Here is a 69618-nt window from a genome sequence, read left to right on the forward strand (position 1 = left end):
CATTACTGAGCCAGTTCTTGAAGGACTCTGCTCGATCGTGAACTGCTGCCATCATAGGGTACAATTGCTCCATTGTAAATTTATACCTGTAGGAAAAAGGGGAATTGCTTCTTCATCTAGAGATATACTGTATATTTATTGCTACTGTTCATTTCCTTGAGTTTGACAGCTGACGCAAAGCCACAAAAACGTATTATCTTGAAGGGAAAAATCTTTCAGCAATTATTGTTAAAACTTACTGCATTGGCAACTTTAATACAACCATCTCTCCAAAAGAGTAACAAACACATTTTATGGTCAAATGGACACAAAAACAGAAATATCTCTTCAAAAAATAAAGTGACATAAGCAATATATTTGTCTAGCAAGCTTGTGGCTGTCACGACCTCGTCATAAATGTTCTACAGGCCCCGAGGCTGGACCAGCTGAGAACCGCTGCTCAACATAGTATTTGGGGGACTCACTGCAGTGTGTAGCTGCTGGGCGGACAGCAGCTCAAAGCCTGGGCATGATGCAGACACATCAGCTTGCCAGGGTTGCAGGGACAGGTGATGCCAGACAGGTAGCAGGTGGTCCGACACGTGCAGCACTGCCGCTCCTCATCTGGCAGCAGCTCGAAGTCTACCTGCAGAGACCGCACCACACCCTGGGGAGGCAAACACACACACACTCATTAGAGCTGCAGAAAACCTAGAGGGATCAGGTACAAGGACAGGGGTGTAGCCAGTCAACAGTTATTCTCGTGATATCAGTTTTGCGTCATTTCGTGGATTTAATAAGGACTACTTTGATAAAGACAACAGCTTAGGTTCTCCCTCGTATCTGCATTTAAACAGGGGAAAATACATTAATTCAAAATATGCCAATCTCGCCAAAAATGTTAAAGTTTGAGTAGCTAGTTACCCTGCATGTTGAGGTTCCGGTCCAGTCAAAACAATGAACCGTCATGACGAGTGCTACTTACCATCACATTGACCTTCTCCCTGAGCACCTCCTCCTCCTGAACCATGAGGACCATGTCCCTGTGCACTGCGGAAGCCAACTCCACCTCCATGGTCTCTGCTTTCGTGGCCATGTTGCAAACCATCTCGTCGTGGGAGAAGACACAGTATCTACTCAGCTGGCGGTAGTGTTCCACACACTTTCTACCGATGGGCATCTGACGCGGGACCAAAGATAGGGGGAGTGAATTTAACTTCCAGGTGCGGTTCAGCAAAGCAAAGATTTCAAATTCACACAAAATCTGCCACATATCCCTTGAAATGTTTAACATAGCATTTAAACATGACAAGAAAGGGTTTTCTATGAAATGAAAGCCTGATATTCACCAACAAAAGATCATTGAAACCATCTGCATGATGCAGATTGAAAATGAAATCATCTCTCTGAACAGTAGCGTCATGTGTAATTAAGCCTGGATATAAAAAAATACAAGGTTTACCCAGTCCATGGTGCAGAAGTTGACGGCTTCAGCAAAGTTGAACCCCTGGTTGAACCCACTGTGGTAGGCCCTTGGGAAGGTAATAACAAACTCACCAGCACACTGGTTGGTGCGGTAGATCTAAGAAGGAAGGGGTAAGAAAAAGCAGTAACTGTAAGAGCTCGTTGAACAGCCTGGGTGGAGTATCAATGCCTATTGTGACTACGTCTATAGAAACAACACTTAAGATAAGACCAGGCCGCCGGCTTACTGGCACGCCGTTGTTCATCAGCGTGTTTGGGTTCATGATGGTGACCAGTTGGTGCAGGAGGTCTGGCTGCGAGTCAAACAGCTCAGGGGCAAACTTCTTCATCACAGCCTCGAGGTGCTCTGCGGCATATCCCGGGGCCCCGTACCACGTCTTTGGCTCCCCCCTTTTGCGTATGGTTAAAAAGGCCACGCAGTTGTGTTAAAAGCACCGACGCACACCCGGTACAACAATCTTAAAAATAATAAGCTTCAGTGCAGTGTTGCCTTTTGAAAATAGAAAAATGTCACCGCTTCACTTTGGGGTCCCCCCCCACCCCCCATTTCAAAATGCACAAGGATGTACACCTGCGTCTATTGTCAGTAAAAGTAAAAACAGCTCTTAAGAGAGTACAGAATATCTCTGATTTGATAAGCGTTTCCGTTATCGGGTAATTGCCGGTTTTTGACCGGGAAAATCTGTTGAAGTCTGACATATTTAAATCTCTCTGGTCATAATTTCCAGTAAAAATAATTCCCTCTAAGCACAATTTGAATTTGTGCTGGGTGATTAAACAAAAACAATAATTATCGCAGTATTTTTTCCCCCTCAATGTCTAAATAAAATACATGGTCATTTGATAAAAAAATTCCGCAGATCTGTTCCATTTCCACATTCAGCAAGTGGCAACGGGTAAGCCAATCAGTTTAGATGATCCAAAGCTGACCTTTCACCTCCAACCAATCATGTTTGTCGACACAGAAATGAGCCCCGCTCGCAGGCTGCGCTTGTATACACAGTAAACAGAGAGATTAGAGACTTAGATCTACTTGCCATATTTGTTTTGTTTTTAATCTAAATTTTATTTTAGTGAAATGGTAATTAAAGCAGCTGCACTTGTCAATTATTGTTCATGAACCAAAATTTGATTTCAAGTAATTCTTTTCGTGATATTTATTTAAGTTATAAAACGGCGTTAACTGACGGGACTTTTATTTGGAATATTCAATAAAACATTTATACATCTACATGCCTTATATATACATGATTTCACTCTTTATGTAGTCTACGTATTAATTGTTTTTAAAAGGTCAATAAACACAGATAACATTTGACTGGAATCTCCTCCATTTGTCGGGGACGTTGAAATCCTCCAGGACACCTGGACCGGCACCATATTTTCTAACGGAAACCCTGGATTTGATACAATATTTCTAGAAATAAGTCCCCATCAGGTTATAGGCGGGCATTTAATCACTTAGTCTTCAGTAAAGGATTGGACAAATTATAAAATTGGAGCACGACAACATTGCATTTCTTTTTGACTATGTTCAATAAAAAATAAAAATAAAACACAAGTGCCCTTGCTGAACTCCGTCGTCCACAGAGTGCACTCTTACCAATGAAGATAGTTGATGGAGTAGCTCCAGTGGTCCTCGATGTGCCAACAGAAGGACGAGAAGCACATGCCCACGTAGAGCCACGGTAACTTCATCCCACAGATGTCAGCTGTAATGTGAGTCAGCACCGAGGCATCCAACACCGGCATGTTGTTCAGGTTCCAGCCGCTGTTCAGGTAATCCTGCAGGTTAAAAAGCGTCACTCACAGGCTAATGGTAGCTCCTTCCACATAGTGGGCTTTTTGTGTGTGTGTGTGTGTGTGTGTGTGTGTGTGTGTGTGTGTGTGTGTGTGTGTGTGTGTGTGTGTGTGTGTGTGTGTGTGTGTGTGTGTGTGTGTGTGTGTGTGTGTGTGTGTGTGTGTGCGCGCGCTTTAGGCTAGCGTGTTTAGAACGCAAAGACAGACCATTTTCTCCAGGCCACAGTGGTTCCGAAAACACCCCAGAGTTCTAAAAGTTAAGATGGTGCCAGAATTAATTTGGACTTTTGAGGACATTGAGCTTGTTTCTTTCCTTCCCTCCTTTTTTTTTTTTTTTTTTTATAACCGATGGTGCAGATGCGTCTTTATGAAGTGGTTTTGACGACACTTCTATATTTGGCACATTTTAATGAATGCATCCATTTACCGTGGATGAGTCCTCAATTTTATCAGCCCCTAGAAACCAATGGCGGTATTGTCATTGTTTATTTTTGATTCTTAGGCAAAGCATGAACATCTCTAATAGGATGACCCTCTCTTACAAGCAAGTTATAAATTATTCATAAATATCTTCAACCAGCATACTGATAACGATTGTTCTACTCAGTGAACTGTTTTGTGAGCAAACATCCACTTCCAAGTGTCTAACAAGGTAATGTTGTTTACAGCCTAAACACCATTACTAACACTGCTGGCAGCAGGCTCAGCAACAGACCTTTGTCCAAAACGACATTGGTCACTGCCCTGAGTGGGAATGCTGCTCTTAATGGAGTTTTAACAAACCAGGGAGACAGGGAATCGCAGACAGACTGCAAACTGCCAATAAAGAACTTGGGCGAGCATCCATTATTACTTAATGAAAATATATGCTATAGATAAGGATTTGGGACTGATCTGATCTCCCTTAATGCACATGTTACGCTCTTGTGCAGGAGTTTGGATTCACATTCAAACAAAAGTATGGTTCACTGCAAAACAGTTTATAATATACCACAGGGCCAAACACACAAGATGTACCTCATCTTCATGGGAGACTTCAACTTTACTATTCCCGACAGGGAAGCCACTCCCAAAGTCCTTGGAGGCGATGTCTGCTCCGTACTCCACAGTAACATCCTCTTCAATGGTGCTGACAAGCCTCCAGAACTCCTTCTCCACCAGCTCAGTAGGAACCATCTGTCACAAAAAAATACAAAAGACCATATTGGGTGAAAAAGGAAAAAAAAAAAAAAATGCCCTGGATTTATGATATTAACTCACAATAATTGGGCAATTATACGTCCGTTATGATATGCACAGTCAGCTGATGGCAAACTCACATGAACTGGCATGTTGAAATAATCTGATTTAAAGGAATCGGCCATGTCGCCAAAAGCTCGGAGGGTGTAATTCCTGCTGGCCTGCTCAAAGCCAAAGGCAACGGGAGGTTTGCCACATTCCTGAAGGAAAATGATATCAAACGTGAATATGGCACAGCAAAACAACAATGGTGGCCCATTACAACATGAGCACTTCCTATCTCAATTTGGTAATCCTAGAAACTACCTCAGCGGTCAGGGCTTTTTGTGTTGTGTGTTCAGCTTCCCCACGCCACTCTTAAGGGTCCTTGAGTCCATTTATTTTGATTCATTGCATTCCCATTTGATTTTTGAATATGCCATCTTTGAGATGGTTGTAGTTTAGGGTGCATTTGTCTTTCTAATTGGGGCTCAGGGAAAGCGGCAGCAGCTCACCTGCACCAGGCACTTGGGGCATCTCCAGTCCCCTTTGGGGACGTCGTGCAGGGGTGGGATCAGACAGAAGGTGTGGTAACTGTCATCACAACCATCACACAACAGCAGACGGTCCTCAGCACTCCCATTGCCACATACTAGACACATGTACTGTTCCAGCTGGGGGACAAAAATTAAAAATAGGTATATTAGTAAGCACTTCCTTTGTTCTGGGATTTGTTTAAAGCTTCTCGAGCAGCACCAGTGAGGTTTATTTGTACAATAGTTGTGGGGTTAATAGAGACAAGGCACATTTACCATATTTGACGGATATGAAAAACCGGTTTACTCACTGTAGATTCATGTTTTTTTCCAGGTACACTGTTTTTTTCATGTACTGGATCCTCATACTTGACGGGCTCCATTTTAATTTCCACCTTTGACATTCTCGCTGAAAGTCGCAAAAAGTATTGTGGGCATTAAACACTCTGACGTGGCCCATAAAGATGGGAGAAAATACTGACAGAAACCAATTGCTGCTCTTTGTGCTCACCAGACACCTGCTTGGCCGAATACATCCCCATCCTCCTCCTCCCATTGGGAAGGTTTTCACAGACTTCCTCTGGCCCCGTTTTGACACATCCTCTCTGCCAGCATCACAAAGAGAGAGTCAGTGGGAAGCAAAAGAGAGGGCTGCGGCTCCAAAAGGTATCTTGACAAATTATTATTACCTCATCATCTTTTCAAATTCAAACACATTTCTTTGTTACAGCAAAATTTGTAAAGAAAATAGGTAGGATTGGAGATAATTTTATAATAACTGCATAGATTGACCAGGTTTAAGACTCACTTCTGGTCTCATGCGCTTTGCACGGCGTGCGATGCTGCAGGTCTCTTGGGGCTGGACAGACTGGCGCTGTGGCAGATCATGGGACGTGTACTCCTTGTCTTTAGTGTCATTGGTCAGGGTGGCCTTCTGCACAAAGTTGGGTAATAATACCAACATATCAGTATAAAACCATAGTCAGTTTTGTTGTATGAACTAATAATAAAATGTTGCATTTCGCAAATAAGAATAACTAAGAACTGAAAACAAGATAGATTGGAAATAGACTATAGATAAAAATTATACCAGAAGATTGGCTCCAGTCTGGAACAGATTGTATGGGTAGAGGATCCTCTCGTAATGTGCCCGCAGATGAGAGCCAATGGCCTTGCCTGGAGCAAAGCCCATCTTTACAGATATTTTGCTCCAGCGCCTCTCTCTGCACACTGCATCAAACCCTCCCTCTTCATTCACCAACTTGAAAGGAGAGGACGGTGTCGTCAGGTCTCTTAGTGTGTATGTATTCCATTGCATTTTTTTATAGGTTCATTTATTCGTGTTTGGAGTGAAGGGTTTAGTACCTACCTTGTTAAGTTGGTAGAGATCCAAAATCTTTCTCTCTACATGAGGGATTTTCAGAGTGCACCCTTGAAGCTCCCAAAACTTCGCTATTTGATCAAGGAAGTTAAGCTTAACTCTGGTCTGAGCCTAAAATTAGAAGAAGAATAAATGTTTTATACTACCACAATATACATGAACTATTTATCTTCCCTAAAGATGTTGAGAGAATGTCAGTACAGTATGACTAGTCTTCATTAAGGAGACCACACAAACTGAGGATTTCATTTTAATCTGTTTGCCCAAGCATTAGATAAAAGGATTCAATTCATATTATTTTGTTGATATTGGCAGAATCTGACCATTGAGTTTCATTTGGCTTTCCATGAAACCTGACGAGCTTAGTTTTAATTACAAAATCTATATTTATAATATCTAAAAATCCAAATAGATCAACAAGTTATACAGAACTATATTTAAATGTTATTTTCTGCAGATAATAATGTTCAAATGTACATAAATATTTTATAACAAAATGTACCTCCAATTCATTTAGCCTCTGTATCCTTGGTGTGAACTGCAGTCTGTCCACGTCGCAGGCAAATGGTGGCTGCCATTCCTGTTAAAGTAAACAATGGAGTCTGATCAGTATCAGACACCAGCGCTGATAGTAGCGCTGGCTGCAAGGCAGCCTTTCAACCAATCTTTGTTCACTAAACTGGTCATGCTGGGATCAGGCCAGGGCAGGAGAATGTATTCTGTAAACCCATGGATGTAATAAAAGTGTCTATGTCGACAATTAAATGACGCTATAGGCATATAACATAGCTTATAACAGTTATGACCTCTAACTCCTTTAAGATGAGCTAAACATCTAGAATCGGCTGCGCATGTTTATTACTATGAAACAGTCTACAAAGACCTGTAAGGTACTGGACACAACACACAATTCATTTTGTCATCAACAAAGAAAAGGTGTTACTGATTTATTAACTTAATTACTCAGTAATTCCTCATGTTTTTGACAAAGTGGTAATGGGGGGGTGGGCATAGAAGACAGTGTGCCTATTTCTCATAGAATGAAAAAATAATAATTGTCAACAGAGCCTAAGCCTTTTGTCTTAGGCTTTGCACTGTAATTCTGCAGCCTAAAAGCAGCAGGACCTGTCAGGTGACACGTAGATGCTAACCTCAGTAAGCTTATAATAACAGTGAGTGGGGGATGACAGAATAGGTCTGCTAAAATAACTTTCTTGGTTCATCAGAGGATGAGAAAGTAAGTAGTAATTCTAAGAAATGTGATGTTCTTTTTGTTTTGAAATGTTTAAAGAGAGCTGTTCTCAAGGACAGAGAACATTTGGGTAGCGTTTTGGTGGGGGGGGTTGGGTGACACGCAGCAAATGACCACAGGCCGGATCCAGACCTGGGCCGCTGCTCGGCTTTCGTCTATACGGTGATCGTGCCATCTGGTTGAGCCACCAGGACGCCTCTAATCTGATGCTCGAGAAGATAAAGTTTAGATGCTAACCTCAATTAGCTTAGCTTGAGAGTGAATGGGGAAATAGCACAGGCCACAAAAATGTAATCCTTGAGTCGACTGGGGACACAAATGTACAATATTTGCACATGGTGCAAGGTGCTTGGAAAAAAAAAATTGGCCTTAATTTCCTTTATTTAACATTTGGCTTTTTAAATGTTTTCCCACTTCCTGCCAACAAAGCCCGCTTGACTCAACGACTGCAGGCTTCAAAATGAGACCTGCGTCAATAAATAAATGTTCACATTTGTAAACCCATTACATTTAAGCAAATGGTTTACAAATATACAGAGGGAAAGTTCAAACACAGAAGTGACCTCCAACTACTGTCACAACTGAAAGTATACTGTTCGTTCTGATAAATGTTGATCTGAGGAATGCGATTTATTTTCTGACATAAAACTCCAATTGCAGTGGAAATAGGCTCGACTGGCAGAGCTGATGGATGGCTCCAAAGCACCAACTATAATTTCCCGTTGCAATAGTTTGTATCCGTTACACAAACCAAAACAAAAAAGCAAGAAATTCTCAAAATACCTTCTAATACCCCTTTGACCTACGTTTTGTATCCCTGCATAAGACCTATGCTGTCACCATGACCAGACACACACACACACACACACACACACACACACACACACACACACACACACACACACACACACACACACACACACACACACACACAATTATATATATGCCCACTAGAATTCCCATTTTCACTTAAGAATGTACCAAATTACAAATATACCAATTTTAAGCACAACATTTCATTATTAGAACCGTTGAGAAATAGTATCTTGAATTGACAGGCGGAACTTAATATCCCCTATTTCACCACCACCGTTTCATTTGCATGGCTGCCTGGACACACCCATATACCTTGCGTTACCACAAGGTTGCTGCCCCCCAAAGAAATAGTCAGAAAAATGTCACTGGATTGATAAGACTACAAATACAAAAACAAATAATAATAAAAATAATAACAACAACAACAACAACAACTAAAACAATTCTAACATTTTACAAATTATATTAATTCTATCAATCTATGTCATTCTGTGGGGTATGAAGCCATGTCAAGAATAATAGAGTAAAGATGGCGAATTGTCATTCAGGGTTATGTAACTAAATCCCACCAAGTTCAAGCAGACACTACATCAAGTGGAAGGGATATTAACTGATATTAACTGATATTATCTCCCCGGACTAAGGCCACGGTGGATGCCAGACCGTGGTCCATCTCCATAGCTTACCTAACCATCACAAAACGCCTTTGTGACGTTAAATATGCCATCGGGGACGGCGATCAAACGGTTTATCTGATCTATCTTAAATATATATCTATACCGAAATATATATCTATCTCTCTATATATATGTATATGCGAAGAGCTTTAGTAAAAATGCCCGGCGGGGACAGTGAGATTCAGCCCTCGGTGGCAGGCCGCCTCCCTGCCCCAAACCCAGGAAGAGACGACTCGACGTAAACAATGCCCTCGTCGTGCGCACCTAAAACTTTGTCGTTTGCCTCCGATCGGAGGGACATCTTGTAATACACGCTCCGGTTATTCGCACACTCTCCCCCTAAAATGTATGAGCAGCAGCTCCGGTGTGAAAGGGACGCTGTGTCATAATTCTGAAACGTATACTGAAATAAAATCGAAGAATGGGGGGGAGAAAAAAAAAAAAAAAAAAAAAAAAACGATTAACAAAAACACTACAACCCATGAATATGTATTACGATTTTGGATGCAGAAAAGTGACAAATATTTATCTCCACGAATAAATATCACAATGCGTGTTAAGATTTTAAAATGCAAACAAAAATAAAAAAATAACACGAAACAAATGAAAATATGAATCCACCCATAGATCAACAAAGCCCCGTCACCCCGACGCGGCTTGTCACAAAAGACGCAACGCAAACTGTTCCAAAAACGCGCTGTTCGGGGCCGGTTAAAAGTTGGCGAACGATAGATAAGAACACCTCGAATTATATTAAAGAAAAAAATTAAATTAAATTAAAATCACACGTCAACGGGGCAAAGTTCACTGGTAAAATTATTTACACAACACGAATACAACTTTTATTTATTTGTGGGTGGAGACATTTCGGTAACTGCATTTCATTTTATTTTCTTGCGTTTAAAATCAAACCCCACTAGAGATTTATGGATTATTTATTTGTGGATGGGGAAACATTTATGTTGATGCTGTTTTTTTTTTGTTTTTTTTTGTTTTGTTTTTTGCGTGTGAAAACCTTAATATATATTTGTGGATGATAGTATCCGATCTCCTTTTCTCCCTCGTTTGTATTAATATATTATATAGACATTATATATGTGTGTGTGTGTGTGAGTTGTGACATAGAATCCCTTCCAGTCCAGCGAGCTGACAATTCAACTCCAGCCGCAATCCGCCATGTTGAAAAGCCCGTCTCTAAAAACACAACTTTTGCGACCGGGTTACGAACAGCGGCGGCGGACGGGGACCACACGGCGCACAGACGCCGACTCTCCGGGCCCCCCCCCCCGCCCGTTCCCAGCCCCGCGTCTCCCCGTCTCCGGTACTTACAGGCGGCGGTCGGACCTTACAGATGCCCGTTTTCTCCGCGATGGGTCGTATTTTGTTGATGTACGCGAAGGGGTCGGAGAATTCCTCCCAACTGGGCTCGAAGACAGGACACTCCGGAGGGGGGAGGAACTCGTTGGGCTGAGGCTGGCTCATCGTCGCATCTTGGTCCGGACCCTCTCTCTCTCTCGCCCTCTCTCCCCCGGCTATGGAGCCGACCTCGGTCCGACGAAAGTTGCGTCTCCTGCGAACTCGACGGGCGGATTATCGGCCGCTGGGAAGTCCCGGGGTTCGGGTCGCGACCACTCTCCGTCTCCGCTCATCGGACTCGAGAACGAATTATCTGGTTGGAGAGACGGGGAGGCGGCGCCGCGGAGTGTGCACATCCGCACGAGAAAATAGACCCACCCCCTTCAAAACAAAACAAAAAAAAGACATCGAGTAATTCGTGTAAACTAGGAAATACGGTTTTTTCCCCACGGGTTGTTACTTTTTATAAGTTTTTATTTTCTACACGTGTAGAAAGCGCCATAAAGTGCTGTAGATTTTTGCTTTTGGTTGCTATATCAACTCAGCTGTCTTTCCGTGTATATATATATATATTATACATACAAGCACAATTTCCTGCTTTACATTTCGAATTGTTCGCGCACAGGTTTACTGGCTCGTTTATTTTATGTTATTTTTTCATTGTTATTATTATTTGACGACATATTTTTTTTCGTACGGTGAACCGTTTTTTGACGTCACTCCCTTCGCCGTGCGCGCTGCTGTGACACCGCGGTTTCCCCCTCCGGTGACGGACTCCGGACAAAGTGTCCGTCCAATGTCGCCGATGGGCCTCGTGTGTTCAAACGACAGGGGCCCTGCTGCGGATTTGTCCATTTACAGACGATTAGATGGAGGCTGACGCGCACACAAGGTGTTTGGGCGCCGCCGCTGCGAACGGGGCTGTGTATAAATCACATTGTAGTTCCGTGGCTTCCGCGCAGACGTGCGGCTGAACGCGTTTCCAAGCGGGTGCGTTCCATTTCACGCCGCCCACAGCACAAGGTTGGACCGACTTTGCTCATTTAAGCGCGCCCGTGTTTTCTCTCTCTCTCTCTCTCGGACTCCGCCCCTCGGCACAGTAATAATAATACGTAACAGCCGAACGGACAGCGCGATCGAACGTACCCCCCCCCTCCTCCACTCAGAATCGCTGCGCGCCGGCCGGGACTCGCTCTTTAAATGGACCGAACGAGCGGCGTGATTGGGCGCCGGACGGAACGAAACCGTCCGTGGAGCTCGTCGGCCTCGGCCTTTTAAATGCGATCGTGCCGCTGCCGCCGCCGCCGCCGCCCCCCGAAAATGGAAGCGAGGTGAGCGTCGAACCCCGGGGGCGCCTGCGCTCCGGCTGCCGGAGGCCGCGCGGCATCCGCGTTGGCCGGTGGCGGGTGGAGCCGGGAGCCGCTCCGCCTTTTGTGTGGATGAAAGGGAGCCGTTTATAACGAAGCGCTTTTTTTTTTATAACGGCCACTGGACTCCCGCCCCCCCCCCGCATTATTCACAGAGTTGTAAAAAAAAAAAAAAATAAATAATAATAATAATAATAATAATAATAACAATGAAGACAGTATAGTGCGTTACAGTTTGACACTGAAACGTACGAGCGGCTCCCATTTTCTCTCGAGATCCAACCCCGGCGGAGTGGATCCAGGCGGCTTAGCAGCATGAACACAGGCCTCCCTCTGCTGTGTATTGGGCCATTTTAAGTATTGACCCCCGCCCTCCCCTTCCACGGTAGTGACATAAGGAGCTGCGTCGTTGACCCCCCCGCACTCCCGCAAAGCACAGCCGGGTGAGCGCGGCCTCCCCGCAACCGACCCGCACGCACACGGACCCCGTTCTGCGGGGTGTCGGGACGCCGCGAACGAGGAGGACACCCCAGGCGAAACGGCGCGTGTTTCCGCGGCCACCGTTGATGAACGTCACCTTTTCATGTTTTTGAAATTGACCCCCGAACAATGACGTCAGGTCGTCCGTCGTAGAATTCCAAACGCCAGCGCCCCTTCTCCCTAACACACGCTAAGGAGCTCTCCGACATATGATGGTTTCAAGAGCAGCGATAAAACAATATGCTTATACCGGGCTCAAATAAAGTTGCAACTATGATGTCATGTAATGGTACATTTTTAAGAAATATGAGTTCCTCCAGTGCGAACAATATGACACATTGCACACACACACGAGATTTAGGAATAAGTTGGAGAAGCCACCATGAAAGTACTGTCCTGGTTTCTTTCAACACACACTCAAGTACAAGTTGTTTTCCAAATAGAAACCAGAGTAAAAGTGTCTCATAAAAGGTTCATTTGAGTCAAATCTCTTTCAATATTTTAATCAAAAGAATTGCACCACAGGGCAAAGTGGCCAATTTTAAGCCCACATATCAAGCGAGTGGTTTCAAGGCGTTTAGTGCATTTAATCAAACAGGGTAAGTCCATGTGGCAGTCACACTAGAAACACAGCATCTTCTACGTCAGAGAGAGGTGCAGTTGTTTTATACTCAAGTCAGAATCTGATCAACGCAGGACAAATGCTACAGAACTAAAATCATAACAATACGCAGCAGACTAAAAAAAAACAACACAGAACAAAAGACAGTATATTTGCTTTTCAAAAATGCTTTGCTTGCTATAATTTCCTAAATCTACTCAGAAAAGTTACATTTCTTCATGAGATTACTGATGTAGCTACACTTAATATTATACTAGGTATTCAAATCAAATCAAATCCTAATGGTGAGAAGAATGGATGGGCCGAGGATTGACCTTGGGATATACACAGTATGAACGAGTGCCTGCTTCATTTAAGATGCCGTTGTAAAATAGTAAAACTTTGACAAAGGATGGACCCTTGAAACCACAAAAATACTCACCATTTAAACCATACCATAATGTTGTTTCCAATTGCAACTAAGAATGCTTTATAAATCCATTTTGCAATTGTTACCTTTAAAAAAGGTATACAATTATTATTACAAAAATATTGAATATGAAGACATATTTGAAGTATAACAAAGGAGGGTCCAAGCAAATTAGGTTACTGACAGTTTTACAAAGTAGGGTACAGGGTTAGTAAGTAGGATGAACTTGGCACATGCAATTCATTTATTAAGACCTTTATGTCAAAACAGTGTGTTGTTAGTCGTCCTTGTAGCAGCACATCACACTGATGAAAATGTATAACGCAGTTTAACTCATGTTGGTTTCGGGGAAGACATTTCTGTGGTGACATTTGTTGACCGGTTGTAAATAGAGTGGTCCACCTGCACATCTATACATGTCATTCCTTGGTTGATAAATAAAAACAGCGGAATATAAAAACAACAGTACAATAGCAAATATCTTTGAGTTTGAATGAATTCACCATGAGCATATGTGTGACCCAGGAGATTGTTGCAGGTTCAAATAAACACCAGATTTAAAATAATTTTATTAGAATACAAATATAGCACTCTTGTCGTCAATATATGAGGACAAAAGGTATTTCCAGCATGATTAAATCTTAGTTGTACAGATTTGATTAAACCCTGACCAGTCTATGTTTGCAGAGGTGGGCGGTGTCCTGGATGATGTTAGATGTTATCAAAGCCATGAGAAGACGCGCGGCCTATCTATCAATCAAACTATGCATGATTAACTCTTTCTACAGCAACATAGAAACTTTTTTTGTCATCCAGACAGTGCCAACCAATGGGTCCGATCTCACAATCTGCACAGATGAGGTACTTGATGCGCCCCACGTCGTTGGTGAAGCCCACATTCTCAAAGGTGTACATATCGTCGACTAACCAGTGGGCTGTCAGAGTGTCCCCGTCCACCGTGCCCTCTGAGGAGCTCAGGGCAGTCTTTTTTTTCATTGATGGCAGGAACAGCTGATGATAAAAAAAAATAATAATAAAAAAAAAGAGCTTAGAATATGTTGATTCTCGGTCAACACGCTCCGGCGGTTTGAGCTGAATGCAGGTGTTTTGGGGTGATTGTATATCACAGGCGGTCCACACCTTTCAACTCTGTGAGTGTGTACCACGCAGCCCACAGGAAAGAGGCCTGATTCATCGGAAATGGCTGTTTGCACCCGGGTAGGCCCATTTTGAATTGTGATTTAAACTGTGATTTGATCACGTCTTTTTAATCTGCTTTTAGTTGTTCCCCCCCACGCTTTTTTAAAACTTTTTTTGTCTCGTGAAACACTTTGAACTGCCCTTGAGTATAAAACCTGCTACACAAATAATCTTGCCATGACTTGCCAAAAAGTAGAGTATCCGACATTCAATTGTATAGTCAAAAGTGTTAGTGGCCATTATTTCTAATTTGAATGTGCATTATTATGGTCTTATGGGAGGGGCCCGGCTTCGATAAAGTGCAGAATGAATCTATTTATCTGGATGGACAAGGGCTTTGTTTGCATAAGACATGTCAAGTCCAGTCACTGGGGTTGATGCCTCAAACTACCCACAGTGCTACCAGTCGTTACTTGTCAAAAGGCATGTTATGGGATAGATAGATAGATAGATAGACAAACAAGACAACTGAACAATAAACCTCTGTTCACAAACCATTCACAATGTCAAAAGTGGGAAATTGGGCTCGTCACACACACACACACACACACACACACACACACACACACACACACACACACACACACACATATATATATAACACATACATACATACATACATACATACATACATACATACATATATATATATATATATATATATATATATATATATATATAAACGCCGGAAGCCTTCATTTAGGCCCATCCATTGTACCTCTTTCTCCGAATAGACCGCCATCCCGGGGCACAGCACCTTGGAGCCGCAGCGCTGACACAGCACGGACTTGGTGTTCTTTCCGTCCTCGGACACCAGATCCGGCCGCTCTGCGCCGTGTCCGTCGTCCATCTCGAAGCAGGGATGGAAGCCTGACAAAAGGACGAAGGCAGCACACGCGGGTTCTGGTTGATTTTTTATTTTTTTTTGTCAATCGCTTTTCGACCGGCCCGTGCTGCGCGCCGACGACGACGTGTCTTGACGTCGAAGCGGCAGAGCCCCCGAGCTCTTACCGGCCCCTCGGTACGAAGACGGAAGCCGACGCGCCGGAGGTTCGGGGCGATCGGCGACTCCTGCGCGTCGGACCCAAGAGCAGACGGATCCGTCGATGCGGAACTTATGTCCCGTTACGTCCCAGGCGCACAACGGGGCGACGGAGGGAGACGAAGTCCCGAAACACCGGTTGACACGAGACCAGACGCGGATCGTTACGAACGGCGGTCCGAGGGCCAAACCGTTCCCCTCGCCATTTTGGCCCCAAACTTTAATACTATACGGAAATGTTTTAACTAAGGAGTGGGCCGGTAAATAGAGAATAAACACCTGGCAATGCCCACAAAACCGGCCTGATTAAGGTAAACGCAAATCACACGTAAATTTATTTTTTGCTAAATAGGGTTTGGAGTTTTAGGTCGCTCGCTAAATGTAGCAGGTATTAAATGAAACCGTGCGGAAACATGGGACATTGAAAGGTTCCTACCTCCAATCTACCCTTTGCGCCATAGCCTGTACACTGTAGTGCTTAAATGTTTATTATAGGCACATCATTTCAGAATAGACGGATATTGCCTAATTTTAGTGTATTTATCTTCTTTTTTTAAATTTTTAGGGGGCACAAAGAATAAGTATTATGTCACAAAGTGAATTGAACATATTTGCTGTACACTTGATTTGGATATTTATACTATGTGTTCGACTACTAACGCTTCATAATAACCTTCAACTTGGTGCGGGCACACCTGCTCCTTGACTGTAACTAAAATGTACATGTCTTTGATTCAAGTTTAAATTTTGATTTCCACAATAAAAAGCTCCATAGGAGGTTTTTCCAAAATGTAAAAGGATAATGAGGCCGCTGCAAAAAAGTATATTTACATAAGACACATAAAGCAGAAGTTGTCCATCAATAAATATTTATTATGATTTACATTTCTGTGAAATGTATGATAAATCATCTGACTTTCTACACGGAACATTACACAAAGTCAAGAATACACATTGTTTTAGTCTTTGTAATAAAGCTCAAGAAGTTGACCTAAAAAAGGGAGTCTTAACAAACAGCAGTTGATACAACCTATCAATGGAGTTCTAAGTTCAATTATATTTGATTGGATAAATGGCAAAGAAACCGAGAAAAAATTTAAATATCTGGAAATCCTAGAAGCTCCTTTGAGTGTAAGATAGGCCGTTGTATTAAAAAAAAAAACATTTCCATTGGCCTAAGGCACAGGAATACTAAAAGATTATATAATACATACCACATGGTGAATCCCATAGTGTTATTAAGTTTCAATTTCAATAAATTAAAGGTGCATTAGATATGAACACCTCACAATGCATCTGAATAATCGACTTAAAATGGTTCTCAAGCAGAAAACGTAAGTTAACCTATACAGATTTGTCCATTGTGCGTAGCCTGTTCTATTCTGGCAATCCACCATTGATCATATTGTTTGACTTAATTTAACTGACCTGTATCTTGCACTCTTTCAATAAATATTTAGCAGTTCATTTTGCAATGGAGACCAAAGTTAATATAAATTTCTAAATGGAAACGCTTATCCTGTCGTGAAGAAAAGGAAATTCTAAACATTTCAGTATAAAAATCCAATAATTCAAAATTCACATTGTGAAAGTATCTCATAGAACTATTCATTTTGGCTAATCAGCCACAGACAAATTAGTGTCTAACATTTCACATGATGTTAATCAGACAGTATCTTTAAGATTGTATCCGATGGGTTTGAACAACATTTCCTTTCGGAATTCATTTAATTCATGGCATTGTCATCAAAACTAAGAACGGGCCTTTAAACCGATTACCATCGGATATTGGGAGTAGGCTAGACTCATTAGTCGAGCTCCTATTGCTGTGGTAAAGGGAACAAATTAATGAATGGGGAAGGGTCATGTGGGTTTTAATGGAGAAGCTCACATTTGATGTCTGCACAATTACAAAATCTTTGCACCCGACTACATGTAACGCATTATACCTGCTCAAAACAAGTGTGTGTAGGCTCTGAAGCTTGAATTGTTCTGGCCTGAATTGTTCTTGCAATTGAATTCTACCCACTATCGCTCAATGGATTGTACAGTGGAGTGTTCTCTATAGAACAGAAAAAATGGAAAGAAAAAACAAAAAGGAATGGTTTACAGTATGTGCACTTCCCATGCTCATGTTCCAAGAGAATATTTTGCATCTATGTGCATTGACCACCTACTTTTGTTTAAGGTTTGAGAAGGTGTACTATGTAAATAAGTGTAGTACACAAGAAGTGCCAATGAATTTGGTCAAAATCCCCAATTTGTCCCCCCCTAAAACTAAATAACAGCATTAAAGCTCTCAAAGCTTTCTATCTACTTTAATAGAGTCTAAGCATAAAAATAACCACCAGAAAACCCAGGTAGGATGAGAGCAAGTCAGGAGCACAGGGGGTGCAACAAATGTACATTTGAATTCCAGCAGCATTTCTTTTAAAATTGTGTGTTGGAGCAATAAGAATAAAGATGGAGTCACAGTCAGGCCTCTTAGAGCAGGGTGTCATCTGTGCATCCTCCCTCTAGACCGTAGCGGAACTCTTGCAGGTTAGAAACCCCATAGAAATGGATGAAGGCGGCCGCCACCACCAGCACGTGAAAAATCTGATGAGAATGGAACTATGGAAGAAACACATTTGTGTGAGGTTCACTACTCCCTGCCAGTGTTGGGTTTAACAGCAACTAAAAGTAATAATGATACTGGATGAACCAAGACCCTGTCTGCAATTTGACAGTTGTCTGTCAACAGGTATGAGAAACATTCTTCATCGATTTCAAGACACACCCCTAAGATTTGAAGAGTCATTCTATCTCATGGTAACAGCGTATACACATACAGTATATATTATATCTATATTCCACACACATGCAGTATGGATTTCCGCTGTGTCCCATTTCTTTAAATCCAAATTACGTCCCCACAAAAAATGCATCCCCCATTTAGTAACAAATACCCCTTAATCTTAATTTGGGTGGTTGTCATCCTGCCATGTTTACAATCCTGCTTCCCTTCTTCATGTTTTTGTTTATTTCATTTTTTCTGCATCTTGTGCACACAGGTTTTTTGTTTCTTGAGCCGTTTGTGACCACTTGAAAGAGTTTCATGTCAACGTAATTCCTTGAGTATATTTTGGGATAAGAAACAGTCCAAAGTGGGAATCAAATAACTTTAACGCCTTAAGCGGAATTATGAGTTCACAGGAATTCGTAGTTCGATATTTATTCACAATGAGATCAAACTTACCCAAATGTCACACTTGCCAGGGAAATAGCGTTCAGGGATTCTTGCAGCATACAGTCCAGCACCAGTGATATACATGGCACCCATCAAGTAGAACCAGCCCATCTGACCCACGGTGGTGGCCTTGACAAAGCCCTCCTCAATGGTGAAGTGCATAGTGGGTACAATGCCGCTAAGTCCCAGGCCCATGAACACACCTAAAAGAAAGAGACACTCATTCTGCATCATTTTGAACCAGTGTACATGTATTTTCTTGAAACTAGTGCAGCGCCCGTTCAAAACAAGCCTGCTCGTGAGAGACGCGGAGACTTGCGGTGAAATACACTCTCAAAATACAAGTCATGCTTTTGTATAAACAAGCTGTTCACTTGTTCCTTCAAAGTTTATTAATATTACACGTGTCCGCACCAAACATGCCTGTTTGGAACGGGGCGATTGCTTTCACGGGAAGCCCTGACCCCCGCTGGCTCGCTGTTCTCTGTTTATTCAAAGTTGATTAATATTATAAGTGACGGATGTCCAAATTGCACCAAATTCAACACCGCCCGTCCTGAGGTCCCCAGCGATACACCCGCCAAGTGTGAAGTAAATGAGATGACCGATTGTCGAGATAATCAAAAGGACATACAGACAGAGTCCTTCCTTTAAAGTTAGAAAAAATAGAATACAATACAATACCGCTTGCCATACAAATATATAGATTACCATCATCATCATTTTCACAATCATAATCGTAATCAAGGTCATTTTCAAAGGAGCACCTGCTCTGGTGGGCCTGTGACGGGGTGTAGAGAAACGGTCCCACTGGGCCACTATGATGGCGGCGATGCCCAGCACACAAACGATGGTGAGGTATATAAGTCGAGGTTGTGGGGAGCAGTAGAAGGAGTAGTAGAGCCAGGGCACGAAGGAGCCCATTATCAGCAGCGCGATGCCTGAGTAGTCAAGCCTGAAGGAGCCGGAAAAACAAAACGATTTATGGATTGGAGCCAGCTCTTCTGCGGAAAAGCTCGTCAAATGTCTCTACCGGAATCGCCCTGAAAACGTTCACAGGTACATTGACACTACTGAGACCATGCAGTCGCGTGCCTTTAAAAAAAAAACAACAACCCTGTCCTGCGATATCGAAGCGTTAACACCGAACATTTTTTCATAACATTGTGAAGAAGTACAAACTTACTTGGAGAAGGTGCGAGACACTTTCTCGGAGTGGCAGTATACAGTGTGAAAGAGCCAAGAGAAGCTGAGACACAACACAGCGCCCAGGAAAAACATCCCAAACACCACTTTCTCCTGCAGTGGAGCCATGAAGTACATGTTTGGTCGCAGCATGGTGAGGGTGCCCAGACACAAGAACAAGATAAGCCCTGAGAAAGACAAGCACGTTACAATGGTTCTGTTCCCAGGGCCACTCCTGCAGAAAATATGCTATTTTCTTTCAAACCTGTGAAAACAAAAAGAGGCTTTAATGGTGCCAAGTTGCCACCTTTATCTTTAAAATACCACTGACAAGGTGAGGATTTTACAATGTGCTGTGAAACAGGTTGCCTGGTGAAGCATTAGATCGTTTTCAAACTTACCTAAAAGGTGAGTCCAGATGTTTCCTGTCTCTGTATGAATTCTAAAGATGCTTCCAAAGCAGGCCCGGAATGAGGGCATCGGGGGGCGATGTCCATGTAAGAGGTAATCATTGTCCTTAAGCCACTCTGGCAACACATGGAAAGGGATGACTCTCCAGCGGCCCTCCCAAACCTGAAAAACAAGAGTTTTGGTTTTTTTCCTTCCATTGTGCCGCACACTCTTAAAGGGGACTGAAGATGCAAAACTCACTTTTTCAGTGATTGTGCAAATACATTTTGGTCTCTGATCGGCCTACTAACACACAAACTGTGAAATAAGACAACCCAAGTCAGATTTTTGTGAGCGTTCTTATTCAGAAGACACGCCCTGAAACGAGCCGTTCCGATTTGCGCCTCAGTACTACGTAGCATTGAGACACATTAGAATTAGAGCCGCCATCTGAGTTACTCAACAAACAAATCTTCTAAAAGAAAGAGGAATGAATCTTAATCGCAACACTAATAGACATTTTATTAACACTAGCTAGATTTATTTCACTTATTAATTACTACTACTACTACTACTACAGTGAAAAAATATATATATTTTCAAACAGCTAAATAAATTCTGAAGGCTAATTATGGCTAATAATTATGCATTGGGTCTTAGTGGTCAGTCATTACTTTATGGACAAACTCCTCCATCTTTTCCATGGCATGGTGAGCTTGAAGGGGCAAGGTCAGGACCTCCCCCGCCTCATCATCCTCCTCCTCTTCATCTGCAAGCATCGCAGCTCCCTTTGGACATAACAAAAGTGAAAAAAAATCAAGCAACCCACAGACCGGTTATTGCTTGCAGTCATTTTTGCTGTAACTTTCCTACCTCTGTGTGGAGGCCTTTGGGGGCCGTCTGTCTTCCCCCTTCCTTGAGCAGGGGTCCCAGTTCCATCAGCTCCACGTCTGGGACCGGACAGTCCTCGGAGATCCGGCAGTCTGCATCACTCGCAGACCCGTTTCGGCCTGACATAGGGAGACTGCCCGATGACTTATTCAGTGCCTCTGTATTCTGCTTGAGGCCACTACTTCAATTTCTTTCAAAGCTGCAAAAACAAACCAACTCACAGTTATTGGTTTATGGTTAAATGATTGGAAGCAAAGATTTTCGAAGACGTTTACAATTTGTTCGCTAGAACGGACGCCTTTAAAGGGCTGTCCACGCCGACATTATTTTGCCCAATTCCAATTCTAAATGTTACTACTTTATAGACATTTGAGTAGACTGGACATTCTAATAATGAAGAAAAAAAATTGTAATAATTGAGACACTCATCCACTGTTCTCCATGTCCGTATTATTGTTTACATATTTATCCATCTATATTTATACTCCCAGCCAATAGTAGCAACAATACACTTAAGAATATATCTAAGAATTAAAAAACATATCTTGTGCATAGGACACACACACTCATATATATATATATATATATATATATATATATCATTTTTTTTGTCGTGATTGGCGTCCACTTATCAATTTAAAACACGTCAAATTCTAGACACGTTACAGATCTGACGCTGACAAAAACATAAACAAATAGACAGACGCCGGAGCTGGTTTAACTCCAGGCGCAGCAGACAGGGTGGACGTACAACAACGGATAACAAAGACAACGCAAGGAAACGAAACGAAAATCAAACACGAACACCAAACAACAGCGACACGGCGACGACGAACGAACGGACGAACGGACGAACGAACGAACACACGCACCCAACCGCGACCGCGACCGCCACCACGCACACGCACGGGGCAGTCAGCTAATGCTGTGAATTGTACACACGGATGCTAACGCTAGCTGCTAGCGGAGCGGCTAGCAAACAGCCAGCGGATCAGGTCCGTCTGCTTCGTTACCTGCACTAGCTAGCGCCGAGGCGACGAGTCGAGCTAAAAAAAAAAAAAAAAAAACAGCGGCGTCAAATCGACCCGTTGATATTTCTTCCCCCCCGCGACGGACAGTCAGGACCGCACTGGAAGCGGCGGGACGGGCGTTCGTTACCTGACACGACGGCGCGCTGATAAAAACACATGAATTATCAATACAACCACATACGACCTGCACCGGATGTGACTTTTCTTCCGCGAAGAAAGTTTCTCCAAAATAAAAGCTTTAAAAAAAACAAAACAAAACAAAACAAAAAACCCATTGGTTCCCAGAGTAACATAAACAAAAATAAACATAATAATAATAATAATAATAATAATAATAATAATAATAATAATATATAAACACGACAAAACGTTGATGGATCCCTATGAAATATTTCGCCTCTCAACGCAGCCGTGTTTTCGTGACTTGAAACGGGAGGAATCATTTGCGACGTTGAAGCCGCGACGACGGTGTTTTCTGATAAACGCGTCCAGCGCCGGTGACGACATGTTTTATGTTTTGTTTTTGTTTTGATTTTTTAAAAAGCTCGCGACCCCCCCCCCCCCCCCCACGCGGTGCTTTTACTTCAGCGACGTTACGTGAGCGCGCGCACAACGGCAAAAACGCCGCGCGCGCGCTCGCCGCCGCCGCCGCGAATCCGTGACACCCCCCCCCCCCCCCCCCCCCCGCCACGGAGCGGCCCTTTCGACTCGGGGATCCCAGGAGCAAGCCTCCCCTCCCTCCCTCCCTCCCTCCCCTCGGCGCCGGACCTCACCGGTAAAACGGACCGGGCGTCGCGACGGCGGCGGCGGCGGCGGCGGGGGTGTGTAGGGGGGGGGGGGGGGGGGGCACCGCTACAGGCGAGCGGAGCTGCCGTTGCCCGCGCCGCTCGAGTTCCCCGCCGACGGGTGGGGTGGGGGGGGGGGCGCCGTGTTTTCCCGAATAGAAGCGATGGAAGACGGTGGCGTTGGAAGTTACGTTTCCCGAGCGTCCGTGGAACTCAGCGCTAGCTTCACGGCACGCCAGCGTGGACGTCATAAGCGTAATAAACACGTCATTGAGGGTCGATGCCTACTACTACTACTACTTCAACTACTAACAATATAATAATAATAATAATAATTTGTATAATGATAATAATAATAATAATAATAATAATAATAATAATAATAATAATAATAATGATAATAATAAGTATTATAATTATAATAAATAAATGAAAACAATTTCACTTTCACGGTGAAACTTGTGCTTCGAAGATCCGGTGTCATGGCTGGAACGGTCGAATCATTTCGATCGAGATCCCTTCCATTTTCTTTTCAATTTAAAAAAGGATTTGACGACACAGCCAAAGCAAAATGATTACGGTTAATATACTCTTGTCTGTTATTATACGAGAATATTATTATACTTGTGCTATTATGAGAGATAAAAATGTATAAACATATTTGAACCGTCCTATTACCACCCACACTGTGTTATCGGTATGACTGCAACCACTTTATCTGTTTAGAGGTGGACTTTCACATAAAAAGGTCCCAATCAACAATTCAATGTTTATTGTACTTATAGATCATTTGTATCAAACTGCTTTAAAGCAAAAAATAAAATAAAATAAAAATAATTATTTAACCACTGATTGACGCAATTTTTTTTGTATGTTCGATTATTGCCCTTTAGTCAGATACTAAATGCCCCGATCGTCCAATATTTATTAGTTTTTCAGCTCTTATCTTACTTCGAACGCTTCTTTATGTTAACCCTTGGAGCGCCAGCTGAGGTATGCCGCTCACACTGAGTGTTTAACTCTCGAGGTCGATGCACAGATACCAATGTTGGACTTGAAATTATTCCATCATTGTCCCTTTGAAATACTTTTGGGTATGAAATTCAGTGGATTTAAATAAGGTTCGTTAATGTGTAACAATTGACGTTTATTGGTTTCTTTACATCCACAGGGAAAATACTTTCAAAAAAATAAACCACATTTTTTTATCATCATTTCATCCGCATATTCACTTATAAAACTACTCTACCGTTGACAAAATGATAAATAAGAAAAGAGAAACATCAGTAAAAACAGGTACAAAAAGGTCACATTGCAATCGATTACTTGTTACAAACATAAACAATCTTTTTAGAAAATTTGCACTTTCATCTTTTCATTCTCATTGATTGTAGTTACACTTTATTTAAAACTGTAATGATTCCAGTGGTGTGCATCCTAATAACTTAATAAATAGGGCTGTGAGACACAGGCCATTCTACCATGGCAGATACATTTGCAAAACAGTCAAATAATACACTATTTAGGGCTGAGTATTGGTTAAAAAAATGACGATACCAGTTCCAATACCAGTACCTTAAAGTGATCCTGATATTAACAGAGTACTTCATTCGATACCTTTTTGTTTCTACTGCACCCATCATGTGAATGGAAGTGTTTAGTCGCGTACCACTCCTCCAACACAAACGATTTTTACACGTATACATTTGAAAGCGTTCACATTATTGAAGTATTTATTAAATAACTGTACAAAATTGTACTATGAAGTATTTGGGCAGTGCCATTTTAAACAAACAGCCAGTACAGGAGGAATGATGACAGCGAGGAAAACCTCTTTCGCGGTTCATACGGACGCCCGACTGTTGTTTTGACACTGACTTGAAACATTGTCAATCTGTCCTTTAACAGACTGTTGTAGCTGCTGCTGCGGTGGAGAGCCAATCACACGCCGCATTAAAGAGCCAATCACACGCCGGATTAAATCGAAGAACGCCTGCGGTGATTGGCTGGCCTGTAGCTGCTGCGGTAGTGGGCCAATCACGCGTCGCATTCAATCGAAGAACGCTTGCTGTGATTGGCTGCGAGCAAAACCACACAAATAGCATTTTATTTTTTCTCGATCTGGGTACAAAAGGATGGAATGCAGGTATCGTTCGACTGGGGAAGTTTCGATACTACTTGGTATTGGGTTGTTTCAGTCCATACCTTGTTTTAGTCCATACTCTACCTTTCAGGTAGAGTACCAATACCCAGCCCTAACACTAAAAGAATGTTATTATTTCAATAAACCATTTTTACGAATTAAACCGCAATGTATTAACACCTCTAGGGTGAACATCGCCGTCTTTCTCGTGACCCAGGGTTCCCACTGTATACACGGGGTGTGTCGACCAAAACTAATTAGAGGACACACTACATTGAAACTTGCAGGCTACCAGCGGTTGCGGAGTTTCACACGAGCAGCCAATGTGAAGAGAAAAAAAAAAAGTACCGGTTCCAGCTCCGCTGCCTCTCGGGCGGCCGCAGCGAAGAGATGAACACATGAAGAAGAACCTCCCGAGCAACAGCTGCGCACGGGACGTTTAACTGTATTGTCAGCCATGACACTCAACCTCTATGCACAGTTAAGATTTTGCAGAGCATCGGACCCGGTGACAAGCTTTTGGAACCTTTTGGGATAATTGTCAGGAAATGATCCTTGTTGGTTATGAAGCTTATGTCAATAAAAAAAAACAAAAACAAAAAAAAAAGGAGTGTACTGCAAGGTAAATAGTGCGAAAACTCCTTCCTAAATTCCAGTTTCAACCGAGCATTGAGACGACGCTAAATCTCTGTGATTACCATATTTCCGGCGACAGTTGAGTCAGATATAAGATGGCAAGTGGCCAAAGCAATTTGTTAAACACGTCGTAATGGATCTTGAAAGGAAAGGACTCTCAGGGCACCACTGTTGTAATCTCACTATACAGATATTTGATCTTGAAGCAAAATAGAAAAATGCTATGGTTTTCAATTTAAATCACCCAACTATTCAGTGCATACCAGAAAGAAAATTTGATCTTAAGATTCAAGGACTACTATATGAGCAGTTATCTTCTAAGGCTCTCATTAAACCTGGCTCATGAAAGACCAAAGTCACTGAAACAAACACTGCATTCAACTGACTTCCTTTGAAAGCTCTTAAAATGAACTAGTTTGACCCGGAAACCAAGTTATGGAGCTCAGAGAAACCGTAATCCAAGCTCTCCTAAGAGACTTTGGACCACCAGGCTTGTTAAGGCGTCTTTCGACTTCACAGACAATTACAACGATTACGTGGTCGTCTTCTGCCGTTTAAACGGCGCTCTGTGGGAAATCAAACCCCTTTCAGTTTGGTTTCGTTACACTTGACTGACAATCTTGTCCTCTACGGCCCAACGCCCCGGAGCGTCATCCCCGTTCCTCTGCAGAATCCTTCTTTGGAGAATCTACAGGTTACAAACAGAAACAAGGCGTGATCCAAGCTCAACCTTCGGACAAAGAAAAATACTTGAGCACATGCTGAGAAAAACTTAAAAGTGTGTCATGGAGGATATTGATGTTAATTCAGTACCACTACAAATTCTATAAAGAGATTAATTGCTATTTTGAGCCACAGACTAAGGCTCAGGATTCAATAGGACAGTAGTAGAAATTATTTGGCTTTTGTTTTTTTTCCCCCCGCTCACCTGTTCTTGGTATTTCCTGTTCTGGGCGAGCGCGGCCGCCCGCTCCGGCGCGTTCTTCACCCTGACGGCGCCCTGCCGGTCGAGCGAACGCGGCCGGGGGCCTCTGAACTGACTGCGCTGGTGCCACGACTTGAGCTCCTCGTTCACCACCTGCCGCGGGAAGCCGTGGTAGCGGTGGTGCGGGTGCTCCCACATCGACGGGGAGCGGGGGAGTCGGGCGTCGGCGGGCAAGAAGCGCGCCGCCACCACTGGGTGCACGGGAGCGTCCGCGTACCAGTAGTCGTGCCTGACGGAGGGATGCGCGGCGTGGGCGTCGTAGTAGCCCCTCGCCGCGTCAACCTCGAACCCGTACCCCACGTCCTCCGGGTAGCGGCCTCTGTGGAAGCCGGGGCTGGACTGGTGTCTGGCGTTCTGGTAAAAAACAGGGCTGGCGTAGGCCGGCGGCCCGTGGCTGCCGGTCGGGCTGGAGTGTGGGTACTTGGATGGCGACGGGCTGTTTTGGGGGAAATCACAAGGCGGCTCTTGACACGCGGAGCTCGTGTAGGACGTCGAAGAGTGTTCAGAATTACTGTCCTCGGAGTTGGCCGGATTCTGCGACTCTGGCAGAGCCGCCGTGTAGTCCGTCAATCGTCTCCGCGGGTTTCTGGCGCGGCCGCGGATCTTTTCCGCGTCGGATCTCGATTCGGGGTTGGATATCCTGAAGAAAACAAGGTGTCGCGCGTCAATCCGTTGCTCTGTTCTGCCGCGCGAGTCAATGTGCGTGAGCGTTTCCCTTCCCCCTTTGACAAGGCATCGGTGTGATTTTCTGAGTGAAGTTACCTGAGGGAGAGATTTCGGTGGAGACGCATCTCCGGCGTGGACGGGGTGCTGCTGGACAGGCTGGGGGACAGCCTCAGATGGGAGAATTGCAGCGGGAGGGGAGAGTTTCCTAAACAGGCCTCTAAGGGCGGCAACACCTGGGTGGAGGCCGGGCTGCTACACAGACAATGAGGAGAAAAAGGAATTTTGGCATCACTGACACGCTCTTAGCAGTAAAAAGGAACATCTCCGGTGGTCAACTGGGAGTGAGTTGACGTTAAATTTTCAAAGGCAGCCAACGTCCAATGCAAATCTCTGAATTTATCAAAAACGATTGTTACAGCGTATGAGACTCGTGTCATAAGAGCTTAAACAAAAACAGTTAAAAAAAAAAAAAAAAAGCCTCCCATAGCTTTACACAAATACTGGAAAAGAGAGCGCACTCTCTTTTACCTTGAATTGCTACTAGTGGAGCGGGACTTCTTGGACTTCTGATACGGCTGGTCCAGGCTGGACTCTGTCCAGGGGGAGTGCTGGATGGGGGGGACCTCGTCCTCAAAAGTAGAATTCAAACTGAGCTTGGGCGCAAGACTCGGATGAGCGTGTTGGCTCGGCGTCTTTTGGCCGGGTGTAACTTGGCTCGGCGTTGGCGGCGAAAGCTGCGAGGCCACAGACGGAAGCAAGATGGAGGATTCGTCAGGAGCCAGTGAGGACACAGACGGCGTCTGGGAAGGGTGTGACTGCTCCGGAGTAGCGAGCCCCAAGGATGGTTGAGACGACTGACTGGTCGCTTCTAGAGAGAGGAGGAAAGAAACAATTAGACAGATCAAAGTTTAGTTGATAAAAAAAGGGAAATAAATGTTATTCTGCTTTATTCACACATACAGCTCCTCCGGGTAATGTCCGGATAATTTCAGGTTTAGAGAGCATGTGTGAAAACAGCTTTATTGTCAATCTTATTGTATCGTCAGGTAAATTCTTGTTAGTTATAGACAGAATAGACACAATTATAGATAGAATTATATTATAGATCAGAAATGCAGCAATGCAGCTAGTATTTGTCATGGTTACCAACATATCGCAGTCTCAGTTAGTCTACTCGCCCTGCTATGCAATGGTTATGTCTTAATTAAGTGTCTAATTAAATTAATTAGACACTTAATCAGAAGGTAATTAGACACAACATCTTCCTTACCATGAAAGCTACAGTCCTAAAACTAGCCTGCCCACGTGGATTTCTCCTTGGAAATTGATGGAAAGTCATTTGTTTGTGGTAGGTAAGGTAAAAGATCAGTGAAATAATGTCTTTTATTTACGACTGACCTACCAACGCACTATAATTCGTACACTTTTCTGACATTGACCCACTTGCACACATTGGTTTGGAACACAAAATATTGGGCCCCGTTCCCAAAATGTTTTGAACCTTTGGCTCTGCTCCGACACTGCTTGCAGGCATGATTCTCGAGAGCCACTGAACGTTGACCCGGCTAATTAACACCACGGTGAATATGGTCTGGTTGAGGCCACTCATCAAACGGGGTAAGACCTCGTCACTGAAACCTCACCTTCCTCGAGCAGCGCCGAATCCGATAGAGAGCTGTTGTCAGAGACTCCCTGATCTGCAAAAGAGAACACTTATTCAAACCTCCAACGACTCAACGCCGCTTCCATCGGTTTAATGCTTATTTCTGCTCCCTTCCCTTCAAAGGGTTGTCATTCCAGTGAAGGCCACACTGCCTTCGGCCTGGCGGGGGAGCTTCCTACCCTGAATGCCGACGTTAAATGCAGGGAGTGGCGAGGAGCGGCCGTGCTGGAGCCGGAGATGGAAGGCCGACTCCTGCAGCTCCTTCAGCCGCCGCTCCTCACGCTTGCACTGCTGCAGCCGGTTCCTGCGCACGGCCTTGCTCAGGTGGTCCTCTCGGCAGAGCTTGCGCGCCGCCTCGTATATCTTCAGCTGAAGCGCCAGCTCCGTGTCCACCGAGCTCAGCTCCGAGTCCTGCCGGGGCACGAGGGAGACACGTGAGTGGCGGCACACGGGGGGGGAACGGAACGCGCGTCCGATTCATTCAGGGTGTGGTCGCGGCGAGATGCCGCCAGGGCCGAGGGGGGCAACGCGCTACCTCTGCTCCTCGCGGGATGCTTTGTTCGTCTAACTGGAACGCCGCCCCAATCCGCCTGTGGACTTTCGGGGGCTTTTCTCCCTGCAGCAGGGGGTAATCTGCCGGCAGTTGGCCCGTCAGCTCCTAAAGGATCAAACAGGAGCGACAGTCAACAAATCAACACGTGAAAATGTTTTCGGGGGGTTTGCGCGAACGGGTAACCTAACACAAAGCCCTGGAAGCTATTGGAAAGTCCAGGTCCACATAACGAAGAGGGGTTTGTCCCCGTGTGTAAAAAAAAACAAAAAAAAAAATACTGTGGAAGTATCCTTTAAAAACATGTTCGGGCATACAAGTTATTCGAGGAGTGAGTTGCACAATGCTGCCGTTGCGAGGGTTCAGTTTCACAACACATTCTTTGGGGCTCGCTGGGTTCGATATAGACGCTCCGCGTTCATCCAACACATGTACAACTCAACCACAAAACGCCAAAAAATGGCACCATTCGTTTCGTTTGAGGTCAGCGTTCAAACCAAAACGCCTCCGCTGCTCTGACTCATTCTCGCCGACAGGACACAAAATGCTCCCTCTGGCCTTCGTTCATCTCTTGTCACTGAGAAGTCGGGAGGTGTCACGGGATCCTTCCATAAGTGCACCTCAGCGTGTCCCGACAGGAATGCCCAGCCCGATTGTCAACGAGGAGGAATTGCCAGCTCTGTCTTTTTCAACACAGCCGCTACAATGGTCGGAGCTGTCTCAGGGCTGAATACGCGGCTGGAAAATGTGAAGTGCCTCTAACAACAGTCGCATCGTGCGGCATCATTTCACTTCAGGGTCTTAAATCTAAAAAGAGACGGTCGGCAATTGTGTAGTTCTTAAAAAAAATCCAAACCAAATGAAATGATCCCTCCCAGGAACAAAAAAAAAAAAAAAAAAGACAGAACAAAGAATTGTATTTCCTTTACGGAGAAGAAATCTTTCGATCAATATAATTCCATGACCGTTTTGGAGGCGTGGCCCCGCGGCCTTTTCTCTCTTATTTCCAGATAACACAGGCACTCACAGCTTCCCGGATGCAGAGCTTCTTCAGCTCCAGCACACAGAGCTCCAGCCGCTCTTGGAGCGACTGGTGCTTCAGCTTCATGGCCCGCGTGTGCGTGGTCACATCCTTGGTGGTGGTCGTAGGGCTGTCGCAGCCTGAAACACCAAACAGCGGAGGAACAAATTCAATCAGTGCAACTAACGCCAGACGACTGGAATCCGACGGAGCAGAATGGTGAATCTTTGTGGACGCCAGCATTCACAGTCTTAACCTCTTAGTACATTCCATCACCATGTAAATGAATGGTTAATGTTTACGAAATGAAAATAATTGTGTTTCAATGAGGGAAATGGTAATGCCTTTTTAGATTTGAATATCCATTTTTGGCGAAATGAACACTTTCTAAATTAATATTGAGAGATCAGATAAGTAGCTCCCAAAGATCACTTAATTCCCAAATTAATAAATACATTCTATTCAGCTACAAAATACAATTTCGCCAATAGGCCACTGACCCCAGTGACAATATTTTGTCTCAGTCCCCAATATTAAAAGATTTTTCATTGTTTGATTTGATTCAGTCCGAACTCTCATACCTGTGTCTATACTGTAGTCAGGGAGATAACAGTAAAATTAGGCTCAAACCAGTCATTAAGTGTACATTCTCTGACGCTTATGTTTTATAAAGGAAATAATGCTCAAATTTAACTATTAACAACTATTGTCGGGAACCTCTTGAGGGACCCCTCGGGAGTCCCCGGAGCCCAGGTTGAGAACCACTGCATGAGCTCATACTGACTTTCATTCAAATTCATTTGTTCTGGTGATTAGCTGAGAGATCCGGCCTACATCTTTATGTAACGGGTCCAAGCAGTCTGCCCATGGTGACTAATGGATCTAGGATCGTTCTCAGGGCTATAAAAGGCTCCAGACAAAACGCTTCGTAGGTTCAGGGATTATTCATGAAATCCTTGAGGGTGACGTCTGTTGAGGGAAGGTGTGACAGACAATCATGTCACAGAACACCTGGCCTCAAACTAGTCGCCCAGGCAGTATTGTTGTGACAACCGCCTTCTTTATGATGGATAATCTCCCATTGTCAAAAGAATAGAGTGTATTTGGGACTTTCAACTGCAAAAATGAACGCACAGGAAGTACATGCTGGTAACTGAAAAATTGTCCAACTTCACATTCGATCGATAACGCTGTGGTGATGCGAGAAGATGAGCCGGAGTCGCCGCAGACAAACCTGAAGCTGTGCGACTGACTTCAGCAAAAGTTGAGTCTGGAAAAACAAAGCGCCGCCCGGCAATCTAACGTCATAGCACTCAGCGACGCGCGAGGACGGACCACTCCCACGTTGACACGGATAATTCAACTGTGCGCCAACATGCGATCGCTCAGGTTACAATATAAATCACATGGTGTCATTTAGACCGTAAAGGGCTGCTCTTAAACCCCATCTGGCATTCCATTCTCCTTATCGTCCGAGATCCCGTCACGATGATCTGCAACAATGTGGACTCGCACAAAGCGCCTTTCAGGAAGTAGGAACAAATGGCATTTGTTGCAAACGGCAATGGACAACATGCGTCCTTACTCGAGTTCCTCCCCAGTTCTGCTCTCGGATGACAGCTCTCTTTCTACGCCAAGCAGATTGCTTTCCCAAGATTACTACCCACAGCCCAAAACACCAGTTGGCTGAGCGGGTGATTTGACCTGTGAATATAGATTATTTCTATTTGTAGTTTCATATGCATTCATTTCACCTGAAGGGGCAGGGAACACTTTGACCGCTTGTCGTTGTATGAACGAAACTTAAAATAAATTTCCATTTGCCGTGCATACTGCTCTCTAGGGTCCGGGTCAGCACCTTCCAGGGTCCAAGGTAAGTCCACAGACCAAGTAAAAAGAAAGTTTAAAACAAAAGGCTCTATGTAATGAGAGAGCGCATCCCCTAATTCAGAGGGAGAGAACAATTCACATCGATTGGTGTCGTCGGAAATAATCGAGCGCTTCCTTACCAGAGTGGAGAATAATGCCGCTGTCGGTGTCACTTATCTCTCCGTTCCCCTCCATCGCGCCGAGTTGTTTTCTTGCCTCTGTTCTTCAGGGATACGGCGAAAAGATAACGTCCAAGTTCACCATGCCCTGCAAAGTCGTTGAGTTTCAGTTATCTCCGGATTTGCGAGCACCCGCGGCGCTCCTCAAAACATTTCCAGTTTCACAACGGCCTCGAGTTTCACACAAGTAGGTTTTCGTTTGGAGCGTTCCACCTCGACCGCGAGCGCATAATAGCGCAACATGACAACGTACACGGCGGACCATGCGCTTTCCCGATACCACGCTCCGCGCTTTCCGACGCTCAATTATGTCAATTCCATTTTGTGAGGCTGCGACCCATTTCAATCACGTTTCAAACCCAACTGCAACCTATTCACACCTGCAGGCAAAAAGAGCACTCTGCTGCAATGAGATATGCATCACCACAGGCAAATTCCACCGAGGAGGGAAAAAAACAACAAAAAAAAAAAATCCCGTCCACAAGCTCAAGTCGTTCCACCAAAGCATCTTATTTATTTAACAACGTTCGATGTAGTAAAAACCAACGTACCAAAGGGGCTGAGCTCAAGGTATGTGCCGTGATTTCGAGTGTCCGGGCCGTGCCTGGGCCCAGGCGCGGACTTGAGACGCTGAGCCGCTGCCGGAGCGACCTGGCGAGGAGGCCCTGTTGTGAAAGCCCTCCCCGAGTCCCAGAATCCAGTCACAGCCCGCGAGTCCACACTCATGAGTCTCGGGAGTTTCCTGTGACTGCACGTCGGTCGGGCCTCTGACGTCACCCGATCGCCGGTGTCTCACCTCTGATCGCGACGCGTGAGACATGTTTTCGGGGCTCGGCACAAACTCGAGTTGTGAAACGGGCGGCTTAATCATTAACCAGGTTGGTTCTTGGTTCTTTCTCAGGCAGCCGAGACAAAAGGGTTTCGAGACGCTGGCACGGAGGAGACTGGAGGAGTTGACCAAGTTCATGTTTTGATTCCTTTTTCACTGTGAACGGATGAAAAGGTCATCCACTCGACAATATTTTGTCGGTAATCAAGTGTGTCTACGCACTATCAATTGTTTTGTCTTAGCTACTGGTACCAGGCTAAATGTTAAATGATGTAGTCTCAATTTATTATAAACTTTAATAAATTAAAGACATATACGGCAAAAATTCCCCACGGTAATTAATTTAGTGTTACTTTATCAAAGACGTGAAATACAGCAAATAATCCAAGAAATAACACACAGATCATGCCTAAAGAGAGAGAGGAAACTGACACCAGATTCATATTCAATGAACCCAAACACTAAAAAATGAGACGAGATGATTTTGAGCTGAGAAAAACGTTGTTATTTACCCCTCATCCGGGCTTACCAAAGTCACACAACCCATGCACCGGTTGAGGACGGCAAAATCAGTTCTTAAAACAACTCTCACATTATTTGTGACATCAGAAAGTGCTGATGAAAACAGCTCCCAGGAACAAACCACGACCTCGGACCCTCTTAACGTAAATTGAAAACGGCGTCCATCTCATGTGGAAACCTAAAGCCCATCATTTATTTATTCAAACAATGACATGCCGAATCGACAAGATGACAGAGAGTAAAGGGGAATACTCCTTCCAAGCGACACACAAAACAAAACGCACTTACTTTGCAAGAAACGCGAGGCAGAAAGTGGCAGAAAATCCCCCAAACTCCAGGCTCTCCTGGAGAATTCCTGGCGTGACTGCTGTGCAGGGCTATGGACGGGCGTGACGGACTCGCCCACGAGGGAGGACTCGCCCACGAGGGGGAGTGGCCACATGCAGAGAGCTGCACCCCGCGCTCAATCTCGAATAACTCAGCTGCTGTGTTTGAGTTTGAGACACTGAGTCAACGTTATCAGAGATAACGGGGACGTTACGTTTCACTGTTCTCTTGTCGGCGCGGCAGAACAGGACGCCAAAGCCCATAAAGAGCCTGAGTGGACCATTACCGAGTGTAATGTCTATTATTTACTGGTCACATGTGACGAGTTAACCGTGGCAAATAGCACGGTCCAATAAAATGCATCATATATTATATTGGCTGCCTCATACCCTGCAGTATTACAACAGTTCGCTCAGACAGTAATACCTTGTGCTCTGTCAAGTTATTAGACGGCTGCAAATCCAAGCGTCCAGAGCCAAATTATTATTCACTCCCCTCCGCCGTGGGAGTCATCAGAAAATGTTTCTCGGGGGAACAGTACCGCAAACACTGGGATTAACCGCGTTGGAATTAGAAATAGGCCTCACACCTCATACCACCCGGCAAATTTAAATCTTCAAAACTCCCGAGACTTCTCGTTCTCACAGGAAGGCGCGCAGCAAATGGTGGTGGCGGCGGCGGCGGCGGCGGCGGCGGCGGCGGCGGCGGCGGCGCTTACCAGAGTCAGCACCTGCTCCACAACCCGCCTGGCTCGCATTCACTCAGAATCCGAGTGTTCCTCCCGGCTTTCCAGGAATGCCCGCCGCCCCGGACGCCTCCGGAACAAAGTCCGGCACTTTCCAGACACTTCGGTATCGCTTCTCGAGTGACACGGGAGCAACGCAGCGAGAAATACCGAGCGGGGAAAACACCCTGAGGAATCCCTTCAGTGGGTCGGACTGGAAGCATGGCTGTTCAAAAGCGGACATCATTTAAAACTCTGCTTTACTTTTTAAAACACAACCCATGCCTTTAAAAGAGCGGTGGCAGCGTGTGAACAAGACTCGCAGCCCGTATCTTACGTTGACTCTCTTACACTTTGGACACATCATGTCGTGCGGCGCGTGCACGGTGATACGTGCGTGACAGCAACCCAGTAAGGAACGCGGTGCGGTGCAGGGACGCAGTACACATGTACACTACTTGTCAACTCTGAACAACCTCACTCTTTTGCCCAATGTTCACTGGTCTGATCCCAACCTGCGGTGCCGGACCCCCACAGGGGGGGGTCACCAGAGATCGCCCGGGGGAGGGGGGGTCGTGAGGCCGTGGAAGATTGGAGACGTGTGTTTCCTCATAGTCAAATTATTGTTTCAAAAAATCCACACGATTGTTAGTCTATGAAAATCCCAAATCCATGACCGCACGTTCTAATCTACCATTAAAAACACATGAAACAATACATCAGTAAATAGGGGGTTCTGTGAGGAAACGTACAACCTTTCACACATATGACATAGGTGTGCTCTGAAAAAATTATGAATGATATATGATATATATATACAGCAAATAATCCAAGAAATAACATCACACAGATCATGCCTAAAAAGAGAGGAAACTGACACCAGATTCGTATTCAATGAACCCAACACTACAAAATGAGACAAGACGATTTTTAGCTGAGAAAAACGTTGTTATTTACCCCTGATCCGGGTTTACCAAAGTCACACAACCCATGCACCATTTGAGGACAGCAACGTCAATTTTTAAGTGCCGTTTTCATTAAGTGCCGATGAAAACAGCGTACGTATGTGTATGAAAGGAAGACAAGCGGGTTTGTGAGGCTGGGCAGACGCTCGGTGTAGGCAAAGGAGCCGCAGGAGCAAATAGCCTTTGTGATGAATGCGATATTTATCATGTCTGTTCCAAAAGCAATTCCCAAAACTGCAAAACACAATTCCTCACACTTCTGCCAACGGCCGAACAGATCATGTTGGCAGATCATGTCTGATGAGTTGGCGCTGCAGCGTGGATTAATGGCGCCCGTTTATAAAGAAGGTCCAGACACGAGGCCAGTAAAAAGTATCAAGTTGGTGGCGCTCGTGTCACGGGTGGTTTATGTAAACCAGACATTCCACAGCGACAAAGAGCGGCTCCGCCAACACATTACAGCAGCTGGCACAACAGAATTCCTTAAATATCCCTGAGACCATCTCCACTATCCGTCTGCCGCAGCCACGGCGCGGCTCCCTCCAACGGCAGGCCCCGGGGCGGTCAGGACTTGCCCCTCAAAAGTGCCGAAAAAAGGTTAGGCTCTTTGTCTGTTCTGTTTCTGACAACCCTGACTTACAAGTTGCATACTATTCCAAGTATATTGACCAACTCTCCAAAATGGTGATTTAGGCTCCAAATTGTGCTTGAGTTGCAGACAGTGACTGCATAATGTCTCTTATATTTATTTAGAATAATGCATATATGCACTCGAGATACCACCATATCTAAAATGAGCGCCCTTTATTACAGGGGTTTCGGATGTGGAGAGGTAAATTCAAGCTTGTACACCGCCACTGACCTCCTCGCTGTGACCAATCCTGTCATTTCAAATCGGATGTCATCTTAAACTTGCAACCGTGGTTTGTGGTAAAGATTTAGTTTGCAGTGGTTTGACATATCGAAAGCCAAACAGCCAGTAAAAAAAACATAGATCTTCCTCCTGCATATGGTCGTCATAATAGTCCACATTCATTGTTTATTCTGTGAGGGAGGACGTTACCAGTTTGTAACTTCCTTGCTGGTCAGTGCACTAAAACCCCTTATTATAGCTGTTTACACCTTCAAATGAGTTACAGTCATGCTGCTGTGCCCAGAGGCCACCGTGCAATGATGGGCAACAAATCTTAAAATAAAACGTTGGCCTCTCTGGTGGGAAATGACATCGCATATACAAAAAAATATAAATACAGATGGACCGTTTTATTCATCTATATAAATGTGTTATTCATATTAATCAGAGTCGGCACATTTTAAGAAATAAGGCATGTCAATTGGTAATAACGCACTGTAGTGCAGACGGACGGACAGCAGAAAAAAAAACCCCACAACACTTCAAATAAAAATGTGGAAAATTGCACTGTTTTGTCAGCCGTTTGTGTGTATGTATGCAAAAAAAAAAAAAAAAACAAACAAAACACAAAAGCCCGCACAAAGCAAAGCACCGCGCTCAGGTCCTTGCACTGCCTTGCAGAGCTCCGGGCCTTTGCAGAAACTTTGATTCAACTAGCGCTCTGTGACGTCACTCCTGGCCGTGGACGTTACGCCGGACTTTAGGAAGGTTCGGGCTCCGGCGCCACGTCGAGTGCCGCTGGAAGTATCCGCAGCACCCCCCGCTCCCCATGGGGACCGGGTGATCGCAACAAGTGAACGGGACGGAGGAGAGGTACGGGCCGGCGTGTCTTACCTCGGAGACGGTAGCCACACTGCTAGCCAGTTAGCGCCGTGCTGGCCCCATGGACCCTCCCTCCGCACTCGCTGCTGCTGCGGCGGCGGCGGCGGATTCTACCGAGAAAAGTTTAAAGTTTAAAGTTTAAAGTTGAACTGTCTCCTGCGCGGGGCGGCGGGCGGCGGAAACAGACAGCCGCGGGCCGCTTTCCATTGTGTCTGTCCGGGCTGGACGTTTGAAACGAGCGCAGGCTTCAGGGTACAGCGGCGGCGGCGGCGGCGCCAGTCAGAGCAGCTGGAGTCCCGCTGACCAGAGCCTCGCTGCGGGGAGGTGGAGGTGGAGGTGGAGGTGGCGGGGCGGCGGTGTGGGGTCTGGGCGGAGGGGCGGTCCGGGTGCTTGCCGCTGCTCCCGATGGTAAACGAATCACTTTTATTGGCCTCATTTATTTGGGATACAAGTTTCGTCGTTATATTCTGTGGTTGTTGTTTTTTTAACGAATATTTTGTTTGGGTGAAAATATTCTGTGTTTACTCAATTTGGCCACGAGAGGGCAGTGATGCTTCGTATAGTTGTGAGACCATAGCTACTGTGGGTGGATGTGTGGGTTGATGGGTGGGAGGGTTGATGTGTGGGTTTATGGATGATGGATGATGGATGGGTGGGTGGGTGGGTGGGCTGATGTGTGGATGGATATTGTCCTTTGTTTAAAAGAAGTAAACAAAAATAAACAAGCAGCCAGTTCTCCAAAAACGCTCGTGTTGCTTCACGATCGGTTCCTCATCAGGGGATTTGCTGCACAGGTGGAGCTCCTGCGAGGCCACAACAGCCCTCCGATCCTGCGCAAACAACCATGTCGTCCTTCTGGCGCAACTTCCCCCTTTTTCGAAACGTCGGCCCCTTTCGAACGAAGCAGAGCCCCTGCGCCGCCGCCGACGTTTCTTATTCGAGTATTTCAGATAGAATTAGCGTTTTCAAAGTGATTTTGACCCTCATGGCGTACGAAGAGTTTTAACGCTTCCCGTTGCAACATACCGTAGGAGTCCAAAAAAGGTGCAGTTGTCAGTCGCGGGGTCGGCGGTGGTTTCCAGTGGGTTTTGCAACGTGTAGGATTTCCACGACGACGGACGCTGAGATCACATTCTGGGAGCAGCGCAGGCTCAGCGTTGTCACCGCTTGCGCCGTCACTCGAAAAATAGCTGAAGGGTGGAACCGACCTCTGACTTAGCTGTTTTGCAACCGACGCAGAACGCGGGCCTCACCTTTCAGGCCATCAGTGTGTCTTGAAATTGCTCTTAATCGCTGATTTATTTTGGGGGGGGGAGCGAGGGGGAGAAGGTTTCTGTAGTCAGTTTTCAGAGACCCATAACGTGCGCTTAACCGGAGCCTGGCAAGCTCAAACATTGCTGGCGTCTTTGGGAACTGGATCCCTGTCCCTAAAAACCTTTTTACCATTTTGAACGTTCAGTTTAATCTTTTCACATGAAAGTCTAATTGTGAAAAGACTTGATTTTTAATTTCTGGGAAGTTATTTAGAGGCTGGGGGTTCTTACTCACTATTTAGGATACTGAGAATTACATTGAACACTCCCATGTGTGGATTTCATGAAAGTTAATAGTAGTTTGTTATTTGTGTTGAGTCACATTCGGTTTTAAGGGAAGTACTGAACATGAGGCTTTGTGTCTCTCTGCACAATTTACACAATATAATAAAATTGCATTTTATGTCTGTTGACTACGTGAATTAAGCAAATCTTAGCTCTCCACCGCTCGCCACCATCTTGGCACATAACAAGAGAAGAAAAAGGGGAAAAGAGCCGACTGGTGTTGTAGAAGAAGTTTGTTTGTTTGAAGAGGTCAATAAGTAATAAACACTTTATTGTAACAGTTTAATTTATATAAACATAATTTATTGTGGATAATATGCAGTAATTATGATACATAGCACAAATTAACCTTTGGCTTATAATCTCCAAAAGTAACAGTAAGTAAGTTTCCAAAAGCAGTTTTCTCATTTTTTCAAAAGGTCTTTTACAAAATGTGCATGTACAGAACAATGAGTGATTATATTTTCAGAATTATGACTTTATGACTTATGGACTTATTATGACTTTGTTACTGAAGATGATTTTGAGATCAAACAACACATAGAAATAGATGTTAATACATATGAAATGTATTGAATCATGCAATAAAATTACATTTTTATTTCAAATTATAAATATTTTTTTTTTACTTAAAAAAAATTGTTTTCATTTTAAAATTGAAGCCAAGGATATGTTTCAGTGTTAAGATAAGATTGAATAAAATTAAAGTTTATAAATTTATTATCCTAATTTTTGTGAAACATTTGCAATGCATGTAGCGTTACTTGCACATAGTTTGTTAAATCTATTTTATCTATTTATTTTTTACTAAATCTATCAGAAAACAGGATAGTTAATTCAAACATTGAACTCTACTCCCAAGCCCCTTACACTCGTAATAAAAATGTATAAATATATTCAAATCTCCCTTCTTCACAACATTGAGATGTTGACATGTGAATGGTGTGTTTAACGTTTCATGAATATTGATGTTCATCAGAATAAGGGTCGTAAAGCTGTACACATTACTGGATACATAAATGTTAACACGCTTGCAAAGTCCTTAAAATATAGGTTTGCCATTTTTTCAACCCTGGCCTTATCATTCATAACCGTTCACAGCACAAACTCGCTGTAACGCTTTACGACTAGAAACTTGCCACTCTGCCCGGCTTTTATCTGGGCTTAAATTCAGCCCGCCGGGGCAAACATTTAAGCCTTATAAAAAACAATGTTAAAACACCAAACAAACAAAAAATGTTGCAACCTGGTATCTGGTTTTTCAGGGTTTCATTGACTCTTTTGCACTTCCCCAAATCAAAAAAGCCTGGATTGAAAAACAGCGAAGCTATCCTTTAATGCTAGGAACAATCTGTTTAGTCAATAGTCTTATACCCTCCCGTAGAGACAAGAGATGTGATTAACCGTATTCTACCACGTTTTTCTGTTTTTCTTGTACACTTTGCGCTCTCCGTCAGGCTCTCTGACCTACAGACTGAAGGCGAATCCTCGTCGCGGTCGTCCCGAAGCTCGCTGAACCGTCGTTCGCGAAAGAAGCTGAGGAACCGGGACTCTGCCAAAACAGACTCTTTGCCTGGCGTCTGAAGTGGTTGTCCAGTAAACAGTAGATCGCCGGGTTCACGCAGCTGTTGAGAAAGGCCAGGCCGCCTGAGAGGACCAGGCCATTCCACAGCCAGGCTCGTGTGGAGCAGCCCAGATTGGTATGCGACAGGCGTGAGCCGATGATGGCGGCCTTGAAGAGGTTAAACGGGAGCCAGGACACCACGAAGAGGGCTACTATGGCGAGGACGATCTTCAGGGAGCGATGGCACCGCGCCTTGGCGTGGGGGTTGGCCGTGCCGAAGCGGTGGTGGCGGCGGAGGCGCACGAGCACCGTGCTGTAGCAGAGGAGGAGGACGAACACGGGGAGGGCGAAGGTGAGGAGCGCGGTGGACAAGCTCAGGCCGAGGAAGAGCGGCGACTCCTCGTCGTCCAGGCAGGAGGGGACGCCGTCGAACCACTCCACCCTCCGATACACCAGGGCGGGGACGCCCAGCGCCAGGGAGGTCGCCCACACCGCGGCGCAGGTGAGCCGAATGCACCGGGCGCCCCTGAGGAACCTGGATTGCGTGAGTTTCACCACGGCGAGGTAGCGGTCCACGCTCATGCAGGTGAGCAGGAAGATGTTGGAGAAGCGGTTCACGGCGACGACGTAGCTGCTCAGTTTGCACAGGGCGTTTCCCAGCCGCCCGAAGTCCCACCGGCCGCCCCGGCCGGCGGAGATCGCCCACAGGGGCAGCGTGAGCACGAACACGAGGTCGGCGACGGCCAGATTGGTCACAAACAGGTCCGCGAGCCGGCTCCTGCCCCTCCGTCCTTTCGGGCGCAACACCATGATCACGAAGATGTTTCCCAGAAGGCCGGTGAGAAACAAGAGGATATACAACACGGGCAGATAGATTTTGGAGCCGCGGGGAGCGGAGCTGGGACAGTCCACGATGTTATCCAGGTAGTAACTGTCGCTGTCCGTGAGGTTCTCAAGGTAGACGTAGGACATGTCAGTGGTATATTCCATTGTGTGTCAAGTAGAGGCTCTTCAAAGCTTCTCTCTTGTGGCATCGTGCAGGGGCAACCTCAAGCCTTGACCCAAGCGCAGATCACATGACTGCAAACCACACGCAAACTGCAGTGGCTTCTCTTTCTTTCTCCTCCCGCTCTTACCGTTCTGCTGTCCTTCAGTATTCTACCCTGTGTGCGGTGCAACAAATTCATTAAATATGCCCTCCTCAAAGATTCTTCCAAAAGGTTTTAAGCTGTATAGATCTTGAACCATCAGGTGATTTTCAGGCGTTCTAACACTGGAGTTTATTACGTCGACAAAAATAAATGAGATAAAGCAGACGATATGGATATCCTTTTTATTTTTTTTTATTGCCACAAAAAGAACAGATGTAACCTACCAAGGGTAACATTTATTTAACTAGTGTTTTAGACAAAGTGCAGGGGGGTGGGGCTTTGAAGGACACAGCCACAGGAGAGGAGAAATGAACACAGCTTGGAGACCAAAATAAACCTTTTTCCTTTACATTATCCAGCCCACGATGAACACTCGGTAGAGGGTGGAAAAAGCTGCCAGCGGCTCAGACCGCCTTTCTGAAGTGTTCCGAAATGCAGTCAGGAGGAAAGCCTCATATTGAAACTAACTGAAGAGTACCAATTCTTGAATAAGTGAAATAATTGCAATAGTCACAAGCAGGGATTATTCAAGATTATTTCAGATTTGTACTGGAGGAGAAATGAAACGAGCGGGTGAAAATGAATGATTGCTTTGGGAAACATGCTTTAGTACCAACTTGAAAACATTCACACCAAGTGGTTTGCCATGTAAAATGTATAGTGCTTGTTGTTTTTCCTATCGTTGATAATTCAATCTACTCATGGTAAATAAGAATTCAGGCACTAAATCTTTGATGATCTAAAGAAAACCCTTTGGAAAGCAAACAGTGTAGATATGTTGTGTTGATATGCCTCAATATGACCATAATCAGCAGGACTCCTATTTGTTATTTCATTAACAGGATATGAGCTTGTGCCGGACATTCTAATCATCATATGGTGCTTACATAATAGGAATAGATGTTAATATTCTTATTTTGGCAGCAATACTAATGTAAATATAGAGACACTCATGGACAGCACTGCTACGGTTGCATTTTGATAGAGAAACTCAAAAACAAAACAAAAAAACCTCCCTTCCTGTAGGACAACTGCCTCGGGAATGGATTTCAGGGAATTTAGCTATTAAGTCTAAATCTTGGCGTGTGTGTTAAGAAGTCCGAAGAACAGTCAGACGACTCATGTTATTTTATTCAAACTAAGTTTAAACTTGTGTATGACCTTTAAAAATTCTATGATCTGTAGGTCAATGTCATAACGTTGCTTTAATATTGTTATACTGCCTATAATATCCCCCTTGTAAGAGTCCAGCACTTTTGAATTAGAAAATTGAAAAGTCTGACTCCAGACTATCCCGGGGGAGGCACTGCTCAGCTCAGATCTCCAGCTTAGTTTTCATCACCAGCTTGTATAAAATCTGGTAGCCATCATCCCAGGCATAGAGGAGCTGCTCTTGTGGATTGTACTTCAAACTGGAGTGGGCTCCGTAGCGCTTGGGGAAGTAAACCAGCGGGGCGTCGTCATTCGTCACCATGTCGTTCACATCGAAGACGCACTGTATACGTGAACGACCCGGCTGCTTGGTGTTATAAACCACATACAGGGTGCCGCAAATGACAAAAGCCGCCTCTGCGTTCTCCCGCGGACATGTCGAGTCCCACATCTGCTCGATGTCCAGGGTGCTGGCGTCCATTTTAGCCAGGGATATGTACCTCTCGTTTTGCTGAGTTGCGTAGATCGCCCACAGGCCCTCCTCGTCCACGGCCAGGTCGATCACGGTCTCCGGCGTCAGGCTGTACACGGGGACGTGGTCCTCGGCCAGGAACACCGCGCTGTCGACCACGGAGCCGTTCCTCAGGTCGTACTTCACCACCATCAGCTGCTCGGCCTCCTTTACGTAATACACGTGGTTGTTGTAGATAACGTGGCCGGTTCCCTTCCAGGTTGAGGGAAGCCTCAGGAGATTGGCCAGGGAAGTGCCCAGGGAGCTGGAGAAGTCCTGCACGGAGGCAAACTCATGGATGGTATCGTCATCGGTCCCGTTTAAAATGTACACCTTCCCGGATCCCCCTTTCACATCTTTGGTCCACATGCCCTTCGGCCCGCCCAGCCTCTTCAGGATTTTCATGGCTTTGATGCTGGAGATCATGTCCTTACAATCTAGAGGCATAAAGGATTTGTTTTTGCTTAATTATGGACGTTTTTTATAATAATAATAATAGAGACATCTTTAACATGTTCAGTACTGGCAACGCTGTTTGTAGAGGTAGGCTGCAGGGTTTTTGAAAATAGATGTATCAAATCGAAATTCACTTGGTGTATAATACTGAAACCATGTACAACATGGTTTCAGTAACCAGGGGGCAGAGCTGAAGTGGCGTGTCTCTCTTGCGATTGTAAAGATGAAAAAAACGAAAAACAGATCAAACTGATCAAACTGGACCACCAGCCGACCCCTGTTCTTCTCAGAAGCAATCTCCATTTCATAGTGAATCGGTCTGGGAGCTAAAGAAAACCTGGTAGAGGAACGGCAACTGAACAGAAAGGACAAAAAAAATATCTAAGCATCTAACGTTCACCGATAAAAAAACAACAACCAAAAAACGTGAGAATAGCATATCTTGTTAAGCCTTAGAGGCAGAAGCTTTATTCTACCCACATCTCACCTGAGAGCTTGGAGTACTTGGCCTTGTTCTTCTCCTTCACCTGCGTCAGCTGCTGCTCCACCAGCTTGTCGTCCACGTCCACGCAGGGCTGAGCCCCGTTCTGGGTCTCCAGGTAGTCCATCTCGCGCTCCACGCGGTCCACCCGCGTACCGACGCTTTCGAGGTTGGTGCGCAGCGCCTCCTTCTCTTTGTCCAGGTTCTCCAGCTGAGAAACCATCTGCTGCTTCAGCTCCCGCAGCTCCGAGGTGTAGCGGCTGGTCTGCTCATGCCACAGAGAAATGCGATCCTAGAGCCAAAGGAGGTCAAGGGGCTCGATTATGTCCTAGAACGCCCTGTCTCTTTCTTCCGCTAATAACTAAAAAGAAAAACAGACTCTTTCTATTTTACATGCTAATATTCATCTTCATGTAGTACACAATACAGACAAGACACCAAGTGTTAGATTTCCTCAAGGTTCAACCTCGAGGAGCGTGAATGTATGGACAACCCTGCATGCTGACCTTCCTCCGAAGGGAACACTACAGCACACTATGTCGAAATATAAAGACTAAAGGATTGTAAAGCTCCAATTCAATTGAGTCTTGAATCGAAAATCATCTTTATCGTCTACATTACCGAGAGTTGTAGAGAGAGAGAGAGAGAGAGGAGAGAGAAAGAAAGCAAGAAGAGAGAGGGAGAGGGAGGAGGAGAAAGAGATAGTAATGAAAATAATGGTTGTGTAACAATCTGGGCAGAAATACTGTAATCTGAAATTATCCTGTTGCTCGAGATATTTCTGCAGCACAACAGTTAAGAAGTTAGTTTCAGGATGTGTGAGTCATCCCTGATGGGAAAGTAGAGCACACCAATGAAGACCTGCATTTCTAATCGACACAATTCCATATCAATTCTTTACAAATACATACATCCTATATAAATATTTAGCAAACAAACAAAAACACAAAAAAGGACCATGTAAGAGAAACAGCAATTTGTGTGTGCACTTTCTCCTCACACCTCCCAGATCTGCATTCCATTGACAAAGCCCGTTGCTGGAAAGTTCCTCTCCAGAGGTACTCTGGATGCCAGGGGTCAGCAGGGAGGAAAAGTCAAAATCTTACCTCGATAGCCAGCAGTCTGCGCTCCAAATAGTCAATCAGTGCTTGGTGTTGAGCGCCGGCGAAGCAGGCCAAAGTCACCAACACAACTAGTGCCCTCATTTTGTGGCTGGGCGAGTATACTGTAACCCTCGCTCTTACCGAGTTAGGGAGAGTGTGTGGCGGGACCAGAGGATCCAGGGAGCTGCGCTGGAATGTTTTAGTAAGCTCATAGGGAGGAGCTGGAAACATCTGGCGCTGATGGAACCAAATACTCTTAAAGAGACACAAGTGGAGACAATCTCTCCTGCTTGTCTATCCATGTGGTTATGTGCTTAAGTGTACTGTAACATGACACTACAGTGTTCACTTGTTTTGAAGTACAATGAAGTGAATCTGTTTATTTACCGTCAACAAAATCAACATTTCAGATAGAATGACCAAAATGTGGCCGGCACTACTGTTTGTGAGCAGGAGTGCAGGGGTCTATATTAAGCAGGTGTCACAGCCCCGGCCGTGCCTGCAGTCCTTTCCCTTGTGTTTCCATGTGATTCCCTTTTCTCTGTGTCTCCTGTTTTCCCTTCTTTATCTCTGGGTGTGTGTCTGTGGTGTGGCTATGTCGCGTTCCGGCTCCCTCCTGATTGCAGTTCATTCACCTTCCCTGCCCGGCCTGCACATCTGCCTTCCATCAACTTATCACCTCAACGGTGTATCTACTCTACTTCAACTACAGTGGTGGTCTCTCACTCTCGGCCGCTCTGCCTACTAAATCCGTGAGCTCATCCTCCGCCATCCATACTCACTCCCTCATCTTGACCTTGTCCCGAAACCAGACAACACATCAAAACCTTGTATTGACTATAGGAAGGTGAACCAGGTGACTAAGGCTGATGCCTTCCCAATTCCCAGATCTGTAAGATTGCCTAGACAGGATCAGGGGAGCTGAGGTTGTGTCAAAGTTGGATTTACTGAAGGTGTATTAGCAGGGGCCTCTGACTCCACGGGCCAAAGATATTTCAGCCTTTGTGACACCCAATGGCCTGAATGTGTGTAATGTTCAGTGGTTACCTATAATGACGATGTGGTCATTTACAGTAGAATATGGGAAGAGCATCTTATACACCTGCGGACGGCAAGCTATTAAAGAGGTTACGAGAGACACTTCTTGTTGTGAATTTATCTTTTTATAAGTGTGAGTTTGGAAAGGGTAAGTAACCTATCTTGGGATGAGGAAAGGTGTTCCTCGTCGTGGCCAAATCAAAGCCATCCTTGATCTTCCCCCACCAAAGAGCCGATGGGAAGTTATGATAGTGTGGAGTATGTGTGAATTCTATTGGAAATTTGTACCTAACTTTGCTGCGATTACTGAACCATTGACTAACCTCCTTAAGAATAATGTCAAGTTTGTTTGGACAAAACCTGTTAGTGCGCTTTTGGAGGGGTGAAAGCCATATTGGCATGTGATCTTGTGTTGCTGGCTCCCAATTTTGATGCATCTTTTAAGCTGGCGTTGGATGCCTGTGAAATGGGAGTGGGGCGGTACTCTTGCAAGCAGATGCAGTTGGACTAGATACCACCAGTAGCTTATTGTGGTGGGGTAACCAGTAACCAGATAACAGTGTCGGATATGGTTTGCATGGTAGTCAGTGCCTCCCTCTGTCTGATCAGCTACACCTACACCTGTCCTGGGTCCAGGTAATTGGGCCCAGGAAAAGTGTGGCTGTATACCTGTTGCTCGTTAGACTAATCAACGAGCAACAGGTAAAACCCCATCCCCACACACGCTGGAGAGGAGCTTCTGTCATGATATGTTGTCCATCTGCTCCAGTCTTGTTCCACCTAGCCCACTCGCTACAATAAACGAGTGTGTTTCCAACCCCATCGTCTGTGTCTCTGTGTCGGAGGGTCCTGAAAACGACACTTGGGTGGCATGTGGCAGGTGTAAACTGCCACACTTATTTCTCTAAGATGCAAAAAAAACATCAGAAGGCTTATTCAACCATCGAGGAGGAAGCTTTGGGTCTTGTCTTGGCGGTCAAGCATTTTGAAGTGTATGTGTCAGGTTGAGAGGTTGTGGTGTACACGGAACACAATCTGCTGGCTTTCTTAGTCAAGTTCAAAATATCTAACACCAGAGTGTTCAGGTGGGCACTAGTTTTAAAGCCATATAGTCTGGTTGTACAGCACGTGGTGGGAAAGGATAACGTATTGGCAGATGCGCTGTCCCATAGGCCAGTAGGGGAGCCTACTTGAATGACCATCTAGTCAGTTCCTGGGATTTACATTTTAGTCATTTAGCAGACGCTTTTATCCAAAGCGACTTACAATTATTCAAACACCGACGGACGCAGCCATCAGGAGCTAAGTGTCTTGCTCAAGGACACTACAGCATGCTAGCAGGAGGAGCCTGGGATCGAACCAGCAACCTTTAGATCACTAGACGACCAGCTCTACCTCCTGAGCTACCACCCCCAGTTTAGTTTACACACTCTTGTAGAGTTTACTTCCTAAGAGGAAGATGACAATTTTTGATAGCTCAGATATTTCAAAACTGTGCCGAGAAGTCTGTGTAAATAAGGTGGTGTGGGAATTAAAAAAACCTTTATGAAAAACAAAAGACAAAAAGACTGAGAAAGCAGAGTTTGTCTGACACACGCCACCGCCATGAATTGTCCCTGAATATACACCTTTTAAACTGAATACCCACACCAAAGAGCGGGCTGGCCGGCTGGACTGGATGGAACTGCACCCGATGGGTGGCCAGAGGAGCTACCGGGTCCTGAGTGAGCTGGTCACGGGAAGCAAGAACAGTGGCCTAGCGGTGAGTCAACCACACTCCAACCCCAAGACAGGAAAGGTTACATTGACCAAGGAAAGTTTTGGTAACATCATTCATGTCTCATGCAATATGTAGGGAGAGACGCCTGGTTATGGGTTTGCTGACCTTAGATATTTAGGATTTACCATAAGCGGGGATTGAGCGTAGCAGTGTAACAGATGTCCTTCGTGATTTTCTGGACTGGTCAGTCTTTGTTTATGTTAATGTATCCTCCTCTTCTCCCTGAAGATGAGGAAAACATCCAGCATGTGAGACCGGTTCTCCAAAGACTACTGGAGAACAAACTATTCATCGAAGGTGAGAAGTGCAAATTCCATGTAAACTCTGTTGGTTTTCTTTAATACATTATTGAGAGTGGGCAGATGAAGGCGGATCCTGGAAAAATTCAGGCAAGGGAATGGTGGCCCATACCCACATCCCTGAAGCAACTCCAGCAGTTTCTGAGTTTCGCTAACTTTTAGAGGGGGTTCATCAGAAACTAGAGCTGTGTGGCTGTGCCTCTTACCAAGCTCACCTCTTCAGCTACACCATTTTCCCTGACCCCTGAGGCAGATGCTGTCTTCACCGGGCTAAAGAGAGACTTCACATCCGTACCTGTCCTCGTCCAACCAGACCCTTCACATCAGTTCATTGTAGACGTTGATGTGTTGATGTTTCATGCTCGCATGCACGGTGTGTGCCCACAGTAAGTCATCTCACCAGGCATCCACCAGCCTACTCCATCCCCTATCGGTCCCAAGTCGACCACAGAGCCACATTGGCCTCAACTTTGTAACCGGACTTCCACCATGTCAAGGTAACACCATCATATTCACCAATTTAAGCAGATTTTCCAACGCTGTTTTCCAAAACTCCCCACAGCCTCGGAAACCGCTGATCTCCTGGTCAACAACGCTGTCTGACTCCACGGGATCCCACATCGTCTGTGAACATGGATCCCAATTCATATCCCAGGTATGGAAAGCCTTCTGTCAGGCTCTACATCTTCCATCTGTGAGTCTCATCATGTTCCCAGTCCCCCCACTGGACAGACGGAGCAGACAACTAGGACCTGGGAGCTCAGCTTTTTTGTCTCACAGCCCAGAACCCCTCCTCCTGGAGTAATTATCTTCCCTGGATTGAATACGATCACAATTCCTTGTCTAGTGCTGGCATGGGTGTGTCAGCCTTTGAACTCTCTCCCGGTTATCAGCCGCCTCTGTTCCCGGTTCAGGAGGATGAAATCGCTGTGACCTTGGTCCACGCCTATCTTTGCCACTGTCACAAGGTGTGGAAGGATGCCCGCTCTGCCAACCGCAACCGCCGACCGTCACCGGACTCCAGCTCCCAACTACCAGCCAGGTCAGAGAGTTTGGCTTTATTCCAAGGATATCCCCTTACAAACCGAATCCAGAAAACTAACACCTTGATACATTGGACCCTATGAGATAGACTGTATCTTCCCCACTCAGTTACCCTGAAGCTGCCTCCCTCCATGAGAATTCATCCCACTATGGTGATGCGATGAACACACACACAGACGGGGCTACATAATTCTACAAACAGTTAGTGGCAGTATTAACCGTGGCCCCTTTAAGAACGGCCCCAGTCTGGATGACTCTGGATGTTAAGTGCTTTTTTTTTTTTCACTGTTTTTGAGTGGACATGTGAATAAAGCAGCTGAGGCTTCCTGCTGCAAAATAAGTCATGTATATTTGCACAAACACTACACCACTTTCCATGTGGAAACCTGTTTCTATCAGTCCATTGTACCATCCGGCTGTTCCCCCTCCACCCACCCAGGTCATCGATGAGCACCCTCCGGCGGCTTTTGGACATGCAAGGCTTGGATACGGCCCAGAGAAATGCAGCTGGATATCCCGCCAGCTCATCTTGGACCCCTCCCTCATCCAGGAAGTCCATAGAGACCACCCTGACAAGCCCGGTGGTTTTGCCTTGAAGCTCTCGCCTAGAGGCTCTCGGGGGAGTGAGCGTGCCTGGCTCTCCGCCAGCCACGCTCACTCCCTCGTCCCCCTGGCCTGCTCAGCTCAGCTCTGCATTCCCCTTCATGCCTACAACAAACCCCTTTTCATATTACATAATTCCATTGTCTGTGTTTGGATGCGCCTTACTGATCGTAACAGCAGGAAACCAACAAGTACAAGTTAAACATTCAGTTAGAATTTATTGTATACAAGTAAACGCTGTTAAATATTTTGCCCTCGTGTTCTAAAAAGGTTTGTACTGTATATCAAAAATACAGCCAAGAGAAAATGATGTGTATTGCAGGAGTGCTACTATTTAGGCTTGTTTGAGAACCCACAATTACCATGATACAATCTAAAAGTAGTGCTTTGCTTCAGTTCCAGGTGCCTTACACATTTAATTTAGGTTGTGAAATATTATACTAGAGCCTCTCTAAACACAAATGCCACTTTAAGACAGAAAAGAGAGAAGCTGTTATCAAGACATTGTTTAAGAAATGCAAAGGTTTTGAAAGTCTCTCAATGCAAAGTTAACAGTCTAGCCTCAAAATCGCAAATTTTCTATCTTTTGACTCGGGGTGTTGATCAAAGTAGTAGATCAAAATATTAGGGATGGGACGGTTGATGCCGATGCGCAGATGCTTGATCCGCTCTGGTGAAGGGCGCTGGTTCGGCACGGTGCGTCGGGCTTGTGACGAACGACCATTGTCTCATGAACGACGACGTCAGAGCGTGAACGACCCACTGGAAGGGGTGTGGCTGGTGATCCCAGCCCGATGAAAAATGGCATGAAACCAGATTACACACGTCGAATACATAGAAATAAATTTGACTGATAGTTGGATATGGGATGAAATAAACAGATGTAGGAAAGGTAATTAATAGAACAGAGGAGACCACAAGCGGGAATAGGATCTATTGGATGACAATATATAAAAATAAATGTGTAAATAAATACAATTATACAGGCCCGTGCAGAGACGGTAAGAGGGGCAGGTACTCGCGTACCCTCGCACCCCCCCCTTCTGCCCCGTTGTCTTTGCCCCATTTCCCATGTATTCTAAGCACTGATGTTGAAATGCTTAAGTTTAGAGTGTTTACAACACATTGTAATCTAGTCCGTCAGCTCACCCAAACTGTACTCCGGGCACTCTCTTTGCATCGGCTCTGCTTCTCACCAGGGTCTGTCAGACCACACCATCCAGATCCTAGGACGCTGGTCCTCTCAAGCTCAGCACAGATACATCCGCACCAACCTCCGGGATCGCCGACGAGCCCACGCAAGCCTCAGCCATATTAGGAGTTTTTGGGGATTTGAGGGATGGCTGAGGCCTGACACCTTTAAGCCTCCATCTTCCATCCTGAGTCAAGACTCTTGGTTTCACCAAGCTCGCCATTCATTTATCATCCCCTCATCGTCGCTATCATCACCTTCACCTTATCTCCATTATTATCATTCCATATTTTTGCTTCTCATCTTCATAAACCTACAACTCAATCTTTTTGTTGTGTGGTCTCTAACTCGTGAAATTAGTTTTATCATTTCTCTTCTGTTCTCAAATGAGTTGGCGGGAGTCATTTTGCGTTCTTTTCTGACAATTTGGAAATATTTCTCACCCTCCCCCCTTGACAGTAACATTACTTGATAAGGTCTTATCTGTGGTGTTATGTCTCAGCGTAACCATCCATCGCAGGAGGCTGCGGTGCTAAACAGTGGGTGGTTAGTTAGGTAGGCCAGTTTATAATAGAACATACTGTATATGCAATTTGAAAGCAGATTACTACATACTGATAATAAGATCTGCTGTTGCATTGTGCCTTTATAATGCTGTCATGCTCATTTTGGGAGAGAGCCATGTTTATTGCCTTCCCCTTTTCAGAGGCGCTGCCACCATAGTCAGGTCTGTTCTTGTGACATGTGGATTTGAATAAAAGCAATCCTGCTCATGGCGCATTTGCCTGCATGATGTGTATCTGTCCAGGTGATTGGGCGGCGGCGTATGGAGGGTCCTGGAACATGCAAACAAAAGGCAAATTAAAAGGGGTTATATAGAAGGTGGTGATGGCCTTACGTCATCCTCTGGAAAAATCTTTAGCTGTTTGAAGGTTATGGACACCGGCAGGTAGATCCGCCACCAATTACCTCTCAATTATATTCAATTCAATAACAGAAATTCACAGATTCGCTGTGGACATATCTTTGTTCTTCAAGTCTGATATTGGACTGCGTATCAGTTGTTCGGAATTATGGAGTGCACGTTCAGAGCAGTGACTCACAACCCCGGCATCATCATCTGGAGGATAGAGGTAATTTGATTGTATATTTGACAGTAATTCCAAATCTCATCTGTAAAACCTCCATTTGAAAAGCACTGGGTTTTATCTATTGAAAGCCAGGGGTGAGAGCACCCTCCAAAATAACCCACGACGATTTCAGACTAATTATACTAGAAATGAACATAGTACCTACTTGCTTATCTTTGTTCTATAGAAAATGGAGCTTGTACAATTGCCGGAGAAAGCCCACGGCAATTTTTATGAAGGGGACTGCTACGTCCTACTCTCTGTAAGTACTTGAAACTGGTGAATAATTCCATTATGGTTTGATGGGGGGATATTTGAAAATACAAATTATGGGAAGCGTAATGTTTTAGAATGTCTAACATACCGTCCAATACAGCTCTTCGACTATATCGAGCTATGCACCGTGTCGCTCTTTCTCTAGACCCAGAAGGTCGGTGGCTGTCCAACGTACAATGTCCACTTCTGGATCGGTTCCAGCTCCACCCAGGACGAGCAGGGTGCGGCGGCTGTCTACACCGTCCAGCTCGACGAGTTTTTGGGTTCAGGCCCCGTCCAGCATCGTGAAGTTCAGAACCACGAGTCCGACGCCTTCCGGGGATATTTCAAGCAAGGAATCATGTGAGTCGCATGCGGACGCTTCTCCACAAAGACCACAGGGCTGAGGGTTTGGAGTGCACGGTTTTGTACAAAGGCCTTCCATGAGGTTAACTTAGAGAGGCCAGCATTGGGGATTTTAAATGAAAGATTTGTGCCTTGTGTCCGTAGCTATAAGAAGGGCGGGGTTGCGTCGGGCATGAGACACACGGAAACCAACTGCTACGACACCGAGAGGCTGCTCCACGTGAAGGGAAGGAAAAGGGTGACCGCCATGGAGGTGAGCGGTGGAGTCAAAGTGGAAAATGTAACGGCGTAGGCGGACACGGACGGCCGTCCTCTGATGGCGGTCTGCTGTGCACCTCCGTCTCAGGTGGAGAAGATCTGGCAGAGCTTCAACCTGGGGGACGTGTTTTTGTTGGACATCGGGAAGACGATTATCCAGTGGAACGGCCCGCAGAGCAACAAACAGGAACGTCTGAAGGTGGGATGTGCACGCACGCTCTCATTTTGGAATGTTTGCATAGCACAACTCTCGTGGAAAGGTTTAGAAAAGCGCTCGGGCCCGTCCGCCCGAGCGACACATGTCGCTAGCGCCTTCTTAAGCTCACGGAAAAGTCAGACAAGAGGAGAAACTGCGGCTGGGAAGCTGCGATTGGGGGTCATGCTCACCCCCAAGTTAAAAAAAGATTTCACACTTTGATGCAATCATTTTATGTTCAACGGTTAAAGTTAAAAAGAGGAAATTGCTTATTAAAAATTAATTGACCTACTTTTTTATTATAATTAAATCGTTATATTGTAATTATTCTACATCATAATTATTAAAATGTTACTATAATTAAATTCAGCCACAGGACCCACAGTCTCATTTCCAAGTGAGAGCCGGCCGAGGGTCAGCACACGCATAAAAATTTGCAGACAAACGTAAATTGTGGTCAGAAGCGAGTTATGTGCTGTGCTGCAGACACCTCAACGGCTCATTTCAACATGATTTATTATACAGCTCTAAAAAAAACCACCACCTTTCATGACGGCAGATCATAATTGTGCGTCGTAAACTGCATGGAATTTCATTAGGAAATCTCAGCGAATACATAGACAAAGCATTTCAATCCATCATCCTTTGAGTGTCGACTCTCTTGAGGGATCCAGATGCGCTGTTAAAGAGAGAAAGTTACACGTGAGCTAACATACCGCATAATGCGTTTAATTAACAATCCGCACTTATTCTTCCGAGCAATTCGGGTACGGTCTGGTTAAAATGTTTGCCATGATCGCTGCACGGACGGAATATTGAGGTAACGTGCCTTTATGTGATGCGTCCTTTTTTTTTTTTTTGGTCCATCAGGGAATGCTGTTGGCCAAAGACATTCGAGACAGAGAGCGTGGAGGCCGTGCAGATATTAAAGTCATAGAAGGCGATGGAGAGGACAACTCTCCTCAGATCATGGGAGTCCTGACGAGGATTCTGGGGGAGAGAACGTGCGCGCTGACCAGTGGAGCTCCCGACGAGACGGCCGGCCGAGAGCAGAAGGCCGAGCTCACCCTCTACCAGTGAGTATTGCCCGACCAAACACGCTTCTCATGCCAATATGGAGCTCTTTTGTCCATTTCTTATTGTTTTGTTTTTTTCCTTCCTTCATCTCAGTGTTTCCGATGCTGAAGGTCAGATGAAGGTCGCGGAGGTTGCGACCCAGCCGCTGGTTCAGGATCTCCTGAGCCACGACGTGAGTTTATGTGCTCGGAGAGGGAAGTCATATTTTATCGGGGGAAATGGGTGAAATAAAAATGATTGCTCGCCAGGACTGCTACATCCTGGACCAGGGAGGGCTGAAGATCTTTGTATGGAAGGGAAAGAAAGCGAGCAAAGCAGAGAAACAGACCGCCATGTCCAGGGCACTGGTGAGTGCACGTACGTGTGATAGTCCCTCACACCAAATTAGAAGGAAGTTCCATAACTCAGTCTTTCCACCCGCATGACCTTAATAGGAGTTCATCAAAGCTAAAAACTACTCCATCACCACCAACGTAGAGACGGTGAACGACGGGGCGGAGTCGGCACTCTTCAAGCAGCTGTTCCAGAGTTGGACGGTGAAGGATCAGGCCCAAGGTCTGGGACGGACGTACACGCGGGGGAAAGTTGGTATGTGTCTATACGTCAGCGATGAGTAAACCATGAATGTCAAAAGCTTTCGCTTTGAAAGCGAAATTGACCCCCGGACCTCCGTCCCTGGCTCCAGCCAACGTCACGCAGGAAAGGTTTGACTCCTCTCTGATGCACCTGATGCCAGCGGTGGCCGCCCAGGAACGCATGGTGGACGACGGCAGCGGGGACAAGGAGGTCGCCACATCAATTTAAATCCAGGCCATAATTTAGCGGTGTTATTAAATCCATGATTAGCCGCACGCCGAATGAGTTGAAGCACATGAAATGATCCGCCTCTCCACCGCCGCCGGCGCTAGGTGTGGCGCATCGAGAACCTGGAGCTCGTCCCGGTGGAGCCCGAGTGGTACGGCTACTTCTACGGAGGAGACTGCTACCTGGTCCTCTACACCTACACGCCAAACTCCAAGAAGAGCTACCTGCTCTATATCTGGCAGGTTGGAGAACGACTTGTAATGGCGGCTCGCCCCTTTTTCCCAGGTCGAAAATCCGGGTTCAGAGAGCAAAATTCCACTCCGGGATTCTTCGACTCAGAGGTGCAACTACCCAGTGAAACCAGCTGATCAGCTCATGGCTGGAGCAGAAATGGAAAACGGGAGCGTCACTGGTCTTTTTTTTTATTTTTTTACTATAATCTTGAAAATATCCCGATTTGGTTGTGTTTATTCAGATTTAAGATATGCCCCAGAAACAATATTATTCTTTGTCTAAAACCTGCTGTACGGGCATGCACCGGGCTGATCCACGCAATGTTCACTGGGACATGGAAAGTAATGAAGATTAAAATTATATTCAAGTGGAGCGGCAACTCTACCGCCATAATTGCGTTCTGCGATGCTGGTTATGTAAATTTGAAGAATGTCATGTAACTGATGCTATTTGGGACGGTATATCCTGTAGAAGTCGCAAAATAAGAATATGCTAATTCTAACAGAGTCCACGTTCAGATATTCAGACACTCAGTTATGTTTGGTGGCTTTGAAATAATAAACCCTTAACTTGTTGGTCGAGATTATAAAAAAAACAACCAAAAAAAACCAAAAACATTTTGCTGTGACAAAAAAATTTAAAAACAAAATTTTGTTATAGGGGCGGCACGCCTCGCAGGATGAACTGGCAGCTTCTGCAATTCAGGCTGTGGCCTTGGATCAAAAGTACGGTGACCAAGCGGTGCAAATGAGGATCCCCATGGGCAAAGAACCAAAACATTTCTTGGCCATGTTCAAGGGTCAAATGGTCATCTTTGAGGTAGGACTATTTGCTTTGATTTAACTGGAACTTTTCCCACCTGATGTGAATATGCCAATATGCCAAAACAAAGATTCTATTAATCGTATTTATTTCCCGAGGGGGGAACCTCTAGGAAGTGGGGCTCTGACCCAGAACCTCCAATAAGGCTGTTTCAGGTCCATGGATCTGACCCTTCCGACACGAAGGCTGTGGAAGTGCCGGCACTCGCATCGTCTCTTAACTCCAGCGACGTCTTCTTTTTGATGAGTCAGTCGGGAACGTATTTGTGGTATGGGAAGGTAGGCAGTGACATAACTGAAAAGAAGTGTTTAAAAGACAAAATAAACAATGTCGTTTTCACACTCCTGCCCTGCAAAGTATTAAGCAATAGTGATTTGTCCCCGTGTGGAGTTTGGTTTATTGGTCATTTGAAGTGACCTACGCTCGGCTTGATGGAACCCTAAGGTGGTGATTGTGCTTCGCAGGGATGTAGCGGGGATGAGAGAGCCATGGCCAAGGAGATCAGCTCTGTGATTGGACGAAACTCAAACACCGACACGATGGCAGAGGGCCAGGAGCCCGCTGAGTTTTGGAGTTTGCTCGGAGGAAAAGCTCCCTATGCGTGTGAGAAAAGGTGAAAACAGAACTGAAATGCAATGGAATCGTTAAAAAAAAAAAAAAAAAAAAAAAAAGAATGGCGTCGAATGTGTCAAAGATTTACTCGATCTGTTCGATCTCTCCTCTGTGTGTGTCAAAGACTACAGCAGGCTGTGTTGGATCACCTCCCTCGCCTCTTTGAGTGCTCCAATAAGACGGGTCGCTTCACAGTGAACGAGGTGACTCAGTTCACACAGGACGACCTGAGCGAGGATGACGTCATGCTCCTGGACACATGGGACCAGGTGGGAATGGTGTAGAGGTTTGCTAATTACATTTTCACAGGATTGAAAGCGATGAGCAAATCCCCAGCGCTTTCAACATCAGTATAATCAATCTATCTTAGCCCGTATGGGCATTTTAGGCATAGGTAAGAAATTATGTCCTTTGAAAAAGAGCCTTATATACTTTGAATAAAAGGATAGGTTCACAGTTGTTCTACCCAGGCATTATTCAGACCCTACTGAACGCTATTCAGAACCATTCATCTTCTCACTTTAAACGCAGTATAATGGGGCAGATGTAAAAAAAACCCAAAAAAACCTTTTCTGAAAAAGTCAAACAGTGCGCTTTATCTGTTTAACGGGGTTTTATTGACTCTTTATTGACTTTTGCACATCTGCAAACCAACTGCAAACCGGCTATTACCATGTTAACGTAGGAGACTAGAAACAGGATGACGCGCAGCTTCATTAATTTCCACCCAAACAGTGAAGGCAGTCCGCTTTCGCCTCGACACTTTAAATGGACTGCATTTATTGCACATTGTCGCAAAACATCCAAATATAAGTGTTCGGGGAAAATAACCAGAATTTGTGGAATATGTTTAGATTCTGTCATTAATACGATACTCGACGATGACGAGGTTTTCTCTGACTGATCGAACACTGACAATGACCAGCTCGGTTTCAGGTCTTCCTCTGGCTGGGGAAGGAGGCAAATGAAGTCGAGCGGAAGGAAGCAGTGCGCACCAGCCAGGAATACCTGCGCACCCACCCGGGGTCCAGAGACCCAGACACGCCCAGCGTGCTGATCAAGCAGGGATTCGAACCGCCAACCTTCACTGGGTGGTTCACCGCCTGGGATCCCTACAAGTGGAGTGTGAGTCAAATCCCTGCTGATGTGTAGGTGTAGGGCACGACTTTTACCGGCTGTTACATTGTTTTCCTACTGAAATACACAGACAACAAACAGAAGAAATATGTCGACAAATCTCCCCTTTTTTTTTTTTTTTTTTAAAGGGAGGAAAATCCTACGAGGAAATGAAGAAGGAGTTGGGAGACTCTACAACACCAGTAATTATAGGAAAGGTAAGCGTGTTCATTAAGTAATCGACAGGAACGACTGCTATGACATGCATCTATTCATACGTTTCCTTTCGTCGTCATTAATTCCTTAAGCCTGTGTGGTACTCGGTGAGGAAAGCAGCTAAACTGCTGAGGTGTTGATCTCATCACTTGTATAAAAGCAGCTCACGGCTGCGTAAGGACCTGAAGGAACTTGGCTGTGAGAGCCTGTTAACATGCTACACACAAAAAAAAAAATGTAATGCAACATTTCTCGGCTGCATATTTTTATACGTACAATATAATATCACGGTGTGGAGATCATCGGCTGAGATGTATACCAAAAAGTAATGACAGAAAAAATAAATAAACGTGCAACTTTTTTGCATTATTACAATCAGTTACAGTCATGGGGGCAACGTCTTGTGTACGCGGCGGTGCGTGCGTGGCGCACAACATTTTTCCCCCCAAAGTCGCTCTAACCGCTCTGAGTTTCCCCTCCAGGAGCCGGACGGCGTGGAGGAGCAGAGCGGCCCTCTGGAGTGGTGGCCCCCGGAAGCCCTGCTGCACAAGCTGGCCAGCGAGCTGCCTGAGGGGGTGGACCCCGCCCGCAAGGAGGTACGGTTCACAGGTGGAGGAAAAAAAAAAGGAGCGGGGGGAGGGACAGGCTCTCACGTGTCCGCCCCCAAAAGCGTCCGGTCGCGTCCTCTCGGCGGCTCGGCCAGAGAAGGCGCGAGAGCAAATGCGGCACGGTGCACGGGACGCCGGCGCCTCGTCGAAGTCCCGGTGACTTGGCACCTCTCAAGTGGCTGCAGACATCTGTTCGAATCGACAATTGTTTGGTTTTTTTTGTTATTATTTTTCTTTATTTCTTTGCAGCAATACCTCTCCGACTGCGACTTCGCCCACATATTCGGGATGACGAAGGAGCAGTTTGGCTGCCTCCCGCCGTGGAAACAACTGAGCCTGAAGAAAGAGAACGGGATGTTCTGAGCCGCCCGCAGGCCGAGGCCAATCGAAAGCCAATTGGCGTTGAGCTTGGCTTTCAGTATCGGCAACTTTATATGTGATTTAAATCGAAATAAATGCTGAAGGATAACTTTCACTTGAAATGGTTTCGGGGGCCGTATTGAACGGATGTTGGCCGATGCCGCCTGCCCAAACTGTGTCGCGTAGAACCAACGGCAGCTGATCCATCAAGCCGCTGGGTGTGAGGATGGGGTGGGGACTGGACGGTGGACGGGAGGTTCCAGCGCATTCTGCCCCGGTTCACTTTTAAGGCGATGGAATCGAAAAGACGGTCAGGAAGCTGTTGAGCTTGGATCAGGGGTTACGAAAGCCATACAAATATTTTGGAGCTTTAAAAAGTGCTGACCTTTGAATCCCTTTGCCCTTTGCACACACAAACACGTTGCCCTCCTCCGGGAGCTTCCCATCACATCGTGAGACGGACAAACCTTCCCATAAAAATAATAATAAAAACATGCAGTGTTTTCCACACCTCGCCACCGACTGACGAGCCGCGGCAGCGGAGTGAGTTTGAAGTGGTGCCTTTAACCGTGTACAATGCCAAACCACTTTGAGTGAAAACAACAAAATGCTGCATTTGACACACTAATGTAGAAGTTGATCTACTGTACCTGGCTGCAGCCTGCAGAACGGGGCGGCGTTCCACGTCCAACGTCCCATTATGAGATCCGGGGGGGGGGGGGCCCGACGCGATTCCATTGGTCTGACCGTGGAAGTTGGGCAGAGTTAAAAATCCGTTTCATCGGTTTGGACGTGGGTTTGGGCAGGTTCGAGAACACAGACAGCGCATGAAATGAAAAGGACCGGCTGGTGTACCTGCTAAAATTATGAAGGGAAGCGTTCCACCGTGAACGTCCTGTTTCGTATTGTAAACACAACGATCACTTTGAACCATGAGTCAACAAGTTAAACATCCATAAAATTCACCACAGAAAATGAGGCAGGTATAAGATTAGAGGTGGTTAAGTATAGGTATAATGTTATAGATGGTTAAGTTCAGGTGTAATGTTATAGATGGTTAAGTTCAGGTATAATGTTATAGATGGTTAAGTTCAGGTGTAATGTTATAGATGGTTAAGTTCAGGTATAATGTTATAGATGGTTAAGTTCAGGTATTGTTGAGTGCCAGGAGAACCTCAGCGCTCCCAAGGTGCTGGCGAGGGACAGCAGGACCATGGAAGCCCACGTGCAGGTAGAGTGCAGTTGGGGAAAGTCACTGATAATCAGTATAATCATTCCCAGTTGCTTGGTTCCTGGGAATAGCAAACACGTGGCAGTTGATTGCATGTGACCCACTTACCTGCCTACTGAAGCCTGACCGCCTCTCCCCGCATGGGAAGGAGAGGGATCTCTCAGCACGCTGCCAGATAAGCTGCAGGGCCCGTTCCAAAAAATTAACCCACGAAAACCAATACCCCGGTGCAGGAAGAACCTCAGCTGCTTTATTGATTATTTTTTTCCTTTTGCCTGGTAAAATAAAATCCAACCTTGGTGTAATTGAACACTGTCTCTGGCAATTTAAATTTTCCAACTTCGGAAGTGCCGATCACAGCCCTGGGGTGCCACATGTGGTGGAGAATGCGCCACCGCATGTGGCACCCCCCGATCCAGCCGCTCATTTGAATTTTGGAAAATTTAAGCACTACTGCGTTGCAAGGCGGAGAAATGGAAGAAGCCCTGGGCGGCCTGCTGAAGGGACAACTGGAGCTCCAGGCAGATGTGGCGACCTGGTCCCAAGGTGGGTAAGTTCAGGAATAAGCTTAGGCTTCGGCCAAAATCCGAGGCTTTTCTCTCATTTGTGACTCAGATCCGTTGTTTTGGTGCCAGTGTGAACAGCACAAACCACACGGAATCTGGTCTTTTCAATTCAGAATCTGGCCACTTTCACACGAGACAAAAACAACAAAAAAAAGTACCCCCGTGCCTTGAGGATAAACTCCGCCCCCGACGTCGGATCCGACAACCAGAGCGAGGCCCACTGCCCCCACCCCCACCGCAGCAACCCCACCCGCCTGCCACTGTAAGCAGCGTATACAGCCCGGAAAAGAAATAACAGATGGATAAATAGACCGGCCCAGCTCAGGTTCAGTTACAAATTTGAGGTTATTGTATTTTACTGCAGTATTTCCATTTTATGCAGCTTTATACTTCTGCTCCACTACATTCAGAGAGAAAAAAAAACAACTTTTTTACTCCACTACATTTAGCTGACAGCTAAAGTTACGGGTGACTCAGATAACATTTTTTTTTATACCCTTCCTGTCCAGTGAAAACGATGCAGCTACAAATGTGGTGATTTTGAATGTTTTTGATAAACTGGAGGATCCTTTATGGGTTGAGAGCATGCTCCTACTTAAGATAAATAAACTATTCTAAAAATAAAGCCTTGGATTTGGTGGAAAATGCATTGTCACAAAGCCACGGTGGGCGGGATGAAACATCTCACAATGAGCCCCGGGGCGGGTGAGCACTAGAATACCAGACTGTGTGACAAAACTAAACTAAATGCTTAGAATATTACTTTAATCCTAGGTGGTGCAGCAAATCGTATTTGTAAAATGACCTGTCTATGAAAAACGTATCAAATTTCAAACATTTGTATTTTGAATTGTTAAGTTCACAAACTCCCCAATGTATAACTCCCTAATATGTAAAGGGCATTAAATCAAATAATTCATTAACACTAATACTTTGATATCCTTGATTTCCTGGAATGCACTTCAAATGTAAAGCATGTAAAGTACTGTCAGTAGTGCTGAAACTCTCATCTCCTTTAGTAGTATGCAAAGTCACATTTCATGGACAAATAAAAAAGAATTAGGGAGATGGAGGTAATAACCTTGTCAACCTTCAATTCTATACTACACTACAGTGTGATTTTTTTATTTTTTTTTTGCATCTATACATTTCCTACAATTTTTTTTTTTTACTGTTGACAGGGATTAGTAAAAGGGAAGAGTATTTAAATTTTCTCTTAAGATGTACAGTCAATATGTGCACTCTTAAGTTAAATTGCAGTAAAATTGATGATGAACACCGTGGAATGGCCCGAAGCCCCACTCACTATGTAACATTTTTACCATAAAATAACAGCTTCAAAATCATTTTAATGGTACACTGACTTGTAATATAGAGAACGGCACATCTTTCTTTTCCACCCACCCCTCCAACGCCTGCTCTAGCACCTTGTAACTTCTGTGTTCGGCTACGAAACCGCTGGAAAAGAGCGTTGCTTTATGGCACTACGTCACTTCCTTGATGTTTAGCCCCGGTAATTAAATTTTATTTTTTTCCAAAATGTAGCGGCTCCACCTCCCCGGTACCACGGATGAGACGGGCCGGCGGCGCACCGGGCACCCACACCTCAGCCGGCGCGCTGGCACTCACTCTCATGTCGCCGCGGGGTTTGTTTCCCCTTCGACTGGCGTGTGCGAGCCGATCTGCCAGGCCGAGCACATCCGGTACCTACACCGGCAGCAGGGGGCCGATCCCCGCGTCCTCGACACATATTTGTATTTATAACATAGATTGTTACTGAAACGTGACCGATAAGGTTCAAATTTGTCCGGTAAAATAAATTATTTTCGTAAAAACCGTGGCGTAAAGGTACCATGTCACTCAGAAACTGAAGAGGCGCCAAATCCCAAAAGTGACATAGTGCTGCTTTAAAGACTGTCACTTCGTCAAAGGGGGGAGACCATTATGAATGTGTATGTTTTGTCTTCATTTATTAAATAGGAGAAAGCTCAAGGTGGGTGTTGAGATGTTTGTAAAACATAATAAAGGCCAGCTGGATGCCACAGTCTATTTGAACAAGCTGAAATAATTGAACATTTCAATTAAAATCAGAGTGATGGGCTTCATCATTTCCAATATAGGTTGCAGTGCATGGAAGTGGTCTAGCACCTTAGCATACATTTAGGTGATAGCTGCAAAGTTGTAGCACTTGCGGCTTATTGTTGATTAATTTAACATTTTTTGGAACTGCAGAAATTTGCTATAGTGCCACCATCAGGAGAATCAACCTCAAGATGATGTGAACGTGCACTGAGCTGCTGTGCAGAATATCATTCATTTGCATTCTTGGGAAAGCGGTTTTAGTCAGAAGAACAAAAGCATAAATAAGAGGCCTGATGAGGATGACTGGGTTATCACTTTGATTGAGCATTAAAACAATGTTACATTCCCGTACCTTTCCAATCACCAAATCTAAAGTAACTGCTCAGATTATAACTTTTATCCTAAATGGTGCAGCATATTGTATTTGTAAAATGAGAATTTCATGGAAAGTTTACTTTACTTTTAATTTCAAACATTTGCATTGAAATGTTAAGTGGCTAAAGTCCCTAATGCTTATGAAGGGCATTAAATCAAATAACTCATCAACACCAATACTTTGATATCCTTTATTTTCTGGAATGTATTTCAAATGTAAAGCATTCATTTGTGTAGTTTACTATATTATTTAAACAGCAATTTCGTTACAGTAATTGCGCAAGTCATAATCCTAGTTAAAATCACCAAACTACTAAAGAATCTCGCAAATCTTACATGAAAAGCCCAATATTTTTGAGCATTTACAAAGTCAAACACAAAGCACATACAAATAACTCAATATTCAGTTACATGAATATTTAAGCATTTTCCCTCAAAACGTAATGCAACAGATGCTGAAAATTAAAATTGTTTAAATAAGTGAAATATGAAACATTTCAGTGAAGTCTGAATTTGACCATGCCTTAAAGGATGGATGTTTCCTTTCAAATCCAAAAAGATATGTCGAAATATTGTCATTTGGAAACTTCAGCAGCTTTTATAGATATTCATAATCAACTAGTTCAAAAATGTTCCCAAATATCATTACTCAAAAGAGACGGGGTACAGTAAGCAATGAGGATTTGTGACCTAAGCCAAGTACTTATCTGGGAAACTATGCTCAAGATACAAAACAAAAACATAAAAATGTGAAAGATATGTGGTCCACACGACAAATGCAAAAAGTAATAAAAACCCTCAACAGTTCAACAGAACAGGACTCTCTCTCAACTAGATTGTAATATTGGCAAAACGTATGACCAGTGACAAGCTCTTGTTCTTCAAAGGTTTACAGCATTTCAAATGGCCCTAGAGCGCATATATTGTCCGTAACATACAGCTCACATAGAGAATTTTGTCCGAGCACACTCAAACACACCAACGCACTTTACGTTTGTTGAATATAAAATATTTAGGCAACATAGAAAAACAAAACTGAAAATAAACCACTGTTGTGCTGTGGCTTTTGGCAAACACGCAAACTGAATTTTCTGTTTAAGAGAAAGGCTTTTTGGGAGAGAGATCGGCTGACATCTTATCGCTTTTGAATATGTGATTATTGTGACCTGAAGCCCTAAACATACTTAAGAGATTGGTCAGAGTAACTGGTAAAAGGAACATAAATATATATAAAAACATTGTCCTTCTATTTAAAACAAACACCCTTTGATTATCACTTAAGTAATTCAAAAATTCCATACTTGAAATAAAAACGTTCACCAGCAAGCGTTCAAACCAATGACCAGCAGTGACCGAAATATATCTACTTAGCGACTATCCCCAGGCAAAAAAAGGTTACGATTCCCCCTAAAATTTAAGTCTATAATCAAAGTTTAGGTTTAAATACAAAAACCTGACAATTGCCTTAGAGTTCAAAGGTTTCATCTAAATTTCCAGCAAAGAGTGCAAACCATACCATGCAGCAGAACACAGCCTAGTGTAGGCCAAATGTGTCAAGTCCTCTCTCTCGTAAAGGGAATGTCTCATCCACTGATACGCAGTCACACCATTTATTCTGCTGTACAAGAGCTTTAGAAACGTGCAAATTCCGCCAAAAACGTTTTGTTTTTTTACTCCTCATGAAACTAGCTGTATGAATTAAAAACAACAAAAAAAAAATAATTACAAAACTCGTTTCCCTTATTTACAGCTCAACCAAAGGCAATTTCCAGTGCCTGACGGTGACCTCTGAAAACGACCCCGGCCACACAAGGCGACACCTCTTTGGATGCCATTTAAATTCAGATGGTCAGTTTTCCCAAAAGTTTGATTTGAGGAATATTTATAAAATAGCTTAAGAACTAAAGACTTCTTGGAACACGGTCGTCCATGAAAATGAAGCTAGTATTTCATTCATTCTTTAAAAAAAAAAAAAAAAAAAAAAATCACTAAAAAGACTTATGCAAAGCTACAAAAAAAAAACCAAACAAAAAAAAAACCTTTCATCCGCAGATTTTGCCGACAAGATCATCCTGTGATATGTCACAAACACTTCTGCAGACGTCTGTATTTTGTACACAGACGAGTTCTGATTTGTTCCCTGTTAACCCTTGGAATGCAAACAACCCTGACCAGATGAACACAGACGTGAAGGCAGAAATCATTTGGTGAAATACCTCTAAGTCTGGGAAGGCTTTTAAAATACAAAAGACAGAAATGACCCGGAAAGTCATGAATGAACATTGTGTAGTTATTTCTGGAACTCCGCCCTTCCAAACCTCCAGGTTCCTGAGGCCCCTGTTCTAAAACGTAAAGAGAAGGAACCAGAGGGGCCCTTCATACCCCATTCCCGTCTTTTCTTGCCCAAAAAGAGAGCAAACAAAAACAAAACTTAAGACACGACACAGGAATCGGAATGCTGCTGGTCCGCGTCTTTCCCTTCCTCGTCCACGTCGTCGTCGTCGGGGAGCTCCGGCGCGTCCGCCGGCGGGTCACCGTCGAACATCCTCTCCAGCTCCGGGGTGTCGGCGGAGGCGTCCTCGTAGGCGCTCACGCTGTCCGAGTCGTTGTTCCTCTCCGGGGACTCGTCCCGCGCGTCCTCCGTGTGGCCCTCGCCGGGCCGCCTGAAGACCCCGTCCTGGGAGGGACGGTTGACCAGCGCCAGGGAGGGCATCTGCACGAGCGTGGTGTTCACCATCCTGTGGAGTTTGGCGAGGGGGCTCCCTTCACCGCCACCGCCCCCGACGCTCGGCGGGTCCACGGTGACGTGGTTATGGGGAGTATGTAAAGCAACACCGGGAGACTCTTCGTTTTTCCCTTTGCTGAAAGAGGGGGCGGGTGGCCCATCGGTGCAACTGTAGGGGGTTGAAGTTGGGATATTGACTAATGAGTGGGTCGCGAGCGGAGTACCTGGCTCACGGCGCTCATCTTCATTAAGTGTGAACGTGTTCCTCTCCTGCAGAAAGAGATTTCTATTATTTTGTTAATCAACAACGCATTTACAACAATTTCTTCTTATGGGGCACACACTTTACAGGGAGGAAACACTCTTGACAGAGGTTAACGGAGGGCAGTTTCCTCCTACGAGACCAACAAAAAATAGACGTTTGCTGGAAATACATCATAGCGACAGGGAATTTAGCTGCTAAATCCATCTGAAAAGCATGGCCTACATGTATCCTATTCATTTGTTATATATTCTGCTGCTGTTGACAGTGTGCACACACCCACGTCTGCTTATTCACACCGATTTGAGCAAGCTCTTCAGCACACGCACACACACACACACACACACACACACACACACACACACACACACACACACACACACACACACACACACACACACACACACACACACACACACACACACGCGTTACACAACAGTTGGCATGCGTTAACAAGCCATTAGTCAGTCTTTGTGCGCAAATTCAGGAAGCTTGTGCCTCTTTGTAAAATTATGTAATGTTCTCCTTTCTGCTTCCCCATTACCTCTTTTAATCTTTCCACCTCCAGCATCAGAGAGTGGACCGTGTCCTCCAGCTTTCTCTTTGCCTCTTTCTCTTGCTCCAACTCCTGCAAATGGAGGAAGCCTCGTCAGCGTATTAGGAGGACACGTCATTTTAAAAAGGCCACAAACATGATTCCAACAAGGTTTATACTCTGTTGGAACAGAACACCTCAAATTAAAAAAGGGACACGGGAAAAAAACAAACAAACACCAAAAGGGCCAAAGAAAATATCCAACACCACAAATTCGAAGTCGACCATGTTTGGGAGGCGGTAGTGTGGGTGTGGACGCACCCTGTTGGCCTGCCCAGCTTCCCTCTGAGCTTCGGCCAGCAGCTCCTCCACGCCCTCCAGGGAGTCCTGCAGAACGTCCACTTGGAACAGCAGAGTCTCACGCTCCACTTCCAGCCCACACAGCTCCTGCACGGCCTTGTCGTAGCTGGCCTGCAGCTCCATCTGCACGACACAAACCGTTACACGGCCGCGTGGGCAGTGTCACCAGCGGCCCGTACGGCCAAACACAAACAAGTCAGTGGGTGGCGAGGAGGCCCCAGTAAATCTGCCTGCGAGCGCTTTGTCGTGTGACAGTGTGACGGGAGGAGCCTCAGCCCCCGATAAATGTTGTAGGACAGAAAGTGTATTTAGTGAGAATATATTTATATATGTATTGCAATTGTTGGTCGAGCTTAGCCCTAGGTCTTAAAAGTTGGCGTCACTTATTGTTCTGATGTTTTGTAAATTTTACAAAAGGTTTAACTCGATGAGAACAATTTAAATGCAACAAAAATCAGGGACATCATATATTATAACACTTTAAAAAGTAAATAGATCTAAAAAAACATTTATTAGAAAAGCCAGCTGACAGTTTTTTAGATTTTGGAGATAAGAGGTGTATTACCATTTCTGGGAGGCCCATGAACAGGTCCTGATCAGACTGCTGCAAGTAGACAAACCAGAGACATCAGAAATAAAGCAGCCGCCTGGCATTAGTACATGAGTATTTTAGAAGTCTTTTGGGGATGTAACCCACCTGACTTCCACCCATTCTCTTCAGGGTGCCGCCTCTGCTGTCACTGCGCGTTAGGCGCCGGGTCGAACTTTCCGCCTGATGAGGTGAAACACGTCAGTTTTCTAGTTAGAGCATACCTGCCTCATGGAATCAATATAAACTGCAGGGATCGGCAGGTTAAATGTAATACCTTTGAAGACGTTTTTCTAAGCCAAGTGCCAGGAAAATTTAAGACAGATTTTTGGACAGATCATCTATTTGGCACAGGACAGTATTATGTATTAGGTAGGAAAAGGGAAGGTTGTTAACTGAAGGATTCTATGAACTGTTCTTATAACAGTTTACTTTAGGTCAGGTAAGTGATTAGGTCCTGTGATAAATCTAATCATTACTTTTTTCCTATATGAATTCAGAAAGAAAAATTCAAGGATTTTCTTGGATTACACTAAGTATAAAGTGAGTTAAGTATCAGGTTCAGTGATGGATGGATGGCTAGATCAATCACATAAAAACAACAGATAATAAAGTAATAAAACTAAAAAATATAATAAAATTACAATATGTAAACATAACCGACCCCCCCCAAAAAAAGCCAATATACTATAAACCAAAAAGTAACTAAAAATCAAAAATGGCAATATGAAATCAAACAAAAAAAAATTACGCCGAATAAATCATTTTTCCAATATGGAAATACTGGAAAATTTGAAACGAAGACACCCTGTAATTTCCTGCAGGTCCAGGGCCAGTTGTCCTGCGGTGAGACCCAGCCCCATCGGGTCCCCCACTTTTCATCGGGACTTGTGCAGAGCGGGGTCCCGTCAAAAGTGTCCCC

At 45.0% G+C, this 69618-nt stretch overlaps 8 protein-coding genes across 10 annotated transcripts in view; 1 reads left to right on the forward strand and 7 right to left on the reverse strand.

Moving 5' to 3' along the window:
* The window catches only part of kdm5ba (lysine demethylase 5Ba), a 19648-nt gene extending 8875 nt beyond the window's left edge, over positions 1-10773 (reverse strand). For both annotated transcript variants that reach the window (XM_080000667.1, XM_080000666.1), the window contains exons 1-16: positions 10474-10773; positions 6902-6979; positions 6388-6510; positions 6109-6279; positions 5827-5952; positions 5530-5623; positions 5330-5427; positions 4998-5156; positions 4584-4703; positions 4282-4440; positions 3068-3249; positions 1692-1854; positions 1442-1561; positions 965-1159; positions 465-646; positions 1-86 (exon numbers count right to left, since the gene is read on the reverse strand). The exon at positions 1-86 is cut by the window's left edge and continues 39 nt beyond it. In XM_080000667.1, the coding sequence (XP_079856793.1) occupies positions 1-86; positions 465-646; positions 965-1159; positions 1442-1561; positions 1692-1854; positions 3068-3249; positions 4282-4440; positions 4584-4703; positions 4998-5156; positions 5330-5427; positions 5530-5623; positions 5827-5952; positions 6109-6279; positions 6388-6510; positions 6902-6979; positions 10474-10626 (2209 nt within the window). In that variant the 5' untranslated portion in view covers positions 10627-10773. The remainder of the gene's footprint in view (positions 87-464; positions 647-964; positions 1160-1441; positions 1562-1691; positions 1855-3067; positions 3250-4281; positions 4441-4583; positions 4704-4997; positions 5157-5329; positions 5428-5529; positions 5624-5826; positions 5953-6108; positions 6280-6387; positions 6511-6901; positions 6980-10473) is intronic.
* Positions 10774-12851: 2078 nt separating this feature from the next.
* On the reverse strand, positions 12852-16073 carry rabif (RAB interacting factor). Of its 2 annotated transcripts, XM_080000031.1 has the most exons (3): positions 15590-16073; positions 15297-15448; positions 12852-14389 (listed from the first exon to the last, which is right to left on the reverse strand). In XM_080000031.1, the coding sequence occupies exons 2-3, from the start codon at positions 15426-15428 to the stop codon at positions 14141-14143; spliced, it is 381 nt and encodes a 126-aa protein (XP_079856157.1). In that variant the 5' UTR covers positions 15429-15448; positions 15590-16073; the 3' UTR covers positions 12852-14140. The 2 variants fall into 2 exon arrangements, with proteins under 2 accessions (XP_079856157.1, XP_079856156.1); XM_080000030.1 differs by having other exon boundaries at positions 15297-16073.
* A 399-nt stretch (positions 16074-16472) lies between these two features.
* Positions 16473-22421, reverse strand: adipor1a (adiponectin receptor 1a). Its single transcript, XM_080000257.1, has 8 exons — positions 22329-22421; positions 21298-21514; positions 21099-21212; positions 20436-20607; positions 20036-20222; positions 19617-19804; positions 18859-19052; positions 16473-18233 (listed from the first exon to the last, which is right to left on the reverse strand). Exons 2-8 carry the CDS (start codon positions 21439-21441, stop codon positions 18105-18107), a joined length of 1128 nt encoding a protein of 375 aa, XP_079856383.1. The 5' UTR covers positions 21442-21514; positions 22329-22421; the 3' UTR covers positions 16473-18104.
* Positions 22422-24270: 1849 nt separating this feature from the next.
* inavab (innate immunity activator b) lies at positions 24271-38191 on the reverse strand. Its single transcript, XM_080001409.1, has 10 exons — positions 37958-38191; positions 32805-32931; positions 30802-30935; positions 29760-29882; positions 29404-29635; positions 29205-29258; positions 28090-28429; positions 27658-27813; positions 26839-27535; positions 24271-26598 (listed from the first exon to the last, which is right to left on the reverse strand). Exons 2-10 carry the CDS (start codon positions 32857-32859, stop codon positions 26512-26514), a joined length of 1878 nt encoding a protein of 625 aa, XP_079857535.1. The 5' UTR covers positions 32860-32931; positions 37958-38191; the 3' UTR covers positions 24271-26511.
* Positions 38192-40996: 2805 nt separating this feature from the next.
* On the reverse strand, positions 40997-42079 carry gpr25 (G protein-coupled receptor 25; the record flags this gene model as incomplete). The annotated part of the gene is made up of 1 exon (XM_080001131.1): positions 40997-42079. One exon carries the CDS (start codon positions 42077-42079, stop codon positions 40997-40999), a length of 1083 nt encoding a protein of 360 aa, XP_079857257.1.
* A 345-nt stretch (positions 42080-42424) lies between these two features.
* olfml3b (olfactomedin-like 3b) lies at positions 42425-46142 on the reverse strand. Its single transcript, XM_080001448.1, has 3 exons — positions 45965-46142; positions 44865-45150; positions 42425-44358 (listed from the first exon to the last, which is right to left on the reverse strand). The coding sequence occupies exons 1-3, from the start codon at positions 46061-46063 to the stop codon at positions 43574-43576; spliced, it is 1170 nt and encodes a 389-aa protein (XP_079857574.1). The 5' UTR covers positions 46064-46142; the 3' UTR covers positions 42425-43573.
* A 6848-nt stretch (positions 46143-52990) lies between these two features.
* avil (advillin) lies at positions 52991-59982 on the forward strand (the record flags this gene model as incomplete). Its single annotated transcript, XM_080000779.1, has 19 exons — positions 52991-53050; positions 53235-53309; positions 53469-53665; positions 53813-53921; positions 54015-54125; positions 54993-55198; positions 55293-55371; positions 55448-55546; positions 55634-55787; positions 55885-55985; positions 56108-56245; positions 56898-57056; positions 57158-57337; positions 57524-57672; positions 57796-57940; positions 58608-58796; positions 58937-59005; positions 59486-59599; positions 59861-59982. The coding sequence occupies 19 exons, from the start codon at positions 52991-52993 to the stop codon at positions 59972-59974; spliced, it is 2448 nt and encodes an 815-aa protein (XP_079856905.1). The 3' UTR covers positions 59975-59982.
* Positions 59983-64415: 4433 nt separating this feature from the next.
* Positions 64416-69618, reverse strand: part of LOC307231008 (uncharacterized protein) — a 6663-nt gene continuing 1460 nt past the window's right edge. The window contains exons 2-6 of the mRNA XM_080001534.1: positions 68805-68879; positions 68673-68711; positions 68069-68230; positions 67757-67840; positions 64416-67220 (exon numbers count right to left, since the gene is read on the reverse strand). Of these exons, the coding sequence (XP_079857660.1) occupies positions 66657-67220; positions 67757-67840; positions 68069-68230; positions 68673-68711; positions 68805-68879 (924 nt within the window). The 3' untranslated portion in view covers positions 64416-66656. The remainder of the gene's footprint in view (positions 67221-67756; positions 67841-68068; positions 68231-68672; positions 68712-68804; positions 68880-69618) is intronic.

The sequence above is a fragment of the Zeus faber genome, assembly GCF_960531495.2.
Source record: "Zeus faber genome assembly, chromosome: 5".
Lineage (NCBI taxonomy): Eukaryota > Metazoa > Chordata > Actinopteri > Zeiformes > Zeidae > Zeus > Zeus faber.

Excerpts from the sequence above, each read along its gene's own strand:
- rabif (XM_080000031.1), bottom strand. The coding sequence starts at position 15,428 with ATGGACGACGGACACGGCGCAGAGCGGCCGGATCTGGTGTCCGAGGAC. Across the intron at positions 14,390-15,296 it reads CGGTCTATTCGGAGAAAGAG|CTGTTCCTGCCATCAATGAA; the intron begins GTACAATGGATG and ends TTTTATCATCAG.
- adipor1a (XM_080000257.1), bottom strand. The coding sequence starts at position 21,441 with ATGTCAGGCCGAAACGGGTCTGCGAGTGATGCAGACTGCCGGATCTCC. Across the intron at positions 19,805-20,035 it reads GTGTCTCGCACCTTCTCCAA|GCTTGACTACTCAGGCATCG; the intron begins GTAAGTTTGTAC and ends CGGCTCCTTCAG. Across the intron at positions 19,053-19,616 it reads TCACAGGCCCACCAGAGCAG|GTGTGTTCATGGGCCTGGGA; the intron begins GTGCTCCTTTGA and ends TCTTTCTTTTAG.
- inavab (XM_080001409.1), bottom strand. The coding sequence starts at position 32,859 with ATGGAGGGGAACGGAGAGATAAGTGACACCGACAGCGGCATTATTCTC. Across the intron at positions 30,936-32,804 it reads CGGCATTATTCTCCACTCTG|GCTGCGACAGCCCTACGACC; the intron begins GTAAGGAAGCGC and ends TTGGTGTTTCAG. Across the intron at positions 27,814-28,089 it reads TCCACTAGTAGCAATTCAAG|CAGCCCGGCCTCCACCCAGG; the intron begins GTAAAAGAGAGT and ends TTGTCTGTGTAG.
- olfml3b (XM_080001448.1), bottom strand. The coding sequence starts at position 46,063 with ATGAGGGCACTAGTTGTGTTGGTGACTTTGGCCTGCTTCGCCGGCGCT. Across the intron at positions 45,151-45,964 it reads GCAGACTGCTGGCTATCGAG|GATCGCATTTCTCTGTGGCA; the intron begins GTAAGATTTTGA and ends CTTTGGCTCTAG. Across the intron at positions 44,359-44,864 it reads CAAGTACTCCAAGCTCTCAG|ATTGTAAGGACATGATCTCC; the intron begins GTGAGATGTGGG and ends TTATGCCTCTAG.